At 36.0% G+C, this 72,089-nt stretch overlaps 5 protein-coding genes across 5 annotated transcripts in view; 2 read left to right on the top strand and 3 right to left on the bottom strand.

Annotated features, from left to right (window-relative positions):
• Positions 1-2,699, top strand: part of AIR3 (Subtilisin-like serine endopeptidase family protein) — an 8,583-nt gene extending 5,884 nt beyond the window's left edge. Inside the window, exons 8-11 of the mRNA XM_089613139.1 lie at positions 473-718; positions 1,002-1,116; positions 1,215-1,428; positions 1,931-2,699. Coding sequence (XP_089469265.1) covers positions 473-718; positions 1,002-1,116; positions 1,215-1,428; positions 1,931-2,496 — 1,141 coding nt within the window. The 3' untranslated portion in view covers positions 2,497-2,699. The remainder of the gene's footprint in view (positions 1-472; positions 719-1,001; positions 1,117-1,214; positions 1,429-1,930) is intronic.
• Positions 2,700-11,383: 8,684 nt separating this feature from the next.
• On the bottom strand, positions 11,384-14,397 carry LOC149407358 (cytochrome P450 724B1-like). The gene is made up of 9 exons (XM_089627408.1): positions 14,161-14,397; positions 13,742-14,066; positions 13,371-13,523; positions 12,973-13,251; positions 12,802-12,888; positions 12,583-12,661; positions 12,265-12,371; positions 11,613-11,734; positions 11,384-11,507 (listed from the first exon to the last, which is right to left on the bottom strand). The coding sequence occupies exons 1-9, from the start codon at positions 14,364-14,366 to the stop codon at positions 11,402-11,404; spliced, it is 1,464 nt and encodes a 487-aa protein (XP_089483534.1). The 5' UTR covers positions 14,367-14,397; the 3' UTR covers positions 11,384-11,401.
• Positions 14,398-43,098: 28,701 nt separating this feature from the next.
• LOC149407357 (uncharacterized) lies at positions 43,099-49,040 on the bottom strand. The gene is made up of 4 exons (XM_089619956.1): positions 49,034-49,040; positions 48,037-48,202; positions 46,443-47,720; positions 43,099-43,198 (listed from the first exon to the last, which is right to left on the bottom strand). The coding sequence occupies exons 1-4, from the start codon at positions 49,038-49,040 to the stop codon at positions 43,099-43,101; spliced, it is 1,551 nt and encodes a 516-aa protein (XP_089476082.1).
• A 4,194-nt stretch (positions 49,041-53,234) lies between these two features.
• On the top strand, positions 53,235-57,203 carry POP2 (Pyridoxal phosphate (PLP)-dependent transferases superfamily protein). Its single transcript, XM_089613120.1, has 19 exons — positions 53,235-53,372; positions 53,620-53,702; positions 53,781-53,865; positions 53,930-54,002; positions 54,326-54,423; positions 54,528-54,620; positions 54,703-54,776; positions 54,857-54,895; positions 54,975-55,063; positions 55,149-55,225; positions 55,312-55,386; positions 55,467-55,514; positions 55,580-55,663; positions 55,764-55,851; positions 55,955-56,033; positions 56,122-56,212; positions 56,306-56,384; positions 56,498-56,613; positions 56,763-57,203. The coding sequence occupies exons 1-19, from the start codon at positions 53,331-53,333 to the stop codon at positions 56,838-56,840; spliced, it is 1,491 nt and encodes a 496-aa protein (XP_089469246.1). The 5' UTR covers positions 53,235-53,330; the 3' UTR covers positions 56,841-57,203.
• On the bottom strand, positions 56,818-57,395 carry LOC149407355 (uncharacterized). The gene is made up of 2 exons (XM_089613129.1): positions 57,213-57,395; positions 56,818-57,108 (listed from the first exon to the last, which is right to left on the bottom strand). Exons 1-2 carry the CDS (start codon positions 57,306-57,308, stop codon positions 56,989-56,991), a joined length of 216 nt encoding a protein of 71 aa, XP_089469255.1. The 5' UTR covers positions 57,309-57,395; the 3' UTR covers positions 56,818-56,988.
• Positions 57,396-72,089: the final 14,694 nt, after the last annotated feature.

Genomic DNA, 72,089 nt, shown 5'->3' with positions numbered 1-72,089 from the left:
TTTTTAAACTTTTATTTAGACTATTTAATATATTTGAGTCTAAAAAATATATATATTAGGCTTAAAATATATTAAATTTAAGTTTTTTCTACATGATTTAGGGCTAAAATATTTTGAGCTTTTTCTACATAATATAAACCTTTATTTATTTAGAGGGGGGTCTAAAGCAATTGTGTCAAGTAATATACACAAAATTCATAGAGAGCAGAGGGCTGATTCGTAAATTTTTAAGAGAAAATAAGAAGGGAAAAAAATTAAAACTAACCAAAATAGAAAGAAAAAAAAAATTGAGGAGGGCTATAACCGGAGCATTAATGTCTTGAGTACAAGCTACATATAATTCGACGTAGTGAAATCCTCTCACCCTTCCGGGTTTCCTCGCTAATCTATGTGCTCTTGTTTTTCGCATTTACTCGATTTTCTTTCATCAATTTGCAATAATGTGTATGAAAAAAAAAAAATTAATGGGCAGGTTGTTGTGCAAGCCGGGGACACTAGACCGAGCGAAGGCACATGGGAAGATTGTGGTGTGCCTTAGGGGCGATAACGCGAGGGTTGACAAGGGACAACAGGCACTGCAAGCCGGCGCAGTTGGGATGATTTTAGCAAACAACATTCTCACCGGAAACGAAGTCATCGCCGACCCTCACGTCCTTCCCGCTTCGCAGATCAGCTACTCCGACGGAATCTCTCTCTTTACTTACGTCAATTCCACCAAGTATGACAACAAAAATAGATTCAACAAAAGTACTAAAAAAAATTATAGGACTACATGGTTAATAACATTTTTTAAGGTCATTTTGAAGGAACTAAAATTGATATTTATTAATTTTCTTCCCTAAAATAGAGTAAAAACGGGGGGAAGAGAAATATATTTTATGAAATTATTCATACCTGTATAAAAACTTAAATAAATAACTACAAGATCTTAAAATTTTCATTATTGTTGTATCCGTATATATTTTTGGTGCATGTCATTTACTTGGACCTGTTTTGGACAGGAATCCAAGAGGATACATAACACCAGCAACAACAAAACTTGACACAAAACCAGCACCATTCATGGCAGCTTTCTCATCCAAAGGGCCTAGTACCGTCACCCCCGAAATCCTCAAGGTTGGTGACGTGTCCCACGTTCAGTGGTTTCTTGTGCCGCAAGTAATCGAGGAGATGGAATTAACCATAGGCTTCAACTGTTTTTGCATCTTGTTCAGCCTGATATAACTGCTCCGGGAGTTAGCATAATCGCGGCCTATACGGAAGCGCAAGGGCCGACCAATCAAGAGTTCGACAAGCGCCGAGTTAAGTTCAACTCAGTCTCGGGAACGTCGATGTCGTGCCCGCACATGTCCGGGATCGTTGGCCTCCTTAAGACACTTTATCCGGATTGGAGCCCCGCCGCTATCAAGTCCGCAATCATGACCACCGGTAAGTGAACAAAAAACAATCTCTTATATCATTTGTACCAAAAGTTTCCTAAAAATTACAAATTTTAATTATGAGTTAGTGGGCGGAAATGTCATAATTTTTGCGGGATAAATTAATCCGCCAGGAAAAAACAAATGACAATGATTTATCCCATGAAAGTTTTGCGAGGCAGATATATTTATGTCGCGAAATTATTTAGCTAGTCATTTTTTTTTTGTGGGGAAGTTTTCTGTGATTTCTTCGCATAAACGAGATGAAAAGGAAATTTCGTGACACGGGGAGATTTTGTCTTAAAATATTCCCTTTAAATCCGACTGAATTCACCGAAAATATGGAATGTTTTGGGAAATGCCACATTTTGTGCTACATAATTTTCTTCATATTAACAGTGACCAAAAGGAAATATTGAGGGAATTATAGTTGTAGGAGATTGAGAATTTTTGTTGTAGGAGATTGAGAAATTTTCTAATTTTTTTTAATATCATTTTTTTGAATTTTGCAGCAAGTGTGAGGGACAACAGAATGGAACCGCTTCTAAACGCTTCTAACTTTAAGGCAACGCCTTTCAGTTACGGAGCAGGACACGTGTCACCGAACCGGGCCATGGATCCGGGGCTAGTCTACGACCTCTCTATCCGTGATTACCTCAACTTTCTATGTGCCTTGGGGTACAAGGCAAAGCAGATCGAGTTGTTCTCGGAGAAGCCCTTCAAATGCCGAGAAAAGACCCGCCTCGTGGACCTCAACTACCCTTCGATCACCGTCCCGAGAATCTCTGGCCGCTCGATCACCGTGTCTCGGACTCTGAAGAACGTCGGTGAGCCCGGGACCTATAGGGCTATGGTCGGAAACCCCGTCGGAACAACTGTTTTGGTCGAGCCGAGCGTCTTGAATTTTGACAAGGTTGGCGAAGAGAAGGGCTTTAAAGTGACCATAAAGGTTGAAAATCCCAAATTGACTCGAAACTATGTTTTCGGGAAGTTGGTGTGGAGTGATGGTAAGCATTTTGTGAGAAGTCCTATTGTTGTTAAAACAGCTGAGAAGAAGAATAAGAATAAAAATCCATGAAAAAAGAAAATAACTATAGCTACATTTGTTCCTCAATGTATGCTTAGTTTTGTTTAGGCTGATTGAAACAGAATAATGATTTGTGATAAGGGAAAAGTAACATCAATTGCTAATTTAAATTTTAGCAATAATTTCCTTTGTAACTTCTCTGCTCCTCTATAATATTATTGTGATCTCTTAAAATTAAAGAGACATTTGCCTCATTGTGTTCCTAAAAATATTCAGGCACATTCAAAGAAGAGCTTAATATTGTGTTTATTTTATAGTATTGGTAAATATTGTTGTCGCTGAAAATCGGACAATGTCGAAGACTTCGGACGGTTCCACTCTAAGCCGGATCAAGTGGCCACGCCCGAGCTGGATTTGTAGAAATTCGAAAGTCACGAGTTCTCTCTCCTAGCTCAAGAACGTTCTTCGTTCTTCGAGGAGACCTAAAGTAAGAAGAAAAGAAAATAAGCTTAGAGGGGCTCAAAGGCGGTGCTCTGACGCGCGCTCCGACGCTCTACATTAGTCTGATTGCTATGCGTGGAGTGTGGCAACGTTATTCGTAGAGAATATTTGAGAGAATCAAGCTAGATTAGACTGAAAGCGTGTGCGGAGAGTCCTCGACAGCGTTTCACGACTCTAGAATCGAGTGATTATATTGAGAGAGAATTGTGCACTTTTTATTTCTGGGTGAGTGGTCTATTTATAGTGGTTTGGAAGGCTGAAAAATTCCTCCAAAATCACTAGTACAATTGATAGCATCAGGTGCGACAAAAGTCGCACCTGAAAGCACCAATGTCGCACCTGAAAGTATCATCAGGTGCGACTTTAGATGCGACAAAGTCGCATCTGAAAGTGCGCACCTGATGATTTTAGGTGCGACTAGTCGCACCTGAAAGTCATCACTATCAGGTGCGACATTTTAGGTGCGACAAGTCGCACCAAACGTCGCACCTAAATATCCCTCAAAATAAGAAATTAAAGCATGAATTATAGTATCAGATGCGACTAGTCGCATCTGATACTTTCGCGGGAAGAGTATCAGATGCGACTAGTCGCATCTGATAGTAATTCCCCGCGAAATATTTGGCGGGTGTTAGTACAATCAGATGCGACTAGTCGCATCTGATACTCTTCCCGCGAAAGTATCAGATGCGACTAGTCGCATCTGATTGTCTGTAGTTATTTTTTTAAAAATGCTGATTCTAATAGAATCAGCCTATTAAATATATAAAAATTATAATTTAAAAAATTAATTAAATAATTTTTTTGTTAAATTAAATAAATAATTTGAATAATATTAATTAGAATAATTATATAAATAATTTAATAGAAATTCTAATATTAAATTCATAAAATTTGATAATTTACATTCAATAAATTAAAAAAATTACAATTTATTCTTTTTGTTTCCCTTTTTCATTCGAAGTCTGCCAATTCTGGAATGCACGGCCTCCTCTTCCGCCAGATCTTGCTCGTGCGCCTTGGCGGCCTGATGCGCTGCCGCTCGAACGATGTCGCTGAAATTCTACCGAACCTGGCGTCTGATCAGCATTTGGCATGGAAGCGGATGGCGGCGTCTGAACATTCGGCATTGAAGCGGATGCCGGCGTCTGAACATTCGGCATTGAAGCTGATGGCGGCATCGTCCCAGGGTGCATCATCGCGGGGGATGTCTGCATGGGAGACGGATGCTGCTGTGTGTAGGCAAAGAACTGTCGCTGAAACGCCTCCATCTGAGCTTGTTGTGCGGCCAACGCTGCTTGTAGCTCGCTAATCACTGGATCTGGAACGCGCGTCGATGAAGAACCTGAGGACGAGCTGTCGTCCTGAGCCTGAGCCAAGAGATACGAGGATCTCGGGATCGAGGGACCTATCCCGACATACCAATCTCGACGTTGCCCGAGAACAGTATCCATCGCGTACTGCTCCGCCTGGTCTATGTCAAACATTTGGCCTGACTCCGCTGCTTGTCGCTGCATATCCTCGACTTGAGTCATAATTCGCGCCTTCAAACATATGTTAAAAAAATTATTAAGATTATCGAAACTTGATTATTAAGTAATTAACACAAGTAACTTACAAATGCTTGTTGCGCCCAAGCTGTCGTCCAATTGCCTTGATCATCTTGATGTTTTTTCTCCCACGTGTTTAACGCCGAGGACAAAGTCCCATCTTCCCTACTCTGCAGTTCTTATGAAAGTATGAGTAATGTATTTATTGCAAAAAAAAAATTACAAAATTAGAATAAACTTACGTTCAAATGTCGATGAGCCAAAAAAGAAATCGACCCTTATGTGGACTTCGTTTTCTTGTTCTTGGAATTGTCTCTGTTGCGAGTAGACTTTTTCTGCACATATTAAATTGCGTTATAATTCGATTTCATAGAAGATAACATAATTTTTTGAATTATACATTACCTTCCAATCGTCAGTTGCGAACTCCTCTATCACCTTCTCACAATCGTCTTTTTGATATCCTTTTGGGATTTCTTTCTTGGCGACATTTATTTGCCCACAACATTTTCCTAAGAAAGTCCCTGATAATCTAGACTTTTGGTTGCGCCTCATACGCTTTGCATCGCGAATGATAGTCTGGTCAATCTGATGACGATAGCAATCCGCCGGAAGCAGCTCATCGATCTCATCATCCTTGTACACGAAAGTGTACTCGGAATGAAGTGCGCTCAGAATATTGCCCAACATCTGGGGCGTCACTTCGTTCCAATCACGAAGTGTGATCGGGATATGGACTTTCACCAAAGCGCCGACGCGGTTGTTGAATACTCCTACCTTTTTTATTGTTTTTCTTACGTCCTGGTAGAAAGTTTGGTTGATTGGGTCGTACCTAACAACTTTCGCACCGGGTACCCCATGCGCTGCTTTTGCCGAAGTAGACCCGGTTGTTGGTCCCCTTGTTTTCTTAGGACCTTGGGAACCCGGTGTCTCTAGCAGAGACTCATCTCCACCTGCTCCTGAACGGTGTAGCGGAGACTCATCTCCACCTGCTCCACCTGCATCTGACATCCTGTAAGATGTGAACAATATTAGTAAATAAATATTAGTTTTCTGTTTAAAAAAAACGTGGACGGCACCACGGATTTTATTATTAACAAACCTCACATATGGCGGAGGAAAACCGTGGTTACATTATATAGTAAATAAACATACAAAAAAGATATTAATCATTCATCATCATCTATGCCTATAATGTTAATATCATCTTCTATATCGACATCAACATCTTCTCCCTCAAAAACGACATGTCTCTCATTTTCATCATCGTCTTCTTCATCATCGTCAACGACAGTCACTAACTCAGCTTCATCGATTTCGTGTCGATGATTCAAACGCTCGATGTTTGACAACTCTATAGTCAATGGGATCGATGCTGAGTTGGAGGGGTCAACTTCAGGAATGTCCCAAATCCCTCGATGATTGCATTCCTGGACGATTTCCCAGTCGCCGCCTTTAATAAGATCTTCGATGTAAAAAACTTGTTTCACTTGAGTCGCGAGTACGTACGGCTCCTCTTTAAACCACTGTTTCGCAGTATAAGCAGTCGTTTCTCCAGTAGTCTTATCGATGTGCACTAGTCGGTTTGCATGATACTTGTCACCGTACCAAATGCATTTGAACAATACAACACTACAGTTATGCCTATAGTTCACGACGATGACGTCTTCCATTCGACCATAGTAAGTGAAATCATCCACAAGTACACAGACACCGCTATTTTGAGTGACTCGTTGATTATCGCGACGACGAGTGATGAACTTCATGCCATTTACAAAGCAGCTCGGATATTGATAGGCGACTTGAAGGGAACCGATAGAAAGCGAATAGAGCTCGTCAGACACGTCAGAACCACTAGCTTTCATATCAAAAATCTGATTACGAAAGAAAGCATTGATTAGCACTTGTGCGTTTATCAAAAAATTGCATTGATATTGTGTTATTACCTTCTTCTCAAACCAAATTTTGAACCTCTTTCTATGCTCCGCTTCAATATCGCGAACTCCAGATTCGCTCAAGAGATCCAAATGCTCGCTGTTATTAAAACCATTACTTCAATAGCAATATATAAAAAAGAATGAATTGAAACACATTCCCAACGATAACTTACGTCAAATATGGATCCACTTCAGGACAGTTGGTATAGATGTACCACTCCGCGTTCTCTTTCTGTTCATCGTCTAATACTATCGGTTTCATCATCCCATAAGGCACACACATCTCGGATCGAAAAACAAAGAGCTCTTGCACTTGAACTTCATCTACACTTTTTTTATCTTCAAGATACCTTGCAACGAACGTTAGAGCTTCTTCTACAACATAAGCTTCCGCAATAGAGCCTTCTGGTCTAGCTCTATTTTTGACAAAATGTTTTAATGTCCCAAGGTATCTCTCAAATGGGTACATCCACCGCATATGCACCGGGCCGCCATACAACGCTTCATCTGGTAGATGAATCGCCACGTGAATCATGATCGTGAAAAATGCTGGTGGAAATATCATCTCAAGCTTACACAAGATCTCGATGATAGACTCTTGCGCATTTTCAAGATCTTCTACTCTCAAGGTTCTCGAACTTATCAGCTTGAAAAAGTTGCAAAGCTCGGAGATCGTCTGATGTATTTCTTTTGGCACAAAAGGACGAATACCAACAACCAACAACCTCTGCAAGATCACGTGACAATCATGCGACTTCAAACCTGTGAGTTTTCCATCAGCAGTCACATTTTTCTTCAAATTCCCAGCGACCCCATCTGGAAATTTGACAGATTGGAGGAACTCGGTAAATCGCTGCCTCTGAACAAGGGTTAAGGTGTACGATGCTCGCGGTTTGTACCACGAATCCCCTTGTTTTTTCAAGTGGAGAGCGGTCTTGATGCCCAAGTCCATCAAATCAAACCTCGCCTTATCTGTATCGTAGTTCTTCTTTTCTAAGCTGAGCAAGGTTCCGAGAAGATTCTCGCACACGTTCTTCTCTATGTGCATGAAGTCCATGTTATGCTTCAACTCCAAATCTAACCAGTACGGCAACTCGTAAAAGATGCTTTTCTTGGCCCAATTTAGTTCGCACTCGGCTCGCTTTCGTTTTCTGCCCACGGAGCCAGCATGTTTGCCAGTTGTCATGGAAGAGACACTAGCCAACTGAGCGAGTATGTCTAGCGGAGTCAACTTCTCGGGTTTACTGCGTTTCTCGTGGCGATCCTTGTAGTGATCGGTGCTTTTTCTCAATCGGTGACGCATACGCAAGAATCGACGATGGTCGTAGTAAACGATCATGTTTCTGACTTTCAAAGACGGCGTGTCAAGGTTGCACGTCGGGCAAGCGAGATACCCTTGGCCACTCCATCCCGATAAATAGGATCGAGCTGGAAAATCGTTAATCGTCCAAAGTAGCGCGGCACGCAATCGAAACACTTCATCGTTTGGGCCATCTCGAACGCAGAATCCGGTCTCCCACAATTCTTTCAGCTCTTCGACAATTGGCTGCAAAAACACGTCCATGTCCTTTCCTGGTGAGTGAGGCCCCGGGATCAAAAGCGTCAGCATCAAGTACTCTTTCTTCATGCATAACCAAGGCGGCAAGTTGTACGCAGTTAGTACCACAGGCCACATGCTGTACGATAAACTCATTTCTCCGAACGGATTGAATCCATCCGCAGCTAGTCCAAGCCGCACGTTTCGAGGCTCTGCAACAAAGCCTGGGTATCTCTCGTCCAGGTTTTTCCACGTCGTACCATCCGCAGGATGTCGTAGAACACCAACTTCCCTGACACGATCTCTTTCGTGCCACTGCATCAAAAGCGACGTGTGTCGAGACGCGTACAACCGCTTCGATCGATCTTTCAGGGGAAAATATCGCAAAATCTTTTGCGGTATCATTTTCCCAATTGGCTTCCATCTGCTCTCGTTGCATACTGGGCACACGTCGACTTCCGTGAGATCTTTTCGAAATAGGACACAATTGTTAATACACGCATCGATCATCTCGTATCCCATGCCAAAACGCTTCAGCTTCGCCTTTGCCTCGTAATGCTTCTCCGGAATTCGATTACCAGCTGGATGAGACTTCTTCAAGAGCTGCAAGAGTTCTGTAAAAGACTTGTTCGTCCAATGGTTCGTGACTTTGAGGTGCATCAACGAAACCAAGAACGACAAAGAAGAAAACTCTTTGCATCCAGGGTACAATTCTGCTTCCAACTCGGCGAAGAGGTCTTCCACTTGCTCCTCTGCACGCACCTCGCTCTGGGTCGGCTCCGTAGCATCGTCGAAATCCTCGTGATTCCTCTCTGATCTGTTCCTCCGATGGAATCTTCTTCATGAGGAAGTACGACACGCTCGAGCTCGCCGTGATGATACCATTTTGTGTAGCCTGGGGTAAACCCCTTGTTCAGCAAATGATTCCTGACAACCCCGATGTCGTGCCATCTCACGTTGTTGCAAGGTTTGCAAGGACACCAATATTTGCCAATTTCGTTAGGGAATCTTCTTGCAGCGCGAATAAACTCGTTAACACCGGTTTTGTACTGCAATGTCACCCGATTATTCTCCGTGATCCAATCTCTACTTGGATTGGACATTTCGCTGAATGAGAGCGAGAAATGAAAGTTTGGAAGAGTTATTGATAAAGGACGACGAAGATCAAAATGAAAGAGAGATTATGAATTCTATGTTATTTTGAGCTCGGATTGAATAAGTTGGGAGGTTTTAAACTAATTAATTCGAAACTCTACCGAAATTTCGGCAGAGTTTCCCCTATTATACTGACAAACCAAAAACCTGCAAAATTATTTAAAAACATACACAAACCATCCAGAACTATCCTATAAATTAGCTCAGCCCTAAACCGAACCTCCGTGGTTCGATCACAACATTTATAAATGAAAAATCGAAATAAACAAAATATCACAAACTATCAAACATGTCACAAACTATCAAAGCATGTCACAAAACTTTTTTTCTTATTTAAATTACAATTTAATTACATGTTAAATCAACTACACAAACTTATCACAAATTAATTAACTAATTATAAACTAAGCAACATAAATGTAATTATTAAACTACTAACCTAACTAACTAATATATATATACACTAACCTAGGACGGCCGGCCGGGGACTCGGAGACAGCGGCTCGGAGGCTGGGACTCGGGGACAGAGGCTCGGTGTGGCTGGGACTCGGAGGCAGCGGGGCCGGGGCTGAGTGCACAGTGAGGTCCGGAGGCACGAGAGCGACGACTGTGAGTTTAAACCGAGTTAGAGAGAGCGAGGCAGAGAGGGAGCGAGGCAGAGAGGGAGTGAGAGAGAGAAATACCGAGTGAGAGAGAGAGTCGGTGGTGACTCGGAGGCAGCGGGGCCGGGGCTGAGCGCACGGCGAGGTCCGGAGGCACGAGACGACGTACGGCTGTGAGTTTAAACCGAGCTGTGAGAGAGCGAGGCAGAGAGGGAGTGAGAGAGAGAAATACCGAGTGAGAGAGAGAGGCAGTGGTGACTAGCGAGGTCCGGTGGCCGGATGAGGCGGAGGTCCGGTGGCCGGGTACGGGTACGTGGCGTGGTGGTCGGCGAAGGAAGAGGCCGAGAAGAGAGGGACGGAGGAGATGGAGCAGCGACAACGGCGGAGCTCGGTGTGGCTGGGACTCGGAGGCAGCGGAACTTGAGACTCGGCGGCGGAGCTCGGTGTGGCTGGGACTCGGCAGAGCTCGGTGTGGTGGTCCGGTGGTGGTCGGCGAAGTGTTCTTAGGCGAAGGAATAGTCGGAGAAGAGAGGGACGGAGGAGATGGATGTGGGCTAATGAGTTTACAACCGGAGAAGAAGAGAAGTTCGCAGGGAGAGAGAGAGCGTTTTTTTTAACAGAGTTTGAGCGGCTGGAGAAGAAAGGATCGTGACCTGGGTTTTTAAACAAAACCCTAATAATCAGGTGCGACAGAATCGCACCTGATTATTCTTCAGATGCGACTAGTCGCATCTGATGAGTTATCAGGTGCGACTAGTCGCACCTGATTATAAAAATAAAAAATAAAAATTTCATTCGCCACGTCAGACTAATGAAATAAAAGAGGGGGAGATGAGGCCCGCTCAAAAATTCAAACTATCTGATGCGACATAGTCGCACCTGAAAGTTTCAACATATTTTCAGGTGCGACTAGTCGCATCGGATTGTCAAAATCAAAAGACAATTTGAGCGAATTTTTTCGGCTTCTGAAAGACTATCAGGTGCGACTAGTCGCACCTGAAAGTCATTTAGATGCGACTTTTAGGTGCGACTAGTCGCATCTGATAGTCTTGCGCATCAGAAAATCAATTTTGTAGTAGTGAATTGGATTGGGCGAGGGCAAGGCGCGCGCAGAGCCCTGGGCGCTCATTTTTCGTCCTCGCACACCGCGCCGAGCAAGGGCGCGATGCGCGAGATGGATTGCACGCCGCGCGCTCATGGCAATATTTAACATGGAGGCGCAGCGCGCTGAGCACAGCGAGTCGTGCGCGTGATGCTAGGCGCGATGCGTCGACGAGCAGGTTTGCTCGCTTTTTGCTTTTTTCTTCGTGGGCTCGTCCTGGGTGGAGTTCTTAGCTTTTGTGGGCTGGATTGAGCTTCTTTGTGGGCCTCACTCGGGCCTCGTTTGAGTTTTGACATGGAATTCTTTACGAATCACAAAATATTTAATATTTCTGAAAACGACCGATGATAAATAATAATAATAATAATAATAAATCATTCTGCTTGATGTCATTTATGCTTACGTATAATTAATCAATGATGTTTTCTATATTCACATAATTCTTTGTAGTTTATAATCTGTTGTAGATAGAGAAAGAGAGATTATTATCACACATAGATATCATAATGTATAGGATCCTAATATATATAATAATTAAATAAAGTACAAATCTGTGATGGAAATGGAATTAATCAAACTTTATGATCATGAGCGCAACTTTCTAAGTACAAAACCAACCCTTTATGAAACTCAACATATGGGTAAGCCATGGGTTGTTCGTCATCCTCAGTTCTCCACCTACAATTCATCCCAAAAAAATATATAAATGAATAAAAATTTAGGGAATATTATACATACATTTGCAGTTATGAATTAATAATAAAAAATGTATTTAGTATATACCTAAAGTTTTGTACAAGGTGATGGAGAAAGAAAGTGACTTCAAGCTTGGCCAGTTCAGAACCTGGGCACCATCTGGAACCACCTCCAAAAGGAGTAACTTTCTTGTGTAATTGATCTTGGCTCTGTTTTTATTATTATTATTATTGTGGTTAAAATTCAAAAGCTACATAAAACCATTTTTTTAATTTGTATTCTAACAATATTAGTAATTATTTCACAAAATATACTGCTAAAAATAAAATAAAAATTACTGAAAAACAGTTTTAAAAAATTTAAATTTTTAAGAGTCTTACTTTTCTTTTTCACCATTTGTATAAATTATGTGATAAAATAATTAGTGATATTGTTGAAATACGCATTAAATATTAGTATGTGTAATTCAAAATGTAAAAAATTTCGTTGAAAATATGGAACAAATGCCCAAAAATTTATTTATTAAGAAGAAAAGTGCAACTACTAGAAACCTCAAAGACCACCAAGGCCATCAAAGAGTCTTTGTCAAAGACCATATATGACAATGAAATTAATTTGATTATTTTCATGTGTTATTTTTGGTCTCTGACTCTCAGTGGTGGATTAAGAGAGAGTGATATATATATATATATATATATATATATATATATATATATATATATGTATATATTATATATACCTCCCATCTCCAGGGATGAAACTGTAGAGCATTGTCATGCAGAGAAGAGTCCAAGTGAACTGCACTAAATATCGGTAGGACCTTCCAACCACAGGGAATATGGTACTCTGAAAAGAAAAAAAAGTAATAAAAAATAAATATTTTGTGATATACACATATATATATATATATATATATATATATATATCATTGAGGACTCATACGAGAACAAATTATGTAAAAATGTTCATGCGGTCAACAAATAAAAAGAAAAAAAGTTGATCAGTTCATGCAGACATATTATGTGTATACACGCATGCTTGTATAGAATACACGTACCTCTGAATCTGACATCTTTTAGTGTCTTTCGGTGTACAAATTTCACAACATTTCCATATCTTAGCGTTTCGTTGATGACCTACGTACACAGTCAAACAGATAGTCTGCAACACGTGAGTTACCTATATAGTAAATCTAAATAATAAATTTGACTGTCAACAAGAAATAATAAATACCGCATGTGCAACTATACAAAGATAAAAATTAATTTGGTCGTACTTTTTGGGTAAATTCCATTTTTCTGTAGTCTTCCCAGTTCAAACTCTCATCCTTCTGCTTCAAGGCCCTAATATTTTCATGCTCTACCTAAACAACACGTAATGAATATAACATCTGATTTTAAAAAATAAAATATCAGATATCATTTATTTATTACGAATATTAGTATACCTTTAGTTGATGCAATGCGATGGGTGAATGAGATAGAAAATAAACCGCCATGGCCATTAAGAGAGAAGTGGTCTCATAGCCACCCAAAAGAGAATCCAAAACAAAGCTCACTTTTTCATCTTCAGATAAGGTATCAACACCTAGAAGTATCTCAAGAAAATCACTCTCTTTATAATCATAATTGTTATTTGTATTCCTCTTTGACCCACAGTTCTCATCACGCCTTCTTCTCCTTTCCTCTATTATGGCCTTGACAGTCAAAGATATCCTTCTTCTAGCCTGTAAAGACACATATATTGCTTTGTAACATTTTTTTCTTCTTCTTTTAATTAGATATTATACTAATAATTAAGACTACTTGAAAGTTGAAAGTGCTTTTAGAGCTTAAAAAGTAAAACCTTGACAGCCCTTGCATAAGGAGTTCCGGGAATATTGATGGGAAGAGATATTAGGCCTTTCATGTAAGTGAGAAAATCTTCAAGAATTCTTTTGGTTTGTGGATCTTCTGGGGTCAAACCCATCACTTGCTTTACTATCACATTGAATGAAAACTGCATGTCCCAAAAAAAAGTAATAAAAAAAATCAGTTAATATAGAGATACTTGAGTTTCTAACCATATTAACATATACCTTTCTTATTTCTTAACCATTATAATTGAAACATTTAAAAACATATCATAATGGTAGGAAAACATTTACATATTTTAGTTATGATGGTTAAAAACTAATTATGAAATCAAGTTTCTATTTCTTTTCTTTTTATACGTACCTTCTTGGCTTCTTCAGAGAAAACGACATGTCGTTTTTCCTTCCAGGAACGAAGGAGCGAAATGGCTGATCTCTCTACGTTGTTGAGAAACTCGGGCTTCGATTTGGCTACAGTGACGAGTAAGAGAGCCACGTTTCTGAGCCTCTTGTGAGTCTCACCAACAACCACGAGCATTGAGTGCTTTCCTAGGATTCCATGGATGGGTTTTGGGTAGCTACACTCGAATAGCTTTCCTTCGTTCTGAAGTATGAAATAGTTGAGCTCTGCATCGCATGAAACGACCGTTGGAGACAAGAACAAATGGGATTTGAACACTTTCCCATACCTGCACCCAAAAAAAAAAAAAAAAAAAAAAAAAACCTTTTGTCAAAGAACATCTGTTTATAACTGACTTAAAGTACATGTATTTCTATATATACCTAAAACAATGGTGTTGAAGAAATTTGCCAAGAGAATTGGAAGAGTGAGGCGCTAGGAAGCTCAGGGTTTCTCCGAGTATAGGCCAACCGAAAGAGCCTCTTGGTAAAGGAAATGTCTTGAAGAATAAAGGCATGTAATGACACAATAATATTACTCCGATTGTTGCACCTGAAATGCCTCCAACAACAACCCAAACTCCGGCCATGAATACACACAAAGCTATTAACTTGCTCAAGTGTTTGTCTTTTTACATATTTATGAGAATGACTACTCTAGCTGACTAGCTCTATATATACCGAGAGAGAGAGAGAGAGAGAGAGAGAGAGAGAGAGAGAGAGAGAGAGAGAGCATTGTTTGTGTACGTGTATGAAATAAATAAATAAATTGTTATTTAGAAATAGAATAGTATATATGTAGATCAAAGTAAATATAAAGCTGGAACCGCAATAGTTACGTAGTAAATATATTTAACGCAAGCTTTTGTTGCACGCTTTAACTATATATACATATATGCGATGAACATATATTATTTTCAAGAGATAATGGCTGGATACAATTTGGCACCTAATCTTTTTTTTTTTACGGAAAAAATACCTATAGTATCATTTCAGTATCACCGTTACAGTTTAGCTGTTTAATACTATCAGTTTTCCACGTAGCCTTCATCAGGTGAGTACATTAATTCATTTCAATTAAATGATATTACTTATTATTTAGTATTTACTCTGATATTGGAATAAGAATAAAAACAAGAGAAACACATTTGTTCGATAGAAAATTCCCAAATCAAAAGCCCTAGTTCTGGTTTTCGTCTTCTTCACAATCCCCTCAATACTGACGCCATGTTCGGCGAAAGCTCATCTTCATCCTTCGATAGCCGCTGTACGAAGTGCCATCGAGTATTGTCGGGCACAAGCTCGCCATCGATGAGTAAGAGATCGCCTTGTCAGGCAAGGTTCCAAGATTTGTGCAAATGAGGCGTGCCATTGGTTGAGCGCACTTCATGAACCGATATGAATCCGGCTAGGAGATACATTAGTTGTTACAAGAAAAAGGTCAGTTCCCGTATGAATTTTCATTTAATTTTGTAGTTTAAAATTTTTAGTCTGTGTATTTTGATTATTTTGTGGGTCAGTCTAAAGGAGGTTGCGACTGCTTTCAGTGGATTGACCCTGAAATTTGCGCCCGATCAAAAGAAATCATTCTTGGACTCCTTAGGAGGATTAACAAGCTCGAATTTGAGAGCCGAAGGATGACAGATGATGATGAAGAGAATCAGTGGAAAATAATGAAGATATGTGGAAAATGGAGTACTGTGTTTTCTGTTTTCGTGTTTGTTTTCATGGCTTTAGTTTTTATTGTAATATTGGTGTAGTGTATGTATGTGTTTTGACTAGTCATGGGGGGCTTGTCATCTGGATATTGATCATATTTATGAAGGCTGATTTGCTGTCTTTTTTGTTTTCATGTTTGTTGTCATGGCTTTAGTGTTTATTGTAATGTTGTTGTAGTATATGTATGTGTTTTGGCTGGTCATGGGGCTTGTAATATTGATCATATTTATGAAGGCTGGTTTTTTTTTCAAAGTGACAATTTCATTCAAAGTGAGAAAATTGACAATTTTATGGGGCTTGTAATTTGGATGTTCAAAGTGACAATTTCATTCAAAATATAGAAAATTGTTCAACACAAACTACAGTTTGAAACACCACCACAAAATACATATTGAAGTAATTTTGATACTTAAAAACCACCACAAAATAATTCTGATACTTCAAACAGAGTTGCAAAATTGTTATGATACTTAAAACAGCATCCACAATCAGCCTTAGTTTGAAGGTTGAAGTGCCAGACTTGAACATGGCCCTTTCTCTTTAGCAGTTTGTTTCTGCCTCCTTTCTTTCCTCTTGATTGTCTCCGGATCAGGATTTACTTTCACTGGTCTTCCTCTCTTCTTTGTTGGTTTCACCTACAACACAAAATAACATGTTATATGCAATTCTAAACTGAATGCCCTATCTAAATTGCAAAACTCGAGATAAATGTACCTGAACAGTAGCTGCATTAGGACAAGTAACAATAGAATGCCCTGTCTGCCTGAACTTACTGCAGTGATTTCTTTGGCCTTTTCAGGATTGCTTTTTGGCAGGAGTTGGATCATGAACCCGAGTAGGAGGTTCATCATTGCTTCTATTCCTCTTTTTCTTTAGCCGTCCAGGTAGTGCAATTTTTGGTGGTGGAACAATTGGATGTAGCCCAGGTTCTGGCCATTTATCAGGACTGGTCATGGGCTCTATTATAGCATTGTATGCAGCAGAATAGGCCGGCTTCTTGTACCAATCATCAACATAATCCATGATATCCAATCCAGTGGACCATATACAGGCTAATGCATGAGGGCAAGGAATTCCAGATAATTCAAAACTTCTACAAGTGCATACCCTAGCCCGTAAGTCAACTACAAAAGTCTCGGTTCCAAGAAACGTTACCTGAAACTTAGCGTTGCCAGCAAGTGTAGATTGGCAATACCTTGCTACTTGCTTCTGCTTCTCTATCATTACCAACACTCTTTTTGCTACTGGATGCAACCACTTGTCAGCTTCATTCCTTTTTAAGCAAACCTACACATTAGCCAGAATCTCAGCTTCTCCAACAGAGTGATTATTGGCTTGTCTCTTGCAGGCATTATTGCAGAGTTGAAACTTTCACATAGATTATTCAAGAGCATATCACATTTGACATGTGTTCTGAAATGTGATTTACTCCATGCCTTTTGATCTTTGTTGAGAAGCCATTGATAAACTTTGTCATCTTCTGCTTTCAGCTCAGCCATTCTCTTAGTAAACTAAGCAGGTGTAGTAGCTCGAGCACAACACCACATCATCTATTTCAGCAACAATCCACCATGGTCCTTCTTGAAGTTTGCGTGTAGATGTCTTACACAGAATCTGAATTCTGCTCTAGGGAAAACCTCAGCCAAAGCATTCTCCAACCCCTTTTACTTGTCACTAATCATAGTGAATCCAGTTGTGTTCTGAATCTGCAAATCCTCACGTAGCAGCTCCGTAAACCATGTCCAGCTAGCAGTGTTTTCCTTCTAAACAACAGCAAATGCCACTAGATACTGTGAGTTATTTGCATCAATGCCCACAGCGGCCAACAGCATCCCTTTGCAGTATCATTTGTGGAAGCAACCATCAAACCCGTGCAGCGGCCTACATCCCTTGTTAAACCCATCCTTACAACCCTTCAAGCTTATATAGACCCTCTTAAAGACTCTTTGATCATTCACAATATTGGTCTTAAGCAGAGCCGTAGTACCTATCATTCAAGCATATTCAAATATTAACTAGGCCCAATAATAAAAACTATATTGATCATGATAACTTAGAACATACTTACCAGGATTTGTTATTGTGAGTTGTCTACAATAATCATCTAGAATTGCATATTGATCTCTAACAGAGCCTTCCAGTGCGTTTCTAGCTCTCTTCTTAGCTCTATAGAACATTGTCTTGGTCACATAGCTGAACTTTGAAGCACAGGCCATTTCCTTGAAGGCTTGGTAATGTAAGTTAGGGTTAAGCCTAAATTGTTCGAGGAAATGTTTGGCTAACCAAGTACTTGTAACATGCTTGTTATCAAACACAATCCCACAATCATGGATATTAATCAATGTGTATCCTAACATTTTTCGTGTCTGAATTCCCTAGCATATAGAACCCACTTGCAACCTTTCCCTTTACATTTTGCTCGTAATCGACTCCCTTCATTGAAAATGTACTGAAATTCTTTATCATTCTTAATGAACTCTTCTATGAGAATATGTCTCAGATGACCCATCGTTGGAAATTGCATACCTAGTTTGAATTTGAAATCCGCGAGAATTGAACGTGGATTATACTCTCGCTTGCTCTTCTTCGTCGACTGCTCATCCTCATCGCTACACCAACTCTCGAGGTCGCTCTCAGACACGAATCCATCAGAGCCGTCGTCCCGGTTGGCATCAACGTCGTTACAGACGACGTTCACATCCGACCACCACTTCTGAGGATGAATCATTTGCTCAGCTTCAAGGTCTTCATACTCGTTGTACTCTTCCTCTTCAAACACGGAATCTTCCTCGCCACCACCCTCGTGTTCTTCATCGATTCGTTCTTCATCCATCTTCTTCGATTTTTTTTTGTTTGAGCGCTCTTTTTAGGTCTCATTCGATTTCAAAATATAAGTTTTTTCTCTTTTTAATTGTTTTTATTTCTTATTTCAATATAAGTAATATCATTTAACTGAAATGAATTAATGTACTCACCTGATGAAGGTCACGTGGAAAACTGTTAGCATTAAATAGCGAAACTGTAACGGTGATACTGAAATGATACTATATGTATTTTTCCCCTTTAAAAAAAAAAAAAAAAAAAGATTTAGGTTCCAAATTGTATCCACGCCAAAACTTCTCTCTATTTTCAATTTTGAAACTGGGTCTAATAAATTCTATACATACAAATATGAATACAAATCTGCAATGTAAAACGAATACACACACAAGAGAAGATCATATTAATTAAATCTCTAGGTGAAATGATTAAATTTAGCAGAGTTCATAGGAAATGAAGCTACCTATAAATGTAGCCTTGTAGCTGTTACAGGCTAGCTGGGTTTTTCAACACAGTACTAGCGATTCAGATAAATAAAGAGAAAGAGCATTAAATTGCATATTTAATGGCTGTATCCATATCCACGATCGACCAAAACTTAACGATCAGGAATCAGGATAAGCTCCATCGCAGTTCTCTCTCTGATATATAGGAATATTGCTTGAATGTTTTGTGTGTGTTGATAATTGCAGTTCATACTTCATACTATAAATATATAATAATAATATAAGATAGTTAAGTATATTGTTGACACGTGGTATGAATGTTATGAATGGTAAGTTTGAGTATGGTATCTAGAGTATTTTTTGTCTTTAATTATTAATAGTTGAATTTAGTAAATATATATATATATATATATATATATATATATATATATATATATATATCACAAGGGCATCGTGTGATGAAGAATATAATAAAGAGATTTTTTTAGTTTATGTTTGTGTGTGTCCAGTGTAAAGTTGGCTATATGGGAACCTGCGGGACCATATTTCCCGTATTATTGATATCATAGAAAAATGAGAAAAAATCGTATTATGAAATGGAGTATCGGGACTTTTATCTCATAACCATCCGAGAAATGAGACGGAACTTAGATCCTCGTTTAACACCATTTATTACCGTGTTTTTCAAAATTGTATTTTTTTAATTGAAAATATAAGAATTTTTCTTTTTTAAAATGCATTCATGATTAAAATAAAATGAAAAAAAATAAATATGGAAAATATGGAAATCTCGGAACCGCTAAATATAGTACCGGGCATTCTCGGTACCATGAAAAATAGTTCCAGGATTTCCCGATACCATTTTTTTATGGTTTCGGTAGTTTTCATTTCCCGCAAAATATGGGAGAAGATCAGGAGATCTCATTTTCCGGGTTCCATATGGTTAGTTTTAGTCCAGGGTGACCTATTGCCTTAAACCACTGCATAAGCCCTATAAATTTGAAAAAAAACAAAAATTAATTAGGGTCTTTAAATGTTGACTGGTAAATTTAGGTCTCTTTTTTTTTCTAGATAAGGCCATTTTTTTTATGGACGTCGAAGTTAATAAATTAAAAAAACTCATCTGATATTCAATCTTGCTTGACCTATTGATTTCCTTAACGTATACTCCACATTTAGTCTTCCAACATTATATTTCATCTGTCTAATTCATTAGGTTATTTGACACGTGAATTTTCTTAAAATTGATATTAGCTAGTTTTTTTTAATTAATTTGTGTTGAGTAGGAAAAATAATTTAATGAAAATATTGACTGTGGTGAAAAAACTAAACCCTAAAACTAACGCCCGAAAAATTATTTCGAATTGAGTATTTTATATGTATTATTTATCAAGTTATATTTTCACTTACAATTAGATTTCAGAAATAATTTGAAACATATATGGAAATTTTTTTGATTCTTTTCAATTTCAAAAAGCTAAAATCATTCAAGGTGTGCTTTGAAAAAAATATCATTGGATCTTGAAGATGTGTTCAAATGTAATAGAATTTATAACATTGATGGATCAGATTGTTATTTTTGTAGGGCCAAAGTTTCACTTAAGGCCTACATACAGGCCGGTGTTCGTCCCCTTCAAAATTAGTTTCTTCATTTGTCTTTTATAATGGGTTGATCATATACTAATGTGCCATTTTGAGCACCTTTAAAAAATGCAATGTTAAAAGTAGAGAAGTTTGTTTGGTAGTTAACTCAAAAAGTTTTTGTTTTCTATTTTCTAATTTTTGTAGTTATACTGAAAAATTATTTTGCAGTTGTTTTCAAAAAACTGTTTGGTACAGTTTTCATTTTTGTTTTTGAAAAAAATGTAAAGAGAAGATGAGGAGAAGGAGGAGAGAAGAGACTAAATTTTTTTCCAAAAACACATTTTATTTGTTTTCAACTTTCTTTACTCTTTTACAAAACAACTTCAAAATTTTTTAAAAAAATTTTCCAAAAATTTTACCAAACACAATTTTCACTTTTTGTTTCCTATTTTTTTAACTCAAAAACTCAAAAACACTTTTTGAGTTGATTACCAAAACTATTACAATTAAGAAATAGTCACAGTTTATATATTTTAAAATAAATAGCAAATCTGAATAATGTAATTTTTATTTAAACAAATTACTTCTTTTAAATCTTTTTATTAGCTTTTCGTTTTTTAGTCTGAAAAAAATAGTTGACTTTTCGTAATTAATTTACTTTCTTAACTCTTTTTTCTATATTTTTAATTGTAGTTAACATTAATCCTTATTCTTTTTTTTTTTTTTTGTAAATATTCCTTTTAGTAAGGCTTTTTTTCTTATTTATAGGTCATAAAATATTTTTTAAAAACACACACTCTTGTTAGTTCTGGAAGAATTTGTCTCAACATACATGTTTGAATAAATAAATAAAATTAAAACCCCTATTCCTGGTAAATATAGTTAAAAACTAGAAATTCCATTTTAATTAAAAGAGGACACACAAGAATTCACTACATTATAGAAAACTGAAATGAATTCAAAATTTGGCATTAACTTAAAGACTCATTTATTTTCGGGCTCTTTTTTCGCTAAAACCTAAAAAATAAATTATGTATTGTTCGTTTGTCTAATTAAAAACATATTTTTTGTTCACAGTAATTCCGGTTTTTATATTTTTTTAGTTGTTTGTTTGTTTAATAGCAGAGTATCTTGGTACGTCTGTATACAAACCAGATCTACGAGATGCAAATATACGTCGAGCTCCGTGCCGCCACGTTGGAACTCGAACGTCCTTGGGAGGCAGTCGTCATGGCTCGGACGCTCCTCTCCTCCTCGCCGATCAATTTCAACGTCCCGACGGATTCGACATGTGGTATATCAGTATATTGTATACAAATCAGATCTACGAGATGCAAAAGTGTGCCAAGCTCCTCGTTGCTACGTCGGAGCTCTCACGCCTGTGGCAGGTTGTTGCCGTGGCTTCGACGCTCTTCTCCGACGCTAATATTATACAGTCATTACATTATCAATATATTATATACAATATCTCTCCCGCCGCCATAACTCCGACGCTCATTTCCGACGCTTACAGTATACAATAATCACATTATCAATATAAATAACCAAAATACTTTACACTCCACCTTTTTGAAAGATTTTGCAAAATACTCATTGTTATATCGTCAGTTTTCTTATGGTAAAACGACGCCTCATTTGCAAAAATGACGTCACAATGCAAAAAGAATAACTCAGTCAAACGGACCAAAAATATGTTTGACCAAAACCGAGAACCGGTAAACATGCTTGCAAGCTATTTCATGATGACACGCGACTCTGCTTCACGCGCTAAGCACCAAGCACCAAGCACCAAGCGACAAGCGCCAAGCACCAAGTGCCAAGCATCAAGCACCAAGCGACAAGCGTCAAGCACCAAGCGAAAAGCGTCACGCATCAAGCGACAAGCATCAAGCGTCAAGCGACAAGTGCCAAGCACCAAGCGACAAGCGACAAGCGCCAATATCCTATAGATACCCCTCTCAACTCTCTCTCAAGGTAAGTTCTCTTTGGACTTGAAAAATTATGCCTCTCTCTCACTAGAGAAACATTTCCTCTCTCTACCCTCTAGAGACGAGATGAGACCCCCAACCTATGCTAATGTTGAGCGTCAGAGAGCGCGTCGGGGGGACAACCCTCTGTGTCCCCTATTAGTTCATGTTTCTTATTTCTCAGGTTGAAGAACACAAAGAACGCGAAGAACGTGAAAAACACAAAGGCCGACTATTGGCGAAGTGACGAGGAGCCGGAAACCACTTTCCGGTTGAAGAACACGAAGAACGCGAAGAACGTGAAGAACTGATAGGTGCGTTAATCACGCGGAAAACTCCTATTTTCCCGACTAAATCCGAGCTTGTTCTCGAGTATTTGTGATGTTTTTGTGTGTTTTTGAGAGACTTGTAGGTTTTAGAGGCCAATGAGGTATTAAGGAGGTTAGAAGAGCATCACGTGAAGTAACGGAGCCATTTTGAGAAGATTCGAAGACTTTTCGCCAAGTTAGAGCAAAGAAGAAATACAGCGTCCTCTTGTGAACAATTCTGAGAGTTTGAAGTAAATATTTTGGATGATCCAATTCCATGATTGGATAGAGCTCTCTCTTAGCTTTCCAACGCATATTTATTTGCAAGAATCGGACATCGGAGCTAGGAGTTATGGCCGTTACAAAATCGGTGCGCGCGGGAAGAAAAAGCGCGCGGCGCGACCCTAGGAGGTCGCGCCGCGAGGTTCCGAAAATCGCCGAAATCGATCTCCGAGCATGAAGCGCGGAACGCGAGGTCTTCCAGGATGTCAACCTCGCGGCGCAACCCTAGAACTACGCGCCGCGAGGTCCGCCGAGACAAAAAAAAAGAGGAAACGCTGATTTGGAGTCGATCTGAGCCGTTGGATCACTTTTAATTGCCCAATCTGCTCCGAAAATTAAGAGAAACCCAAGGATTTTGACCTAGGCCTATAAGTACACCTCTCAATCTCTTGTTTAGGACTTTTGGCACTTTTTCATTGTTTTTCTTAGTGTTTGGGAGAGATAGAAGAGAAGAGGAGACCCGTTCTTCATCAATTTGGCGCCAATCACAGTTTTATTCTTTTCTTTTCTCTTGAACTCCCTTATTTTAATTTTCAATTTAGTATTTCAAGTATGTTTTATTGTTCTTCCTTTTCTTTTATTTTATTTTTGTTTTCTCGCTACGCCATGAACTAATTCCATTAAGGACTATGGCGTAGCGGGTTTAGGATTCGGTTATGGATATTATTTAATATATTGAAATTCAATTCTCATTCTCTACTACTTTGCTTAATTCAAATCCATTTTTAATGCTTGTTCAAGCTTAGCTACCTTGTTCATGATTTTATACTTCAACTTGATGCTTGAGAAAGATTAGGTTGTTAGCGATTTGGTTTGAATTACTATGTTGCATGCCTAGGCTAGAGATAGTTAGGTTGTCATAGAATCGTGTGAATGCTCTTGTTATGAATGCATGTTTTTGTTAGGGATTGAGATCGAGAGAAGATTTTCCTAATTTTGACATAGGTTGTTAGATGCTCGAGAGAGATTTAGCAATATCATTCTGTGAGTATGATTAGCAAATAGTAGTGAGTGATTATTGTTTGTGCGTGAAAGTCATGTATCCAAACCGTTGAATAAACCCGTGAAGCCTTGGTCCTTAGCCTCTCCTTCTACTTACAACTTCTGCTTAAGTATTTTGTTATTTAATTGCTTTAAAACTTGTCATTAATTTGTGACATCTTTCCATCTTTCCTTTACGTTCAATTCGTGCTAGTGATTTGTTTGTTAATTAAGCTTGTTCCTCGTGGGATCGACACTCGTACTTAAATTCACTATATTACTTGGGCGACACGTGCACTTGCGCGCGTAAAAATCGCAACAAGTTTTTGGCGCCGTTGCCGGGGAATAAGTCTTCAATTGAGATTCAATTCACTAGTTTCAATTTGAACTTTATTTTTATTTTTGTCTAACGTGTGTTCATTCTCTTATTTCATGGGCCCTTTCGACAACCAACAATGAATTACAATTGGCCGACGTACCAAACGCCGGAGAATGAACACCACTACATGGAAGCATGGGATGATCAATCGTGCAACGCGTGGGGAGCGCCACAATATCATCAACAATACTACGCCCCACCGCCACAACAACATGAGCTCCAACACCAATACTCGGAGTACCACTACATGGAGGAGTGGGATAGTCAACACAATTACTCATATGACTACCCTCACTACTCCCCTCCTCCTCAATACGACGATTCCAAACTTAGAGCGTTGTTGCAATCCGGGATTGACTGGTTGTCCGCGTTCTCAAATAGGCAAGAGGCTTTCATTGCAAGCCAAGAGGCCTTCGTTGCTCAACAAGAGGAAGCCATATCAAGCTTCGTGGAGAAGAAAGACCTCATGGTTTCCGTCGAGGAAGACGAGGGGGAGGAGATGAACGCTCTAGGTGAAGACAAAGAGAGCGAAGCGGATCCTTTACCGACAAACCCACCACCCACTTCACCACCGCTAATCCTCTCTCTCCCAAAAGAGACATACCCACACGTCTCCTTGATGTTGTGACCTCATCACCGATGCTTGAGAAACATGGTCTCCCCGTCCTTCATGCCACAAGCTTCAAGCTCCCTCAAGGAGACCTTCCTTGGAAGCTACAAATTCCTTGGAGCGTGTCAATATCGGTGGCAAGAAAAGGCGAAGACAATACCATGAATGAGGGCCAACCCAAGGGCCTCATTGCGCCAAACAAATCCGTGTCGGCTTCCGTTGATCCGATTCGTCCACCTCGACCACCTCCCTGGCGACGAAGGAAGACACTTTCGTGGAGGAAAAAGAGGAGCCCATCACCGCCTCCATGGAGAAAGAAAATGCGTGATCTGACACCTCCACAGCCGCCGAGTTATCCACACTCGGAGAACCATCATGCTATCTCGCTTATTCCTACATGGGTCAATCAATGGACGAGGCCTCCCGAGCGAAATTGGAAGATGAGGAAAAAGAAGATCCTCCACGTTAAGTAAAAATGTCACGAGTAGGGGCGTTCGACCACCCCCGCAAGGTAAGTCTCCTTTCCATCGTTTTTACCGTGTGATTACATTGAGGGTAATGTAAGTTTTAAGTTTGGGGGGGTAATTGTTTATCTTGCGGGGGATTTTTGTACATTAGTAGTTGATTTTCTAGGTTATTTTTGTTTTGTTTTAGGATAATTGGTAGAAATTGGTGTTTGTGTGCTTTAACTGACTCAATAATGTTTGCCGATGATATGGATAGTCTTAAGCCATAGACATGTGAAAAAAAATCCGTGAATTACCGAGTGAAAAAGAATCTTGTTGAGTTTTGTGTAATCACTTAAAGCCCGAATAATGTTTGTCTCGATGTTTAGATGACCTTGAGTAGTAGTCTAACTCAGTTTTGAAAAGTGACAACCGAACACACTAAGAACCTTTTCGGATCCGTAGTCGAAGCGAAATTGAGCGCACATCGATCTAGTAAGAATGATATAGGCATTAGGAATAACCCGTCGAGCCAAAAAGCCAACCCGAGAATGTTTATCAATTAGAACCCACTCACAAAAAACCGAACGATATACCTTTCTCGATACTTAGTCAGAAAAAGCTGGCCATTTATTTGAAAATCCCACAAAGAACCTCATTGACTTTAGCGACTCTTGAGTGACATTGTTGAGTGAATTTTTTATTTTATTTTATGACATGTTCTCCGACTCGTCTCTACATATTACATTGTCCACTAGACACACCACGCCGGTATTTATTTATATTGTTACGTACAGAAAAAAAAAAAAAAAAAAAAAAGCAAAAAAAAAAATCTGAAAAAAAAGCGAAAAAAAAAAAGAAAAAAAAAGAGTGTTTATTTATGTCAAATTTTTCTATTTTGGCGTGGTGTTCTATGTTTTTGTTTTAGAGACTTGTCGCTTGTCGTTGAGTTGAAGTTTGGGGGGAAAACACGGGAAATAAAAGACTAAGGAAAACGTTCATGTTAGGCAAAAGTTGATGCCAAGAACGTGGGGATTAGTGAATTAGCTTTGTATGAGTGTTGTGTCTTTGGTGAGAGATTTGAGTCGCTAAAGTTGATGTTTGGGCTACTAAAAATTCCATTCCATACCTTTGACCCGAGCCTAAAACATTACAAGCCTTTAAGACCTATTGACGAGCTAGGAATGACATGTGTGCATTAGTGGAGATCAAGGGTGAGGAGAAGGCTTATGGTGTGTCGAATCGAATAAACTATCATTCAAAGAATCGATTCTTGTGGTCGCATATTAGGATTGAGAAAGACTACGAGACTTGGGAATCGAAAGCTAATCGAGACAAAATAACATTGCAAACGGCTTGAGCTAACACAAACTTGTATGGATTCTTTTACATTTGGTTGTTGACTTAGAGTTTAAAACCATGGATTTCCGTGTAGATGTAAGTCTAGAGGTTTGAAATTGAGGCAAATATGAGTCAGTTATTTTACTTAAAGCATTGAGATTTACCAATTTAGTGTAGGTAACTTCTTTTGTGTGTTTTATTTTGTGTTATTTGTTTTGTTGCTTGAGGACAAGCAACGGTTTAAGTTTGGGGGTATTTGATAGGTGCGTTAATCACGCGGAAAACTCCTATTTTCCCGACTAAATCCGAGCTTGTTCTCGAGTATTTGTGATGTTTTTGTGTGTTTTTGAGAGACTTGTAGGTTTTAGAGGCCAATGAGGTATTAAGGAGGTTAGAAGAGCATCACGTGAAGTAACGGAGCCATTTTGAGAAGATTCGAAGACTTTTCGCCAAGTTAGAGCAAAGAAGAAATACAGCGTCCTCTTGTGAACAATTCTGAGAGTTTGAAGTAAATATTTTGGATGATCCAATTCCATGATTAGATAGAGCTCTCTCTTAGCTTTCCAACGCATATTTATTTGCAAGAATCGGACATCGGAGCTAGGAGTTATGGCCGTTACAAAATCGGTGCGCGCGGGAAGAAAAAGCGCGCGGCGCGACCCTAGGGGGTCGCGCCGCGAGGTTCCGAAAATCGCCGAAATCGATCTCCGAGCATGAAGCGCGGAACGCGAGGTCTTCCGGGATGTCAACCTCGCGGCGCAACCCTAGAACTGCGCGCCGCGAGGTCCGCCGAGACAAAAAAAAGAGGAAACGCTGATTCGGAGTCGATCTGAGCCGTTGGATCGCTTTTAATTGCCCAATCTGCTCCGAAAATTAAGAGAAACCCAAGGATTTTGACCTAGGCCTATAAGTACACCTCTCAATCTCTTGTTTAGGACTTTTGGCACTTTTTCATTGTTTTTCTTAGTGTTTGGGAGAGATAGAAGAGAAGAGGAGACCCGTTCTTCATCAATTTGGCGCCAATCACAGTTTTATTCTTTTATTTTCTCTTGAACTCCCTTATTTTAATTTTCAATTTAGTATTTCAAGTATGTTTTCTTGTTCTTCCTTTTCTTTTATTTTATTTTTGTTTTCTCGCTACGCCATGAACTAATTCCATTAAGGACTATGGCGTAGCGGGTTTAGGATTCGGTTATGGATATTATTTAATATATTGAAATTCAATTCTCATTCTCTACTACTTTGCTTAATTCAAATCCATTTTTAATGCTTGTTCAAGCTTAGCTACCTTGTTCATGATTTTATACTTCAACTTGATGCTTGAGAAAGATTAGGTTGTTAGCGATTTGGTTTGAATTACTATGTTGCATGCCTAGGCTAGAGATAGTTAGGTTGTCATAGAATCGTGTGAATGCTCTTGTTATGAATGCATGTTTTTGTTAGGGATTGAGATCGAGAGAAGATTTTCCTAATTTTGACATAGGTTGTTAGATGCTCGAGAGAGATTTAGCAATATCATTCTGTGAGTATGATTAGCAAATAGTAGTGAGTGATTATTGTTTGTGCGTGAAAGTCATGTATCCAAACCGTTGAATAAACCCGTGAAGCCTTGGTCCTTAGCATCTCCTTCTACTTACAACTTCTGCTTAAGTATTTTATTATTTAATTGCTTTAAAACTTGTCATTAATTTGTGACATCTTTCCATCTTTCCTTTACGTTCAATTCGTGCTAGTGATTTGTTTGTTAATTAAGCTTGTTCCTCGTGGGATCGACACTCGTACTTAAATTCACTATATTACTTGGGCGACACGTGCACTTGCGCACGTAAAAATCGCAACAAGAACACGAAGGCCGACTATTGGCGAAGTGACGAGGAGCTGGAAACCACTTTCCGGTGAGGCAAGGACGATGAGAATAGAAGAACTTCACCACACCTAACCTACATGCGGTCATAGGCAAATACGTTTAATAAAAGCAAGAGAGTCGTACAACCTCAAACTACGAAGGTAACTAGAGTGATTTCTCGAGTCGAACTAAGGGCTCACATAGAGAGTTACTCATATGTTTATGTATGTGACGGGGCATTCTATGGGAGGTCGCAGCCCCATGGTTCGTTTCCAAAGTGTATACTGAAATCGGTATGGCTACTCTAGGGGACCCCCGAACTAAAATACGATAGACTTTTAATAGGGTATCTTATGTCACAGTTTAAATTAAAATACTAATAAACCGGTTCATGCATTTCTACTACTTATATTTTGTGAGTTGTTGTTATTCTCGCTGAGCGTTAGCTCATCTATGTATATACGTCCGTGTTGTAGGTAAACAACATATTAACAAGTGAGGAGGGTGGATTAGTGGCGGAGATAGCGAGAGGGCTGGGTTATGGTTGCCATTTTCGAAAATAAAAGACTTCCGCTTTGCTTTCAGTTTTCAATAATCCAAACCCAAGGTTTTATTTTTTCATGGTTTAAATTATGTTTTTCAATTCCGTTAAAGGTTACAACTTTATTTATGGTATTCATTTACAATGGTATTTTTGGGTTTTAAGTTCGATTACGCGACTTCGATTGTTTTTTTTAGTTCATCAAGTTTTTAAATGAAAGTTTTATTTTTAGGTCACGAGTTTTCAAACTTTATATTTTAAGTTATGTTTAAAAAAAATTACCTCAAATTTTCTTAAGTTTTAAAAAGTAAGATACGTAAGACGGTCCGAAAAGTCGGATCGTCACAGGGGTGCCCCTAGGGTAGTCGTACCTATTTCAGTGCGCACTTTAGAGACGAAAATGTGGGGTTGCAATGTCCCACAATTCGCTCTATCTAATAAACATATTAGGGCATCGGCCCGAGAAATTTCCCCATTTGAGCCTTGGCCCGGAAAACTTCTCCTTCATACCTCTCGAGGCGGTACGACTCCATTACTTATCTTTATCTTTTCACTTTGAGAATTACGTTACATACGGATATGACATGTAAATAAAAACTTTCATGCATATGCTCATACAAAAGCATGACTAAATAATAAAACATGTACATTCTCAAATCTACTTTAACTTACCACCACATAGCTTAACAGACATAAATCACTACTTTAAATTACATCTAATAAATAGCATCAACACATAACTTACAAATCATATCTCACTCAAATATCAAACCACAAAAGAAAAAACACGCCATCAGATAGTAAAACGCGTACTTATAAGACTCATAAATAATATGTTGATCAAATTTATTTGTGAACTAATCTCTGTTGTTGCAGTAAGATTATTATCACCTCAACAAATCAATCACGAGTAAAGTTGTTTGATCGAAGACGTAATTGGAAGCTCTACTTGACTCGAAACCTAATCGGGATAAAATACTATCGGGGATCAGCTAAGAAAAGGATTCAAGACATGCTTTAGATTCTGGAAATTTTCAGAAACGACATTCAATGTGAAATTACTAAAATACCCTTGGTTATTAGGGTTTCGGGGAAAAACTAAAACTCTGTAAAAACTTCTGTAAAAATTCCAGCTACTATCAAACATTATTTTGAGAACTTTTTATAAAGGCAACGCAGCTAAAAACATTCTTTAACTATTTACTAAAATAAAACAAGCATAACATCTTACTTTAAAAACTTGTGAAAAACTAGTATGCGGACCGATCGTAAAATAATCATAAAATATTATATATAAAATGAAAATATTTTTTTATTATGTTTTAAAAATAATACATGTAAAAATAGCGTTTCCAAAAAGAATCAACGCAAAATAATAATTTTTGAATCTACAGTAAATGTTTTAAAGTCTGAAAATCAGAAATAGACTAGACCAGCGAATCCGAACCAGATAGAAGAAATACATACCATTTTTTTCAATTATTGAGTTGTCTATCTAGGACTACGAATTTTCAAAGAAAAAAATAAACGGAAGAGAGATGACTGAGAGAAAGCGTTAAAAAAAAATTGGATGTTATGTATAGTGCTTGATTAAACCCTAAAAGGCCAAACTTAATCATACACCTACTCTTAATATATTAATTATTAATTTTATTATCTATATATATATATATATATATATATATATATATATATATCCTATATCTTTAGGTACAGGTTAAAAACCTTGATTGTATATATATGTATACATATTCGCACATACATATATACATAAAACGTTATGTATAACGTTACGTATAGATATGTATATATAATATTTTATTACGTAAAAACAAACAAACTAATATATATATATATATATATATATATATATATATATATCTTTTATATCTTCATTTACAAACATATATGAAAAATACATAATATATCTCGTTTTTTATATATAAATTCATGGAAGTGGAATATAATTATACGTTTATCATATATAATTTATATATAAATATATATATATATATATATATGTATACTCCTCTTTGATTATATATATGACATATATAAAAAAAAACACATCAATAAAAAAAGAGACTTCCAGCTTAATCTATAAAATTCCTAACGTTCTCTACAATGTTAAATTTCAGGGTTTCACAATCTCCCCTACTTGTTAGAATTTTCGTCCCGAAAAATAACTAGAAAGTCAAGAAGAAACGTAAAAACTCTTACTTGGACATAGTAAAACTCTCTAAAAAGATCGGGATATTAAGAAAATGGTATAAAAAATGGTATAAAAAAATGGTATAAAAAAAATGGTATAAAAAATGGTATAAAAAAAAAATCATCTCCAAGAGGATGAAATTGAACCTTAACTCCTAACCACAAATTATTATTGGTACTATTTTCCGAGGCTGATAATAATAAAACATATCATCGGATGATAAAGCCGTGCATAAAACTTTTCTAGTTTTCTCTAGACTATAGCCTAATTTTTTTTTGCCATCTCCAACAAAAAAAAGGAGTGAGTAGCATCAGAGTCAAACAACACAAAGGCGTCATAACGGACTAAGTAATCTGACCTGCTACTACATTCGAGGTGTTAGCTAGGGCATCGACATTGGTGTAGGTGTATATGTGACCTTGAGGTGGCGGTGGTGTGTGAGTTGCTGGTGGTTCTTCTAGTCGACTCTGGAAAAAATGTGGCCCTTTAATTTCAGCTTGAATGAAGTTAAGTTGCCCAGTTTTACTGATCTGCTCAAAGATTTGCTTCGGACAATCTTTAAGGAAGTGCCCTGGTTGACCGCACTTGTAACACAGTATACTGTCTATCTTACATTCTCCTGGGTGAATCCTTTCACATATGTTACACTTCGGAAATGACCTTTTCCGTCTTGACTTTGTAATTGGCATCACCACTATTTTCAAAATGGCTCATCTTCTTCCTGTTTTCATTCTCGAGATATTGCGCCTTGCCGACTTGATTGTTGAAGGGAGGCTGGTCAGACTTCGTATTATTGCCTATTCCTCTACTTTGAGTCTTCTATTCCTTCTGTGCCTTGATGTACTGGTCTCGTTCCTCCTTCATTTGAACCAAATGGTATTCAGCATGCATTGCACGTTCGAGACACTCTGCAACAGTGGATGGTGGATGACTTCCACTATCAATAGCTAGAGCCAGTTCCAGTCAAAACATTCACATTATCCTACGAACTCTTTCTGACTCGGTCGGAACCAAGTGAGGGCATAATCTTGCCAGCTGGTTGAACTTCCTCACAACTTCAGTCACAGTCATCGTGCATTGCTTTAACTCCGTAAACTCTTTTTGTTGAGTGTTCATTGCGCGCATGTTGAAATACTTCTTATGGAACTCCGGTATAAATGTGACCTTGAGGTGGCGGTGGTGTGTGAGTTGCTGGTGGTGCTTCTAATCGACTCTGGAAAAAATGTGGCCCTTCAATTTCAGCTTGAATGAAGTTGAGTCGCCTAGTTTTACTGCTCTGCTCAAAGATTTGCTTCGGACAATCTTTAAGGAAGTGCCCTGGTTGACCGCACTTGTAACACAGTATACTGTCCATTTTACATTCTCCTGGGTGCATCCTTCCACATATGTTGCACTTCGGAAATGACCCTTTTCTGTCTTGACTTTGTAATTGGCATTACCGCTATTTTTAGGATGGCTCATCTTCTTCCCGTTTTCATTCTCGAGATATTGCGCCTTACCGACTTGGTTGTTGAAGGGAGGCTAGTCAGACTTCTTATTGTTGTCAATTCCTCTACTTTGAGTATTCTCTTCCTTCCGTGCCTTGATGTACTGGTTTCGCTCCTCCGTCACTTGAACCAAATGGTATTCAGCATGCATTGCACGTTCGAGACACTCTGCAACAGTGGATGGTGGATGACTTCCACTATCAATAGCTAGAGCCAGTTCCGGTCAGAACATTCACATTACCCTACGAACTCTTTCTGACTCGGTCGGAACCAAGTGAGGGCATAATCTTGCCAGCTGGTTGAACTTCCTCACAACTTCAGTCACAGTCATCGTGCATTGCTTTAACTCTGTAAACTCTTTTTGTTGAGTGTTCATTGCGGGCATGATGAAATACTTCTTATGGAGCTCTGGTATAAATGTGACCTTGAGGTGGAGGTGGTGTGTGAGTTGCTGGTGGTGCTTCTAATCGACTCTGGAAAAAATGTGGCCCTTCAATTTCAGTTTGAATGAAGTTGAGTCGCCCAGTTTTACTGCTCTACTCAAAGATTTGCTTCGGACAATCTTTAAGGAAGTGCCCTGGTTGACCGCACTTGTAACACAGTATACTGTCCATTTTACATTCTCCTGGGTGGTGCATCCTTCCACATATGTTGCACTTCGGAAATGACCCTTTTCTGTCTTGACTTTGTAATTGGCATTACCGCTATTTTCAGGATGGCTCATCTTCTTCCCGTTTTCATTGTCGAGATATTACGCCTTACCGACTTGGTTGTTGAAGGAAGGCTAGTCAGACTTCTTGTTGTTGTCAATTCCTCTACTTTGAGTATTCTCTTCCTTCCGTGCCTTGATGTACTGGTTTCGCTCCTCTGTCACTTGAACCAAATGGTATTCAGCATGCATTGCACGTTCGAGACACTCTGCAACAGTGGATGGTGGATGACTTCCACTATCAATAGCTAGAGCCAGTTCCGGTCGGAATATTCTCATCATCCTTCGAACTCTTTCTGACTCGATCGGAACCAGGTGATGGCATAATCTTGTTAGCTGGTTGAACTTCCTCACAACTTTAGTCACAGTCATCGTGTCTTTCTTTTAACTCCGTAAACTCTTTTTGTTGAGTGTTCATCGCGCGCATGTTGAAATACTTCTTATTGAACTCCTCGACAAAGTCATCCCATGACATAGCGCGTGTGTCTCTTCTAGTGGCTACTGTCTTCTAAAGGCGGAGCTCCAAACGGATCTGAAGGCTAGGCCCCAAACGGCTTTGAAGGCTAAACCACAAAACGGTTTTGAAGGCGGAGCCCTAAGCGGCTCTGAGCCTCATATTGCTCTGAGGGCTGATCCCTAAACAACTCTGAATGATGCCCCCAAACGTCTCAGAACCCCAAACATCACTAAAGGTCTGAAATCAGATTTTGAGACAACTTGAAGTCCAAGTCTCCCTATAAATACCACACTATGGACAAAATTTTTGGAGAAGTTAAATGATCTCTCTCTCTCTCTCTCTCTCTCTCTCTCTCTCTCTCTCTCTATATATATATATATATATATATATATATATATATATATATATATATATATACACACTCTAGAGACGAGATGAGACATGCTCACCTCACTTAGCTCTATGGACTAATGTTGAGCGTCGGAAGGTCCTTTAGATTTGTGGTGGTGTGATCACGCTTCTGTGGGTCTCAAGAGAATAAGGCTTCGGTCAAACCCAAAAGTCACTATCCTCAAGAGGGTCCTTTGGATTTACGGTGAGGGTAGTAGTCTTTTCGCTGGTATAGTGAGAATAGTGAAGGCTTGGGGGAACCCGAAAGTCACTATTTTTACGAGGCTTCTTTGAGCTTTGGTTGCGCACATGCGTGTCACCCCAAAAGCGCATCTAGCTTCTTGCACGCAATGAGCTAAAGGCTCTTGCACGCGCTAACGAGTTGCTCGATGCGCGCATCGCGGCAAGCATTCGCCCGGCGCGCTACCTCGCTGAAGACCCCGTGTGCGATAGCGTCATACCTTCCGTTATGACGACCCAGCTTTCCGGACCGTCATACTAAGTTTAATTCTTTTACTTAGAAAAAAAATAGTGGATAATATTTATTTAAACATCATTTCATTTATTTATAAATTTTAGACTTTAAAATAAAACAAATTTGAATATAACCAACATTTGAAATCTTACAAAAACATTTGATGAAAAGAAGAGAAATACTTAATTCGGAATTCCAAACTAAAGTAGATGGTTTGAATATTCAACGGAAATAAAACCATAAAAATTCAAATTCAGTTTTGCAAAACTAATTAAACTTTAAAAAAAGTATCTTAAGCATAAAAATCTCAAACCGAGTGTTTAGAAAATTGCGTAGCGAAAGTCTTTTAAATAAACGAGTGAAACCACAATCCAATACCTTAGCCATCGATCGCCGCTAATCCATCCTCCTCACTTGTTCATTTGTTGCTTACCTACAATACGGACGAATACACATAATATGAGCTAACGCTCAACGAGAATAACTATGACTCACAAAAAGATGAGTAATGCAATGCATGATCCGGTTATTAGTGTTTTAAATTCTAATAGTGTCATAGTCTTTCGTATCATAAATCTTATCAAATTTTATTCGGGGTGCCCCTAGAGTAGTCGTACCAATTTCAGTGTACACTTTGGAAACGAACTACGGGACTGCGACCTCTCATAGTTTGCACCATCTAATAAACATATCATATGAAAAAACTCTCTTAATGAGCCCGTAGGTCGGCTCGAGAGAATTCTCTTAATACCTCTGTAGCTCGAGGCGGTACGACTCTCTTACTTATCTTATCACTTGATTATTTGCGTTACATACAAAGATGAAATAAACATAAATAAAACATGCTAATAATTAGAACATGTTATGCCAAAAGTTGTACTAAACTCATACATAAACTCATCATAACAAGACATAACATAATCATCACAATTCACTCAATACACTACAAGAAATAAGGGAATCAGCAACTACTTTTGTAGTCGCTATTATCCTTCAAAGTAGTCGTAGTTGAGTAACAGCGACTACTTCGGCGACTACATTTGTAGTCGCTGATTCTTTGTCGCTATTTCTTATAGCGACTACTTTTGTAGTCACTGTTGGTATTTTTTTCTTAAAAAAAATAATTTATTTACCGCTGTCACGTAAATGCCAGCAGAAATCAAATCTTTTTTTCTATATCATCAAAAATGAATTTTCTAAAGCTAATTATCATCAAATAACAGACAGGAATTGGAAAAAAAAAATAAGATATGAAAACTCTAAAAGTTTACAATACTATTATAAATATGAACAATACGTACTGCGTTTAGCTCGATCAACAAAAAGGCCCCTATTTGGTCTGGCATTTGAACACTGCATTATCAACAAAAGGCCATATCAAAACCCCAAGTAACTTTCCTAGACTACTCTATGGCACTTGCCACAAACACATTACGCATCTATAAAAGAGAACTGCCGAAATCATACCTGATGCTCAAGAACACATCTTCACAATTATCTCTAGTGTACAGTCTCCCAACATCATCTTGAAAGCCTGCTCCCCTCCATTCCTTTCTGTGCTTGCACGACATTGTGAAAAATGATCAACCAACAACCATAAAAGAGGGTGGAAAATGAGCTATGAAAACTCTCGAACTTCAATAATTCAACGGGTTACTCTATAATCGCATACTAAAAATAATTCTGTTGAAAACCTATAAATATATTCCTTTATGATTATTCCCATAATTTTAAATCAAACAAAAAGACAAACAAACCTTGATTGAGGCATTTCAACAGAGTGAAAAACCTTTGCAGAAGAGAGCAATTAAAAGAATATAATTCATTCAAATAATAAAAAATAAACCGTACGTTGAATGCATAAACAAATTAAAAATAAGAAACAAGCAGACTTACAAAAGAGGGGGTCTCAAATTTGCAGCAAGATGTGGAGAAAATATCCTCAGTTCTTGTCGCCTCCAAAGCTAGAGAACCTGCAAGTATGCGAAGGTGTAGCAATATTAATACGCAGTTACGACCAAGTAGTTAGAGACAACAAAAATAAAAACGACATAGAATGTGAATATTTACAAAATAAAAGTTGCCCCTGCATCAGCCATAGGCTCCATATCTAAAGGAAAAAAACATAAAAATCATTAACCAAAATTTTTATCTGCCATCAACCATAAAAAAGAAACACAACAATTCCAGATATACACTATTAAGCATTCTCATTCCATAGGTCCACAAAATGCTCCTTCCAGTAAGCTTGTGCCTTTGTCACAGCTTGACCACACCTCCGCTGCCCTGTTTCACTGCCGAATTGAACCTCACACGAATACGAAGACAAAAAATATAACACAAGTTTTCCAAATTTAGTAACAAAATTGATTCCAATTCTTAAACTATTTCAACCATTTAGATATATTCGGACTCTCGCTCAATCTCTCATTCTCTCTCTTTCTTATCTCCCTCCTAAATAGTACAAAACATGAACACACCCTCACACAGTACAAAATAAAAACCTGAACCGACCCTAATGCTACCTTCTCTGAGCAGCCTCATTCATGTACGGACACACATGAACATACCCCCACACAGTACAAAACAAATACACACACAAAAAAACCCGAAATTCAGCAAAACACATATGAACATCCGACCACTTCTTAGATTCTTAACAAGACCACCAAAAATCCAATAAATCATTCGATTCCGAACCTAGCACATGGGAAAAGCCTCAAATCATAGCTTTGAATTAGACCCAAACAGAGAGCATGAAAGCCCTAAAATCTAAAAAACACAATTTCAAAATCCCCAACTTAGATTTTAACCTCCAGCTCGAAATAAAATAAAAAAAAATCCGAATTCAAAACCCTAAAATCTTCTTTGGATTTAAAACTAAAAAGGAAGAAAAAATCAAGGCTTTTACCTTTATAAATGAAAGAGAGGCAGAATAATGGCTTCCTCCGACGCAGGACTTTCTCAGCCATCTCTCTAGCGGCACAACCGTCAACGGCGTGGTCGAGGATTTCAAGACCCTTACCACCCGCATCACCCCGGCATCAGACTCCGTCACGAGCTTGGCACTCCTCTAGAATCGATAACAGAGTTGCTCCTGGAAAAAAAAATGGGCGGGCAGAAAGGTAGCAAGAGAGAGGGATAATGGGAATCAGGATTGAAAGTGATTTGGAGACCTAGAGGGTGAGGTGAAAATGAGAGAGAGGTTAATGGATTTGAGGTGGGTATTTGAGCTCAGAGAAGAAAATATGGCGGGCTTCGAAATTTTTTAGCTTTTCGTGGTACGAAAAAGGAGGAATTACGGTTTAAGACCCTTAAATTGCTGAAAACCCTATAGCAAGTCCTTAAGGAGTCGCGGTAAGTCTTATGGAGTCGCTATTGAGGAAAAACAACCGGCGACTATGTATGTAGTTGCTGATGGGTTTGCTTACCTACAATACGGCCGAATACACATAATATGAGCTAACGCTCAACGAGAATAACTATGACTCACAAAAAGATGAGTAATGCGATGCATGATCCGGTTATTAGTGTTTTAAATTCTAATAGTGTCATAGTCTTTCGTATCATAAATCTTATCAAATTTTATTCGGGGTGCCCCTAGAGTAGTCGTACCAATTTCAGTGTACACTTTGGAAACGAACTACGGGGCTGCGACCTCCCATAGTTCGCACCATCTAATAAACATATCATATGAGAAAACTCTCTCTATGAGCCCGTAGGTCGGCTCGAGAGAATTCTCTTAATACCTCTGTAGCTCGAGGCGGTACGACTCTCTTACTTATCTTATCACTTGATTATTTGCGTTACATACAAAGATGAAATAAACATAAATAAAACATGCTAATAATTAGAACATGTTATGCCAAAAGTTGTACTAAACTCATACATAAACTCATCATAACAAGACATAACATAATCATCACAATTCACTCAATAACACATACACGCATATAAGAAATATCACACAATCAATCATATTACACATATTAACCAATTCAGATCACACACTCATCGTAATTAATTTTAAACTAATCCATATTGTAGTGAGATTATTCTCACCTTGTTTCGAAAACCTGCGACTTTAAACTATCGAACGATCGGAAAAAGTATTTGGTTTGGGACCTAAATGAAAGAATGACAATTAGGTTCTAATAATCAATTCTGAACATACCCAAGTTTCTGGAAAAACACAAAGACGATACTCAGTAGTAAAAAGACGAAAAAGCCCTTCACCCGAATAAATGACATACACATCCCCTAAAAAATGTTATAATACAAATATCACCCTTTTTCGTTTATTTTTTACAAAAAAATCATTTGAACTCCCCAAAATACCCTTAATGAAATAATTTTTATTTTCTATTCTATATACAAAAAAGTTAAATTAAAAAATTTCTTTATAAAAAGTTAAGGATTTTTTTTATAAAGAGAGATTTTGATTTTTTTTAATAAAATAGTAAATAATATTTCTTCTATTAAGGGTATTTTTGGGAGTTCAATTTTTTTTAAATAAACGAAAAGGGTGATATTTGTAATATAACATTTTTAAGGGAGATATAGGTCATTTATATTAAACTGAGGGGATATGTCAGATATTTCTAGAAATATAGGAGATAAATCTCGCATTTTTATTAAACACGAGAGATACTCTTGATATTTTCCCCAAAATAATCTCCGAGAAAAAAATCTGGAAAAAATATCAAAAAATAGGAATTATAATTTTAAATATTTTCTTCTTCAGTGAAAGTACCAAAATGAGATTCCAACATGACGAACTCTAATTTAAACATATATTGTCTAAAAATAGAGTTTTAGAGAAAATGGGACAGGTCCGCGTATATGTCGGAAAAGCACTCAAACACATAATTTATTTCATCTACAAGCCACCAAATTTTTATCATATAACAATAACACATGAAGTAATCATGTATAAAAATATCAGTCGAAAATATCTTTTTTAGCTATTTTTAAAAAATGAATTACTACGCTGTTTCAAAACAAGATACAATGTTTGCGCACTGATCGTAAAAGATTTTTAAAATACAACTCGTTCATCTAAAAATAAAAAAAAATTTAAACATGTATCAATAACATCTCAAATATTCATGTATAAAAATATTAGATTAAAATAAATTTCGTAGATAGTTAAAACAAGACGATTTCTTAAACATATGTAATTCTTTCAAACCATAAAATATTTGACCAAAAATGCTCATGCTAAAAATATATATATTAATTGATATACTCTCAAGAAAATGAAACAAATGAGGTAAAAATAAAATACCTCCTGATTGACTGATAGAAGAAAAACCTCTAACGTTATTAGGAATACCAATTACGGTAGACCACTTGCTAAAAGGATTTTAGTTTTTTTTTTTTTTAAAGAAAAATGGAGAAGACTGATCGTGGGAGAGAAAAAGGAAGGGAAAAAGAGAGTCTGAGGAAGAGAACGTGAAGAAAGGTATACACACAAAAAAAAAAAAAAAAAAAAAAAAAAAAAAAAAAAAGAACATGTCAAAGTTATAATATCTAAACTTAATGCACATCAATGACCATCTTAATTTTGTATAGGTGCAATAAGGAAAAAAATAATCAGCCCATACTCAAAGAGAGCAAGTATGTAACGTCAACATTAAAAAAAATTATCTATAATTATACAATCTCTATTATTTGAAAGTGATTGACTTTGGTAATAACGAATGCTAATACATACAACTTTAAAAACCATATAAATATACATATATTTAGGTACATAAAATGAATAGCATATTTGTTAAGATACTTTTTTTTTTCTATTATATATATAATATACACATGCACGTATAAACTGATTCTCATGTAGTTAGAACTTATATATATATATATATATATATATATATATATATATATATATATATATTATGATATGCATATCTGATTACAAAAGTGTTAACATATTATACAAATATCACTCATGTATAATTTTGACATGCAACTTTAATTAGAAAGAAATCTCTTGGAGAATATTTCTCATACCATAAAAATGAGCATACATACATAACACATAACAAACAGCTCATAAATAAAATTCACATATACCAAATTTTAAATTCTGAAATGGCTAAGTTTCGGGATTTCACATTCGCCTGGGACAAGCCTTTCCCAGACTGCGAATTTGAGAATTTCACTCTGATCGAGCACAAATCTTGTGAAATCCCAATTTTTTTAGCTTAATTAAAAAGTTAAAATTTTGGTGTTCGAGTGACGTTAGTTTTTTTTAATAAAGTAGTAGTGAATAATTTTTTTATGTGTTAGTTTTTGAATTTTTTTCTTTTATGTATGCTTTAGGGTATTTTTTTAATTTAATATACTCTTTAGATTACAAAATATGGATATTATATATATATATAAATTATATATTTAATAAATAAATCATGTGTGTATAAATATACATATAGTTTACATATATTGTTATATATATATATATATATATATCATAGTTATAAATTAAAGGTCATATATATATATATATATATATATATATATATGTGTGTACGTAAGTAATATATATATATATATATATATATATATATATATATTACATAACATAATACATAATATATATACATACATAATATATATATATATATTATAATAATATATACTAAGTAATATATACACGTGATCTTATATAATATAACATAACGTGTACAATTCGTATGCTTTATAATAATAATAATTATTATTATTATTATTATTATTTTAGGATGGGCATTGTAGCGAAATAGCCAAAATGAAACTATAAAATTTGTTTTTAGCCTATGTTTCACAACTTTTAGGGAAGTAACCAACATGATTATGTGGCAATAATTAAGGTCTTATTTACCCTTATTTATTAATAAATTCGTCATTTTCTCTCTCCTATTTTTTTTCCTACACTTTTTTTACATAAAAACTTCAAAAAACCATATCTATCTCATATGAACTCGAAATTGAGTGATTCCAAATCCTACGGATTCGTGACGCCGAGATCTTCAAAAATAGATCCATTGTGTTTGATGAAAAATAATGTTTAATGCCATAGATGTAGAAAAATCTACCTTAAATATGGAAATAACGGAAATTTTTTGAAATTATAAAAAAAATGGAAATGTAAATATGATGCATTAAACATAATTTTTCATCAAACACATTGGGTCTATTTTTGAAGATCTCGATGCCACGAATTTGTAGAATTTGAAATCACTCAATTTCGAGTTCGTATGAGAAAGATACGAATTTTTGAAGTTTTGATGCAAAAAAAAATTGTTTGAAAAAAAATAGGAGAGAGAAAGTGACGAATTTATTAATAAATAAGGGCAAATCAGACCTTAATTATTGTTACATATGTCATTTGGCTATATCCCTAAAAATTGTCAAACATAGGTTAGATCTCAAATCTAATGTTATAGGTGGCCTAGTTACTTAGAAAACTCTTTTAGGAATAGAAGTAGGCTTAGTTTTTGGCTTTTAAGGTTTGGGCTTTTAGGGTTTAATTAAAACATATATAAATATCACATCCTTTTTTTCACGTTTCTTCTCTGCTCTCCCTCTCCATTCCTCTCTTTGTTTGGAAATTCGTAGCTTTAATTATGTATGCTTTCTTTTCTATCTGGTTCGGATTCCTTGAAAGCGGTTTCTTAAAAAGCTTGCCCTGGTTTCAAAAAGTATGGTTTTGCGTTGATTCTTTTTGGAAAAATTAGGTTTCTTTTCTATCTGGTTCGGATTATGTATGCTTTCTTTTCTATCTGGTTCGGATTCCTCTATCTAAATATTTAATCGAAAAATATTTTTATGAAATACAGAATATTTCAAATCAGTGCATAGACCTGAAACTTATTTCCGATTTTCAGACTTTATACGTGTACTGTGGATTCAAAAATTTTCGTTTTGCGTTGATTCTTTTTGGAAAAGTTAGGTTTAAATGTCTTCTATCTAAACCTTTTATCGAAAAATATTTTTATGATATACAGAATATTTTCTGATTATTTTAAAAACGGTGAGCAGACAGTTTTTGACAAAAAATTTAAAGTTAGATTTTAGCACTTCTTTTATTTTTAATAAATAGTTAAAAAATTATTTTGGCCGTGGTGCCTTTACAAAAAGTGATCAAAAATTATATTTTATACGTACTGGAATTTTTACAGAAGTTTTCTCAGAGTTTTAGTTTTTCACCGAAACCCTAATAACCAAGGGTATTTAGGTAATTTCACGTTGAATGTCGTTTCTGAAAATTTCCAGAATCTAAAGTATGTCTTGAAATTTGTTTCTAAGCTGATCCCCGAAAATCTTTTCCGTCGATTAGGTTCCGAGCCGCTTAGCTTTTCCGAGCCGTCTAGTTTTCCCGAGCCATCCACGATCAACGATCGTACTTTCCGAAACGAAGGTGAGAATAATCTCACTGCAACACAGATTAGTTCAAAATAAAATACGATAAGTATACGATCTGAATGAGTTAATAATATTTTTTTATTGTTATTATGTGATTGTTGACTTATGTGTGGTATGGTATGATATGTTAAATTTTGAATGATATGTTATGTATGCGGAGTTTATGATATGATATGGTATAGTATGTTATGTAATGATATGATATGATATGATATGATATGGTATGATAAATTATGAACGATATGTTATGATATGCTGAGTTTATGATATGATATGGTATGGTATGCTATGTGATGATATGATATGGTATGATATGTTATGTGATGATATGTTATAAATTAGATTACTTATATCATGTTCTTTTTCTAGTCATGTTATCATGTTTATTGTATGTCATACGTCATTCGTGCATGTAACGAAAAAAAAAAGTGAAAAGATAAAGATAAGCAAGGGAGTCATACCACCTCGAGCTACGGAGGTCTTAAGGAGAATTTTTCGAGCCGACTTACGGGCCCAAATGGGGAAATTTCTCGGGCCGAGGCCCTAATAAGTTTATAAGATAGAGCGAAGTGTGGGACCTTGCAACCCCATATCTTCGTCTCTAAAGTGTGCATTGAAATAGGTATGACTACCCTAAGGGCACCCCGAATTAAAAGTTGATAGAATCAAAAAAAGAAAGGTCAAGTCATCAATTAGTTTTAAAATACTAATAACCGGTTCATGCATTGCATTACTCTTTTTTTGTGAGCTTTATATTATTTCTCGCTGAGCGTAAGCTCATCTCTTCGGAAAAAAATATACGTCTGTGTTGTAGGTAAACAACTTGCAAGGAACTGAGTAGGGCGGACTAGCGGCGTCGATAGCGAGAGGGTTGGGTCATGGTTTCCATTCACGAAATAAGTCTTCCGCTACAAGTTATTAAGAAATAAAGTTTAAAGTTTTGTTTTTTTATTAAGAAATACGTCTTCCGCTACAAGTCTTTTAGAAAAAAAAAATTAAAGTTTTTATTTTCAATTATTTAAAAGTTATGAAGTTTTAAAGAGTTTTCTAATTTGGTTGAGATTTAGAATACGGATTATGTTGTAGTATTATTGCAGCTATGTTATGTTTAAAATTGGTATCAGTTTTGGTTAAGTATTTTTCTAATTAAGTTGTTTTAAATGCAATCTTACCTTTTTCTTAATGTTTTGTTTCTTTTTAAGAGCTTTAAAACTTTGGTTCGCCTTTATTCGATGTGTTCAAAAAAAAAATTTCCTCCAAGTTTTCTAAATAATTTTATAAAGTTTAAAAAGTAAGATAAGTAAGACGGTCCGAAAAGTCGGGTCGTCACAAATCTCATCAATATTCTCGAAGAATAACGGTGCTTCCACCTCACTCATAACAATCAGACTAATGTTGAGCGTTAGAGTGCGCGCCAGAGGCACCGCTTCTACGCCCTTCGACCTTTTTTTCTTCTCTTCTTATTCTCAAATTTCCGCGACAAACGAATAACGTTCTTGAGCTAGATGAGCGACATTCGAGAATTTAGAGTTCCGTACACCCGGCTCGGGCGAGGCCACTTGGTCCGGCCTTGTGTTGACCCACCCGAAGTCTTTAATCGTTGTTCCAATTTCAACGACAAAAATTAGGATTATGAATAAAACTCCAAACAATTAAAAACATATAGAATAATTGGATTAACTAAAATATATACCTTTAATTATGAATTATGAATTAATTAGATTAATATAATGTTTAATCATTTGGGATAATTTTACATGCTACTACAAAACAGTTAATAATCTACGGTTAAACACCGTAGTTATTAAAAAAACACTACGGTGTTTTTATCGTAGTCTTTCCCACCGTAGTCTATCGTCTTTACCATGGACTACTGTCTCTCACTGTAGTATGATATAGTGAAAATTGGGTCACCTTTTAATAATCTACGGATTTAAACATTAGTGTTAACATAAACACTACAACTATACATTGTAGTCGTAACTTATGAATTAAGTCAGACTACAGCGTTGAAACGTAGTATGAAGTTTTGGATTAATTTAGACCACTTATTTTAACCGTAGTTCTTTATTTAGAATTATGTTTAGCTACAATCGTAAAACGTCGTCTCAACTTAAGAATTAAGTCATACACTACAGCTTCTAAATGTAGTATGAAGTTATGGATTAATTTAAACTACTAATTTTTTCCGTAGTCTACATCCTTAAACTGTAGTATTATCTAGTTTTATATTAATACGACTACACATTTTAAAAGTAGTCTACATGTATGGTTCAAAAAAGTAGAATCCATATACCAAAATGTAATGCCCACCATTCAATATCATATAAAAATATTATTCAAAAAATTAGAATCAATATATCCATAGTGAATGTATCTAAATTTAAGTATCATATTCAATATCTAACTAAACAAAGTTGCATGCCTAATTCAAACTTTGAAGGTAGACCGCCCATTCTTCGCGCATCACATCGAGCTCGACTTGAGTGTAAGTGATTTTTCCGTTGAACTGTTTACACATAACAATATATGTCTTAGTTGTCTATTATACATAAATAAGTTATTTATATATACCCTAAATAAACAAAACCCATTTTTTTTACTATACATATACATATATATATATATACTATTTTTCATGATATTGTAACTTTGTATTTACCTTATCTTCTGTGGAGATGATGTGTTGGTCAACAATGTCTTTCATATACTTTGACCATAATATCCACACTCAAAAGTGGATGATTGCTGTGGAGACTACAAGTCCAGACATATGATTTAATAATGACTCCTTATAAATATCAAAATTAATTAATAAGTTTCTATGATAATATAACATTCTTGAAGCATATACCTTAATAATTTCCCATTTCACTTGTTTTTTTGCAGATCTGTTGGATTTGGAGTTAAATATTTTCATTCCACTACAAAAAAAGAAGTAAGCAATCAGACATGTACATATTTAGGAGATAGTCATATAAAAACTAGTAACCATGAACTTACGTATTGATGACACCTTTTATGTCTCCTTTAGGTTTACACCCAAGAGAATCAAAATAATAGACCATGTCGCTATGCGGATCTATTACCAACAACGCCCAATGATTTCTGACATAGATATAACAACTATCTTTATCAATAATATATATATATATAGAAAAACAATTAAAACTATACTAACCCGGAATTGTAAGGACCTAAAAATAGCTGATCAACATGACAACTGTCAATTCTTCTTTTTAATTTTCCCATACACATATCCGATTTTAGAGACCTTCTCTAAAACTTCTTTTCCAGTCAAACATTTCGGTGCGTCTTCAAATTCTTGGCAACCATTAAAAGCTTTCATTGCTTTCCTATAAGGATGATGACGATCCAAAAATCTTCGATGACCTTGGTATATTATCTTTCTACTGTGGTTAAGAAACTCTCCACGCGTCTTCTCACTACAAATGGGACAACCAAGATAACCTTTCACAGTACAACCACTCAAATTTCCATACGCCGGAAAATCATTTATCGTCCATAGTAGTACAGCCCTAAGGGTAAAGGTCTCTCTCAAATGAGCATCATAAATTTCGATACCTATCTCCCACAACAATTTCAAGTCATCAATAAGTGGTTCTAAGTAAACGTCAATGTCGTTTCCCGGCTGCTTTGGACCTGATACCAATAATGTTAGCATAATAAACTTCCTACACAACCATGGAGGAATGTTATATGTAACTAACATAATTGGCCATGTAATATGCATAGTATTTTGAGTGCGAAACGGATTTATCCCATCAGCTGATAATGCCAAACGCAGATTTCTTGGCTCATTGGAAAAATCTGGCCATTTGTGATCTACTAATTTCCATGAACCTGCATCGGCTGGATGTCTCAAATATCCATCGACTTCTCTATCAGTGGCATGCCAAGTCAGATCTTTAGCTATCTCACGTATACCGTACATTCTTCTAAATCTTGGAATCGGAGGAAAATACCACAGCACTTTTGCAGGCACATCTACTTTAGGATCCTCGGAGCCTTTAGGAACTTTCCATCGTGAGGTATCACAAACTGGGCAAACATCAAAATCACGTTTGTCCTTCCTATACAATATACAGTCATTAGGACAAGCATGTATTTTTTCATATCGTATACCCAATGAACAAATCGTCTTTTTGGCCTCGTACATAGACTTCGGCACTTGATTTCCTCGTGGAAACATGTCAGCCAATAATTTAAGTAACTCATCGAAACTCACATCGCTCCACCCATATTTGGCTTTGAGATTGTATAGTCGTACCAAAGTAGATAACTTGGTAAACTTATTACAACCATCATAAAGCGGCTTTTTAGCATCTTCTATATATTCTATAAACTTTTCAAAATCTTTTTCTAAAAGATCTTCGGCAGCTTGTACCATTTCAACTGCATTTACAGCATCATTATATTCACCCAAAACATCTTCATCTGACTCGTTAAAAATCTCTTCTTCCCGATATGTATCAACGATATCTTCACCATGCCATGTCCATATTTCATAACTTTTGTCCATACCGTTAAAAAATAGGTGATCTTTAATTATTTCAAAAGTATTTGATTTCATATTTCCACACTCCTGACATGGGCATGGTACCACGTTCGAATTGGGTGATTTTTGTTTGCAAAATTGTAAGAAATTATCGACACCATTCTCATATTTTTTTGATCATCTATCACTAAATAGCCATGACTTATCGATTCTGTGAAAATTTTCAATCTGTTATTATTATATTTTTATGTAAACACCATTAAAGTTTATGGACTAATACTACCCAAATAGCATAAAAGTAAAAGAGTATTGATGAAAATGGAACTTACTTTGGATCAGCCTTGTCGCTGTGATCTTCTTTTTCTGAATGAGAATTATGGAAAGCCTCGGCTGCACTTTTATTACTCTTTGAATCTTCATTTGCATCATTCAACACTTTTTTCACAGCCTCCAATATCCTCTGTGTAACTCTTGTTACCTTTTTATGACCAACCTCTAATATAAACAGTAATAAATTAAATTAAATCATTTCATCGGTTGACCCATTGGTTGAAAGAGTTCAATCTTGAGTGCGCCAAATTACTAAGAGAAAGCTATGCATAAGGAAAAAAAAAAAACAAAATAAATAAAAGGTATTAAGGTCATTGTCTTATTCTCATGAACGGGAAACATAGAATTAATAAAAGCCACAAGTGATTTGGCCATACAAAAACTATTTCACATCATCACGCACATATTGCCATTCACCACAATAAAAGACCTAAACACTATACATCCAAAAACAATACAAACAGAACATCTATAGGATCTCGGAGGCTTGTCGCAACTACCTCGTTTCGAACTATTTTGCAATCATGGTGTTCATGTGACTTTAAGTTCCATTTTCAATATAAAAATTAAGTTTTTGTACTTCCATTTTCAAATACTATATCACTGTGTCACTCGAATATCTAGTAAATTAATAGTGTCGAGTATAGACATTATTTTTTGTTGATGTAATAAAGTTATGTTTTATCTTTAATACATATTATATATATCAACATTGGCAGAGCCATACTTGTTAGGGGAACGGAAGGAAAACAACATATTCAGAGGGGGGGCATGAAGCAAATAACTACATAGTTTCGGACCAAAATGCAAAAGATTTTTATGTATTTTATTTTTAATTCAGCGGGATATATGCCACCCCTCAAGAGATGCGACACATACGTAGATAACAACTTGAACGAGTTTAAATCTTGTATTCTGAGACAATTAATTTCTATAAATGTAAGAAAGTTCTGAAATTGTCTATTTCTTTCAATGTAGATGGAAGTTTAATTTTACCATCCATTTTTAAATATGGTTCTTCCTTTATTGTTTTGGCAAATATCATCATATTTGGTGTTTTTTTTTTCTTTTCTTCAAGTCGTTTTCTACACTTCCTAGTTTTTTTTTTTTCTGAGACGTCCTTTTTCTGTCTTTTTTCCCCTTATAATGTAAGAGTTTCTTAACTATTTCCGTTCAATTTTCATCTTCCATATAAACGGCATGAACGACATTAGAATCCTTGGAAAGATGGGCATACTGATTGGGATAAAGAGAAAGCCGAATCAGTGAAGCCCGTAACACTTCCATTACATATTTGTCCAATGAAACCAAAGCTCATATTTCTTTGGAAGCCGCATGAGGAAGTACAAGTACAACCACTGCAGGAGAAAAAATACAGTATATATGTACATTTATAAACGACAACAAAAATAACCTTACTGAAAACCCCCTTTCTAAGCTTAATTCAATGGTTTCCTTATTATGTTAAGTTTGATATTGGACTTGTTTAGTCATTGCCTAGGACAAACCAAATTCAATCTATCCAATATAGAAGCAATTCCACTTATAATCAATGAGGACTAGACTAAACAGGTTAAAGCACAACGATGGTGGCAATGGGCAAGCTTTTCATACAGTGTTCGTATGATAATTATAACAACAATAATGAGAGAGAGAAACCCAGTAATATTATGCCAAAAGGGATTTGTATCAAAGGTGTTTCAAGAGGTTTGCACTCCCCATTACACACCAAGAGGAAAACAGACAGACTCAACACAAAACTAAAAAGTAATAGCTAAATTCATCTGTATTATTATGGTGACTTGGTTAGATATAATCATGATTCTTTAGCAATCCAGTTCAAACCCGAAAACACTAAAAAGCCCCAAATTCAAAATATCAATTAACCATGTAATCATCTTCAAACAAGACCCAATTAAAAAACCAACCTCAACCCATCAATTTGAAAGGGTATATGTAATGAGTTTCCTCGTAAAGAAGAATGGCATTGATTCTTACCGATTTTCGGCGGAGATGGTACAGCCACGAAGAAGTTTCCAATTCAGAAAAAGGGCGACGATGGTACAAATTATACGGCGGAGAAGGTTCGATTTTGAGGGAGCAGTATGGCGGCGATGGTAATCTGGAAGAAGGCGGAGCAGTTTGGCGCCGTTGGGAATTCTAAAGAGTAGTTCGTAACAAAGAAGAAGAAAGAAAAGAACGCAAAGAAAAAGGGAGACGATGGTACAAATTCTACGGCGGAGAAGGTTCGATTTTGGGGGAGCAATATGGCGGCGATGGTAATCTGGAAGAAGGCGGAGCAGTTTGGCGGCGTTGGGAATTCTTAAGAGTAGTTCGTAACAAAGAAGAAGAAAGAAAAGAACGCAGAGAAAAGAATTTTTAATTTTTTTAATGTATATATATATGAGCTATTCTATTGGAAACAATATATTTGATTTTGAATAAGAAAATATATTTCTTGGCGGGTGAAATAATTTGGGCATACATAGTGCGCGCATTTATTAAGATTTTTGTTATTTTCAAAGGTTTTCACTGCGTCATACAGTATATGGTAGTGTATCAATACCTTAATCTCTACACTTTTCATCTTAAACGTAGACTTATAAATTCTTAAATTTTGATATCTGTAGTCTACTAAAAAAGTCTACGTCTTTTAATTAAAACGTAGACTTTTAATAAAATAACAGTGTAGTCTATTAACTGTTTTGTAGCATGCACCAAATGAACAGTTTTTACACCAAAATAGGTGCAACGTTGTTTATTTAGTGTAAAAATTAAACCAAATATGAAGTTATAGAATCATAGAGTTTTTATATTAAAGAGGTTTAACTCTATTTATAGAGTTATAGAGTTATGCATTGGAGAATGTCTTAAAGCATTAAACTCCATATTTTTCGTTCAACGAAACATTAGCTCAAGAATTTATGTTCCTAGACATTGCCACATCAAACATTAGCTCCAGGTAGGGATGTGCAAAAAAACCGAAAAAATTGTAAACTGCACCGGACCACCGGGTTTTTAAACCGCAAGTCAGGTTCAAAACGATTTTTGATTAATCCGGTCTAAAACGGTTCTGTTTTTTGGACCGGTCTAAAACGGTCCAATCCGGTTTGAAAATTTTAGACCGCAGTTTAGACGAGACCGGCCGGTCTTAATTTTTTAAGTTTTTATTTTTTATTTTTATTTTAGTAATTACAAGACATTTGAATGAACTAATTTGAGTTGCACATTTTAATTATATATGTTTATGTTAATATTAATGATTTTTATTCTTTTTGCTATTTTCTAATTAAATTTTTGCCAAAAAAATACTTAACGATTTAAACCGGACCGGACCGGTTTAAAATGGTTTAGTCCGGGTTGGTTTATTTTCTTAAATGGTCCCGCACGGTCAACAAATTTTCTAACCGTTTAAAACGGTACGATCCAGTTTAGAGGCCGGTGTTGGAGATAGAGAGAGAGAGAGAGAGACTTGGAGTATTTTTTATACTGTCCGCACATATGTGATATGCCCAAAGTCGTAAAATATTTGCAACTATTCCATGCTGATGTGAGGAGATACCTTTATGTGGTATTTACAAAGAGATGCTCAAATGAGATGTAACTGAAGTCGTTTTTATTGTAAACTACAACTGATTTGATAAGAGAAAAAAAATATTACTGTGACACTCAAATGAGATGCGCCAGAAGTTTTTTCTATTGTATTTAACAAGGTTTGAGTTATCTGGGTAAAGTTGGGTTACCGCGAGACATAGCGCTTACTGTCAGATCCCGATAGCGAAACGTACAAAACCATGAAATACCTGTTAGTAAAATCAGGGTTTACCGCGTCGGTACCGGTAGAGAATCCCGTAATACAAAAATCTGGTACGTACGACCCACTTAAAAACTTCATAAAACTTGAGGTTTAGCGCAATTCTAAATAAAAATATAAATATAATAAATTTAAATAAATAATAAAAGTTATAAAAGCTTATTTTATATTTATTTATTATGAAAAATGTGCCGGTTTCTTTCCCGGAAAACTCACAGTAAACCCTTGCGGTAAGAAGTATACTCATAAAATCTTAGTCCCAGCACGATAATGGTGAACGATATCTCAAACTTTGGTATTTATAACCCAAATTTATTTACTTAATAATTTTTCAGGCATAAACTCAAATAACATCATTCCCTTTTAACCTCGATTATATGTACATTGTTCACCTTATAAATCTACAAATCTTGTTGAAAAATGTTTTCAATCCAGATAAATAATTTTTTGATTCTAAACTATTATGTAAAAATAGATATTAACAAATTGAGCTCGCCCAATTTGCATATGAAATTAAGACAATCCGGAGAAGGTGTCATATTCCTAATTTTATTTTGCGGAGATGATCGTTGCAATGTAGCTTCGACGTTCTGATTGTCATATCATGCTTTTCACAAAAAAATTGTTTGAGAAAAATGAGAGCCCGTACCAACAATCCAAACTTCACATACCCACATTTTCGTGATATCGAACGCACATGAATATGATCGAGGATATCACCTAATAGATAGAAAGAAGACTACGAGCTTACTCCAACAAAAAGTCAATTTTCTATCTCCTCCTTAAAGGTGAACGACTATGTTCCAACAATGCTAACATTGAAACATTTGTTTTATCGTATATATTACCAAAAACTAAATCAGTTTTTACTCCAATGCAATATTTATTTTAAAGTAGTTTGCATACCACCTTTTACTTTTGACTGTAAACAATTTTTTTTTTTCCTTATGCAGATCTTAGATCACTTATTTTAAAAGTAGGCCGATTGATGCCACGCAATTACAATATTTCATGCATTGCATACATGGAATTCATCGCCAAAAATAGTAAGCTGTTTCTTTATCAATTCATCCACTGAATTATTTAAAATCGACAACACGATCTTAAAGTTCAAATAAAAACAGGCATAATTTGATGATAAAAGACCAAACAACGAATTTATTGGTAAGCGTTCGAATGAATATATTAGAAAAGCATGGTTCTATTTCTTGATATATCCCATACGCATTTTTATCATAAACTGGGCCAGATTCAGACCGTCAGAATTAATATATTATTATTATTACGATTGAGCAATAGAATAACAAATTAGTGCGTAATGCGTCACTGTCGATATCAAACCCCAACAGTCTTACGTAATAAAGACAAAACACACCACTCAATATTTTTTTTTTTTTTGAAAAAAATCCTTCACTCGCTGCTCTGCTTCTTCTGGTGAACAAAACGCTTCTGGAAAAAAATCAAAAGAGAAGGGGAAAAATGACGACGAACAGCCTCTTCCGCGCTGTTCTCAGAGCTCAGGTACGTATTTTGTTCTTAAATATCATCGTTTTCTGTTATAATTATATTTATGCCATAGTCCTTAAATTTGTGAAAACGAAGACAATGAGTTTGCTTTTGCATGAGCTTTTGATTTATTTTTAATTCTTTTTTTTATGACGAATTCTGAAATGCTGTAGAATCACCACGGATGAAAAATCAATGATTGTGTTATAATAATTTTATATCATATGATATTTGTTTCTAAGCTTAGTTATTACAATTGCAGAAGCATCTTCATCGCGCAGCTTTACCGGCGAGATTAAACAGTTCAGTGCCATATTCATATGCTAATGTAAAAAAATCCAAAGGGTAATTAGTCTTATATACTTTGCATATCAATTGCTCGTTATTTCTTTCTTTCTAATTTGTATCATTAATAAATGCAAGGTACAAAGGGCATGATATGTTAGCACCTTTCACTGCTGGCTGGCAAACTACTGAGACAGAACCTCTGGTCATTGAGAAGTCTGAGGTATATTATATTCGTATATATATATATATATAGATAATTGATTTAATGGAAAGCATTTTCTCAGGGTAGCTATGTTTATGACGTCAATGGGAAGAGATATCTTGATGCTCTTGCTGGTCTTTGGTGCACAGTCTTAGGTACTATTTTTTTTAAATAATTTTGGTCTCTCAAAGCACATATAAAAAATATAAAAAATTAAAAAAAAAACTATGTTACTGTTGCATTGGGTAGGTAGGTATATTTTTCATCTGCCTTTATACATAAAAATAAATAAAATTGCAAATCCTGTGGCTTATAATTAGATTTCAGTACTTGTTTGTACAAAGTTGAAAACTAGCTGGTATGAGGATTTGGTTCACTTCTATGTTAAAAACTAATTTTCGGTAAAGATTAACCCGGTTAACAGTTTTGACCTATTGATTAAAAAAAATTATTATTTAAATTGAACTTGTACGTTTAGGTGGCAATGAACCTCGGCTCGTGGCAGCTGCGACAACACAGCTCAACACTTTGCCATTTTACCACTCGTTTTGGAACCGATCTACTAAACCTTCATTGGTATTTTATTCGCCCTCTGTTCTCAGAGTTTTGAATGATCAAGTTAATGTAATTTTGGAGTCGAAAAAATGAAATATACTATCGTAATCTTTGTCGCATCACAGGACTTAGCAAAGGAACTTCTTGAGATGTTTACAGCGCGAAAAATGGGCAAAGTGTTCTTTACCCATGGTGGATCCGATGCCAATGACACTCAGGTTCGCCATTGAAACTACCTAAACTCGAAAAATGAATGTTAACTTTGAACAATTTTATTTATTTATTTTTGCTTGCTTGTAGGTCAAGCTGGTTTGGTATTACAACAATGCACTTGGAAGGCCAAAGAAGAAGAAATTCATAGCTCGAGAAAAATCGTAAGCTCGTTTTACTCGAAACAAACTGAAGAACGCTTCTAGTAATTTGTTTAGTTATCTAACTTGTTCGAATTCAACAGCTATCATGGTTCGACTCTAATAGCAGCTAGTCTTTCAGGGTAAGAACATGAGTCGTAAATGAGAACTTTAAACCTCTTTGAATTTGTATATTTTTATATTATTTTTTCTGTCAAACAGCCTTCCAGCGTTGCACCAACAATTCGATCTTCCGTTTCCTTTTGTGTTACACACCGATTGTCCTCATTATTGGCGATACCATCTTCCCGGTTTCTCTTCTCTCCATCAACGCCAATTTAATTTATAATTTTTTTTTAAGTTTCGTAAAATGACAATTTTTTTGTTATGGTTTAGGTGAGACTGAGGAGGAGTACTCGACAAGACTAGCCGTTAACTTGGAGAATCTCATCCTGAAAGAGGGACCAGAGACGGTACATACTCATTTTCCTCCTTGAACCAAATAATTAATCCTTATAATTATACAAAATAAGGGTTTTAAAATTTTACATCAATTCAGATCGCAGCGTTCATTGCCGAACCTGTCATTGGGGCCGGAGGAGTAATTCTTCCCCCTGAAACTTATTTCGAAAAGGTAATTCTATTTTCTTTCATATATCATTTCGCTTTATTTTAAGCTTGCAAAAATAAAGTAAATGTACTTTTCATTTGCAGGTTCAGGCTGTTTTGAAAAAATACGACATTCTTTTTGTCGCGGACGAGGTAATTAATCACATCTCCAAGCTTGGCCTTTGATTTTTCTTTAATCATTTTTTTTTTATCTTCAGGTCATATGCGGATTCGGAAGACTAGGAACAATGTTTGGGTGTGACAAATACAACATCAAACCGGACCTTGTAACCTTAGCAAAGGTCAAATTAAATTCAACACATAGATCGATGATAATAATAATTTTAAAAAAATAATTTAACCGGTCTGATTTTTAATATAACCCTATCTATATTTCTCCAGGCTCTTTCTTCGGCGTACTTGCCTATCGCGGCCGTTATGGTGAGCCCTGAAGTTTCAGAGGTCATAGACTCGCAGAGCAACAAGCTCGGTGAGAGACATATAGAGGGATAGAGAATTTTTATTGCTCGAAAAACTTCACTCGGTTTCTCTCACAGATCATAATTATTATTTTTTCTTATTTTCCACATTAGGCATTTTCTCTCATGGATTCACTTATTCCGGCCACCCAGTTCCATGTGCCGTCGCACTCGAAGCACTCAAGATTTACAAGTTTTTTTAGCCTTCATATTTTATTTGCACTAACACTTGAATTGCTCAGTTCTTTTACTGTTTTTTTTTTTGCTCCCTTTACTTGCAGAGAAAGAAATATCGAAGAGAAAGTGAACAGCGTTGCTCCAAAGTTTCAAGACGGTCTCAAGGCTTTCTCCGACAGTCCAATCATCGGCGAGGCAGGGCTTTCATAATAGTATCTTTCTTAAATTTTTATTTATTAAAAAAAAAAAATTAAACCACATTTTCATATTTCAATTGCTTTTGAACAGATTCGAGGCACTGGATTGGTGCTCGGGACCGAGTTTACAGACAATAAATCACCGAACGATCCTTTCCCTCCTCAATGGAGTAAGTTTTTTCCCCCCGCTTTAAGCTAGAGTTTTTTTTTTTTTTTTTTTTAGAAAAGAAGAAGAAAAATTCTCATTTTCATACATCAATCTAATAGATGTGTGAACTCACAGGGATTGGATCATATTTCGGCGAACAATGCGTAAAGCACGGAATGTTTGTCCGCGTATCGGGCGATAATGTTGCCATTGCTCCGCCTTTCATTATATCATCTGAAGAAATTGATGAGGTAATTAAAGACCCTAACTTGGCTTATGACCATTTGATATGAGAAACCAGATTAATTTTACAAATACATATCCCACAAACTCTGTTTATTATGACCATCCTACAACTCAAATCATGATTTCAATTGCCTGTTATTGTGCTCTTTTTCAGATGATAAGTATATATAGGAAAGCACTGAAGGAGACCGAAGAGAGGGTTAAAGAACTCAAGTCCCAAAAGAAGAACTAGATCTTCTAAGTGTATCGCATTTAAAAAAAATGATATTTAACTGTAATCCCCATCTAATTTAAGTTTTGAGAAATGGACAAGAGTCAAAGAAATTCCAGTCATAGAATTTGGTAAGATAAGATACAGAGAAGTGAAGTGAAAGTGATAATTAGGGCCTTTGGTTCTTCTGTGCTTTTCTTCTGGCGCGTTTCTCCCTGGAACTCGGAGATGGCTTATAACCTCCTCCATTGTCGTCGTCTTCAAAATCGTCCAGGTCTCTGAATGATTTCTGTATATGTACATTTCACCAACGGTCAAACTTTTCAATTCATTAGTAGCCTTGAAAGAAAATAATAATAATAATAATAATAATGAAAAAGAAAATCGAGTGACCTCTCTGATCTCGGAGAAGCTGACGGCGTAGAAGGTGACAGCCGCGGCAGCGATGATTCCGAGCACGGGAAGGCCAATTTGCTGTATTCCGTCCATTGTCAAACTTCGCACGAAGCAAAGCTAAGAGTGTTATTATGTTATCCTTTGAAAGCCAAAGCGATAAGGTTTGGTTGCTGGCAAAAAAAAAAAAAAACCCCCCCATTTTCTAAACTAAATCGTTGTGCTGAAATTGGATTATTTCGGTTTTGGCCATTTAGGTAAGCCGAGTACGGATATCGGTTTTGAAAAATTTGGTCCAATATCTAATTAAGTTTAGTCCAAAATAGAAATTCGCTTATTCAACTTTTTAAATTTAATATTCAGTTTAAATTTAATATTCAGTTTTGATACCTATTTTCAAAAGAGATTTGTAACTAACTAGGTCACCTAAAAAGTTAGGTTTGAGATCTAGCCTATGTTTGGAGATTTTTAGGGAAATAGCGAAAAGAATGACGTGGTAATAAATAGCTGCCAATACTATCCTTCAGTTTGAATTTAATTGTTTCACGTTTATGCTCAGTTTTTAAGCAAGCGGTTTAATAACTGACTATTATTTTATCATTTTCGTTATTAATTATCCTTAATTATTTAATTATTTTCCTTTTTTGTAGGCAATTAGTTATATATGGAATATACTTCGATTTGCAATTTAAATTTCAAACTGTGAGCGGTATTCTCCAAAAAAATATTGCTTATCATACACCTTTTACAAAAAGCTTTGAAACATATCTAAAAAAAAATTCTGCTCGTTCGTTATCAATAAACTGCGAGCAGTTATTTCCTATTATTTCCATATTTGGAATAAAAAATTATTATTTTCAAATATTTGCAAAATTGTTTGATTAACTTTTATTTCCAAATATTTCCATATTCGAAATCGAAATATGCAGTATGCAGCTTAGTTCGAAAATATGAAACTGATGAGAAGCAAGTTTTTACAAAAAAATCAAACCATCCTTCGCCCTTTTCTTTTTATTTTCAAGTTGCTACGAATTTATTTATTTATTTTTATATAAAGAATAGCTGAGGAGATATGATCGGAAAGAAAGAGATAGAGACGGTTTTCAGAATTCAAAATGCGTAGTTATCGTGTTCTGTTGGATGTAGTTGTAAATTATTTATGATTTTTTTTGGTGCATTAAAGCGTGATTTGTTTAAGGGTATTTAAGTCAAATGTATGAGTCAGTTTATTCGGTCTGCCTATTTTCTAAAAAAATTACAAACATTGGCTACATTAAAAAAATTTAGTTTCTTTTTGGCTAAAAAACTACAATGCCCTTTTCAAAATTCGATTTTTCAGATTCAATTTTAAATGAATTTAAAGAAATCGATTATTCAATTCTTACAATCTAAAACCACTTTGAAATTAGTTTAAAATTCATATCCGGTTCTAAAACAATTACAATGATCAAATCCGAGTAAAAATGAGTCATACAATCCTAGCTTGATTATTTATTTATTTTTTAATAAAAAATGAGTTAGATATTCGATAATCGATTTTATCAAAATTAAAAATTAATATCCAATCCACTTTTAGAAACTGAATCGATTATCCGAATCCAAATTTTGATATACGATACGACACCGATTTTTAGTTCATTTTTGTACAGCCCTACTAAATTGGATGTTGGATGTTACTAATATCCAAACCACAATATTTTTACTGATAAGAAAGATACTTGATTAATTAAGATCAAATACGTACTACTTAATTACAAACTTAAAAAGAGATTAAACATGATACATAATATAGGAATTATACTCATATATCAAACATTACGTATTATATCAGAACACATTGGACTATTCGGTTTCATTCCAAACTGGGAAAGTTCAAAACATTACAAAAGATATCTTAGTTTCCTCCAGTGAGTTATTCGGCAAAATTTGCAACAGTCTCAGTGAAATCTTCAGTACCACTTCTTTACAAATGTATCTCTTTCCCCTTTTTTCTTACAAATGTCCGGTAAAGTTTGCACAAGTGTTCAAAGACTTGGCAAACTCGAGACCAGTGTTCTTTAGTACCACATCTAAAATAAAAAAAATTCAGAATTTGTGGAAGAATTGACATCTTTTCATTTTCTGTGGGAATTTTTCGGATTACCACCTAGACCGCATTGGCCACTACTACCATACCCATGAGCTCAGCCCTAAAAATAGTTATTATGTTCAGGTTCGTCGTGGTGTGATTATGTTCATCGACAATTCATTATTCTTTTATGCAATGATGAGTAGGGCCGGCCCTACAGTTAAGCGGGCTAAGTCATCGCTTAAGGCCCATAAAATTTGAGAAAAATAAAGGCTCCAAACTTTTGTTGTTGGTGGTGGTTAATATACCTCAATTTTGTTCAGAGTTGTTGGCCCATTTGTTGCACAATAAGGCCCAAACAGCCAAACATGATTTTGTACAAATTGTACGTAGGGGTTTATATAGGGTTTTTCATGTCTTGGTCAAAATGTTGTTTATTGCTTTCTAATTAATAATACATTAGTGCGAAATGCATTCAAGAAATATATTAAAGTCTGTGAAATTCCAATTTTTTTTTAGCTTAATTAAAAAGCTAAAATTTTTGTGTTCGAGTTACGTTAGTTTTTTTTTTTAAGTAGTAGTGAATGATTTGTTTATGTGGTAGCTTTAGGGTATTTTTTTTAAAATTTAATATACTCTTTAGATTACAAAATATGGATATAATATATTATAAATAAGTTATGTATACATACTTTATATATATATATATATATATATATATACATTATAATAAATTAAAGTATACATATTACTTTATTTTACATAATATAAATTAGTTAACGTTTTTATATATATATATATATAGATATATAAAAGTATCTTATATATTATATTATATATATATATATTATATATATAATCAGTTTAGTTTTTTTAGTATACGTTTCATATATATATATATATATATATATATATATATATTTATATAAAGTTATTTATATGCGTGCATGTGATGTGCGTAAGCATATATTATGTTTTTTTTTATTATAATAATAATTAATATATTAATATTAGAAGTAGGATTAGGTTTGGGCTTTTAGGATTTGGGCTTTTAGGATTTGGGCTTTTAGGGTTTATTTAAACCTTATTTAAACATCCCCTCCTCTTTTTTTTAACGCTTCTTCTCTGCTCTCTCTCCCTCATTCCTCTTTTGGTTTGAAAAATTCGTAGCTCCTAATAGGTATGCTTTCTTTTCTCTCTGATTCGGATTCCCTGAAAACGTTTTCTTAAAACGCTTGTGCTGGTTTCAAAAAAATTGTTTTTGCGTTGATTCTTTTTGGAAACGTTAGTTTTAAGTGTCTTCTATCTAAATCTGCAATCGAAAAATATTTTATGAAATACAGAATATTTTCCGATTATTTTCAAATCGGCGCACAGACCTGAAACCTATTCCCGATTTTCAGACTTTAAACGCTTACTTTGGATTCAACAAATTTTCTTTTACGTTGATTCTTTTTGAAAACTTAAGGTTTAAATGCCTTCTATCTAAACCTTTAATCGAAAAATATTTTTATCAAATACTGAATATTTTCTGATTATTTTAAAAACGGTGCGCAGATAGCTTTTGACAAAAACTTTAAAGTTAGATCTTAGCACTTCTTTTATTTTTAATAAATAGTTAAAATATTATTTTGGCCGTGATGCATTTACAAAAAGTGCTCAAAATTATATTTTATACGCACTTGATTTTTTACAAAAGTTTTTCCAGAGTTTCAGTTTTCTCCGAAACCCTAATAGCCAAGGGTATTTTAGTAATTTCACGTCGGATCTCGTTTCTGAAAATTTCCAGAAACTAAGTCATGTATTAAATCCTTTTCTTACCTGATAAGTAATAGTCAACCTTTTCCGTTTAGGTTCCGAGTCATTAAGAGCATCCTTTTCCTTCGACGGTCTTCGATCGTAATTCCGATATCCAGGTGAGAATAATCTCACTGCAACACGGATTAGTTAAAAAAAAATATATAATACGTATTATGTGATATGAAGTATTTATGTATTGTGTGAATTTTTGTGTGTGCGTGTTTGTTCGGAATGTGCTTGTTATGATATGATATGACGGTATGTGAGTTTATGTTATTATCTTATGCTTGTGTGTTAGAATATCTATAACACGTCTTATGTTTCTAGCTATGTTATCATGTATGTTTTTTTTATCTTATGTCGCTCATGCTTTTAACGTAATAAACACGATTAATAAGTTAAGTAAGCAAGAGAGTCGTACCGCCTCGAATTACGGAGGTACCTAGAGGAATTTCTCGAGCCGAACTACGGGCTCACATAGAGAGTTCCTCATATGTTTATGTATGTGACGGAGCGTACTATGGGAGGTCGCAGCCCCATGGTTCGTTACCAAAGTGTACACTGAAATCGGTACGGCTACTCTAGGGGACCCCCGAACTAAAATACGATAGACTTTTAATAGGGTATTTCATGTCACAGTTAATACGAATAACCGGTTCATGCATTTTTGTTTCATTGCTTATGTTTTGTGAGTTATAGTTATTCTCGCTGAGCGTTAGCTCACTCTATGTATTTACGTCCGTGTTGTAGGTAAACAACATATGAGCAAGTGAGGAGGGTGGATCAGCGGCGGCGATAGCGAGAGGGTTGGGTTATGGTTGCCGTTTTCGAAAATAAAAGACTTCCGCTTTGCTTTCAGTTTTTCAATAATCCAAACCCAAGGTTTTATCGTTCATGGTTTAAGTTATGTTTTTCAATTTCGTTAAAGGTCACGACTTTATTTATGGAATTTATTTTACGATGGTATTTTGTTGGTTTTAAATTTCCATTATGCAACTTCGACTTTTTGGTTGTTTTCGTTCATCAAGTTTAAATGAAAATTTATTTTTAGGTTACGAGTTTTCAAACTTTATATTTTAAGTTATGTTTAAAAAAAAAAATTTACCTCAAATTTTCTTAAGTTTTAAAAAGTAAGATAAGTAAGACGGTCCGAAAAGTCGGGTCGTCACAGTTGGTATCAGAGCAACGAACCTACGACCCCCTTCGCTATCGATCGCACGGCTTCCCCCTACTCAAGTAAGTTAGTACTTTTTTTGTTTATATCTTAGTTGTAATTTTTTTTCTTAGATGGAAAACGTTCAAGCTGCTCGTGGACGAGGTAGAGGAAGGCCACGAGGCCGAGGTAGGGGAAGAGGCAGAGTTGCCGCTGATGTCTCAATGCAAGATGCTCATCATGCCGCTCCGTTTCCCGCCCAACAAGGAGCAGCAGTGAATGCCGACGGTCCAGCCCCCGCACCTCAGCCAGCGGCCCAACCCGAGCTTGCGGTACTCGTCACTGCATTGCTACAACGTATCGAAGCCCAAGAAGTGGAGATACAAGAGTTGAGAAACCACCTCCCCCAAGTGAATGGAAATATAGGAGAGGATCAAGAAGCACCACCAGTACCTCCTCAGGGTGTACCTCAGATGGGCCAAGTTGTTGTGGCTTATGACCTTTTCGAAAGGTTCAGGAGGATGAGAGCTCCAGATTTTGAAGGTTCCACTGATCCTTTAGTGGCTGACGAGTGGATGTCAGAGATGAAGAAGATCTTCAACTTCATGAATATCTCGGAAATTGAGAAAGTCATATGCGCGTCTTTTGTTCTGAAGAAGGATGCACGCTACTGGTGGGAGACAGTAGCAGCTAGAAGAGACACACGCGCTATGTCTTGGGAAGACTTCACTGAGGAGTTCAACAGTAAGTATTTCAACATGCGAGCGATGAACACTCAGCAGAAGGAGTTTGCGGAGCTGAAGCAAGGGACGATGACGGTGACTGAAGCTGTTAGTAAGTTCAATCAATTGGCCAGACTGTGTCCTCACTTGGTTCCGACAGAGACAGAAAGAGTTAGGAGGATGATGGGAATGTTCCGACCGGAATTGGCCTTAGCCATTGACAGTGGAAGTCAGCCACCTACCACAGTCGCCGACTGCCTCGAACGTGCCATGCGAGCTGAATACCACTTGATCCAAGTAAAGGAGGAACGTGCTCAGTTTTACAAGGCTCGAAAAGAGGAGAAAGGTCAAAGCAGAGGTCCCGACAACAGGAAGCCAAACCAATCAGAAAATCCCCAGCCTAACCATAACCGTCAAGGCTTCAAGGCACAACCCCAATGGAATGGGAATGGAAAGAAGAGAAGTCATCCTGGAAATGGTGGCAACGCCAACAACAAGGTCAAGGTAGAGGGAACGACCTTTCCAGTATGCAAGACTTGTGGGAAGATGCATCCTGGAGAGTGCCGGAAGGGAACCATGACTTGTTTCAAGTGTGGTCAGCCTGGACACTTTCTCAAGGATTGTCCGAAATCATTTTCCTCTCAGAATGGACAATATCAGCAGCACAACCCAAATGGACGACTTAACTTCATGCAAGCTGCCATCGAAGGGCCACAGATTTCCCAAGGTCGTTTAGAAGCACCTCCAACCACCCAAGTTCCACCACCACAACAAGCCCGCATCTACGCCTACACCAACGCTGATGCTTTAGCCAGCTCTTCGAATGTGGTAGCAGGTCAGCTTCCTATAGCTCATTTTGACGCTTTAGTATTGTTTGACTCTGGTGCTACACATTGTTTTATTTCGTTAGAACTGGCTAGGAAATTAGGCGATAGTGTAGTGAAAACTAGGAAGGTTTTCAGGACGGCATTACCGTCTGGTGATGTGCTATTATCAGAGTACTGTTTAAAAAGAGTACCGATAATAATTGGTGGTCATGAGTTAAGGATCGATTTCATTGTCTTAGAAATGAAAGACTTTGATGCCATCTTGGGTATGGACTTCTTAGGCGAGAATAATGCAATGATCGATTGTCGCCGAAAAAGGGTAATCTTCAAACCGGTAACGGGAAGAGGGTTTACCTTTGAAGGAAGGCCACTCAAGAAATCTAAGATGTTGGTGTCAGCATTACAAGCTAGAAGATTGATGAGTAAAGGGTGTTATGGATTCCTAGCGTCGGTAGTGGACAAGACTAAGGATGTAGAAGCAACTCCTGACGACGTGCCAGTGGTGAGGGATTATGTAGATGTTTTTCCCGAAGAATTACCAGGCTTAGCTCCAGAGCGTGAGATTTCTTTTGGGATTGAATTACTACCTGGTACGGGACCGATCTCTAAAGCCCCCTACCGAATGGCGCCAGCTGAACTCAAGGAGCTGCAAACACAACTTCAAGAGTTGTTGGATAAAGGATTCATCCGCCCAAGTCATTCACCATGGGGAGCACCAGTTTTATTCGTGAAGAAGAAGGATGGATCTTTCCGTATGTGCATCGACTACAGAGAGCTTAACAAGGTCACCGTCAAGAACAAGTATCCGCTTCCTAGGATTGATGACTTGTTTGACCAACTCAAGGGAGCAAAAGTATTTTCGAAGATTGACTTGCGATCCGGCTATCATCAATTACGAGTCAAAGAGGACGACGTTCCAAAGACTGCTTTTCGCACCCGCTACGGTCATTACGAGTTCACGGTCATGCCTTTTGGACTCACTAACGCCCCAGCAGCCTTCATGGATATGATGAATAGGATCTTTAGCGATGTCTTGGATAAATTTGTAATAGTCTTCATTGATGACATTCTGATTTACTCTAAGAGTGTCGAAGATCACGAAGAACACCTGCGAGTTGCACTACAGACTTTGAGACGACATCAACTATATGCCAAATTCTCGAAGTGCGAATTTTGGCTGGATAAGGTGCATTTCCTTGGTCACGTGGTTTCTAAGGATGGGATCTCCGTTGATCCTTCCAAGATAGAATCCGTCAATGATTGGAAACCGCCTCGAAGTGTGACAGAGATCAGGAGTTTTCTCGGTTTAGCAGGCTACTATAGAAGATTTGTTGAAGGGTTTTCTACATTAGCTGCTCCACTCACCGCCCTCACGAAGAAAGATAAGAAGTATGAGTGGACCGAGAAGTGTGAAGAGAGTTTTCGCGAGTTGAAGAGAAGACTCACCAGTGCGCCAATACTTATAGTCCCTGAAAGTGGAGAACCTTTGTCTATTTACAGCGACGCGTCAAAGACAGGTCTTGGTGCTGTGTTAATGCAAAACGGCAAAGTAGTGGCTTATGCATCACGACAACTCAAAAATCACGAGAGGAATTATCCTACTCATGATTTGGAGTTAGCCGCAGTGGTTTTTGCCCTCAAGATTTGGAGACACTACCTGTATGGTGTTCGGTGTGAGATATTTACCGATCATAAGAGCTTAAAGTATATTTTCACTCAAAAGGAGTTGAATATGAGGCAAAGAAGGTGGCTAGAATTGGTTAAGGACTACGACTGTGGTATCCATTACCACCCCGGAAAGGCAAACGTGGTAGCAGATGCCTTAAGTAGGAAGGGTGAGACTAGTCTATCGATGATGCGAGCTTTATCTCCTCAACTCACTGATGAAATCAACAATTTAGGGGTTGAAATTATCACACAAGGATTAGCCAATATGACCTTACAGTCAGATCTTTTTGAGAGGATCAAGGAAGCGCAAATGCGTGATCCGGAAATGTCAAAGTTGAAGGACGATGCGTTGGAAAGCCAAGAGTCAAAATTTTCCATTTCGGAGAATGATGTACTCTTTTTCGATGGACGGATTTGTGTACCCAACGAAGATGAGTTACGAAGGCAAATTCTTACCGAAGCACATGAGACACCGTATTCAGTTCACCCAGGTTCCACGAAGATGTATCAAGACCTCCGAGAACACTTTTGGTGGAACGGAATGAAGGGTGACGTTGCAAAGTTTGTCAGTAAATGTCTTACCTGCCAGAAAGTGAAAGCCGAACATCAACGACCAGCTGGAGAATTACAGCCAATCGAAGTTCCTGAATGGAAGTGGGAACAAATCACAATGGATTTTGTGGTTGGATTACCTAAGACGGTTGAGGGTTATGATGCTATCTGGGTAGTGGTGGACCGTTTGACCAAGTCTGCTAGGTTCATCCCGATGAAGGTCACGTACTCCGTGGAGAAGTTGGCTGAGTTATACGTGAATAACGTGGTGAGACTGCATGGCGTTCCTCTATCCATCATCTCAGATCGCGATGGTCGTTTCACTTCTAACTTTTGGAGGTGCGTGCAATAGTCGCTAGGATCGCAACTGAAGTTTAGCACCGCTTTTCACCCCCAAACGGATGGCCAATCCGAGAGGACGATTCAGACCCTAGAGGATATGCTAAGGGCATGTGTCATGGATTTTGGTGGGAGTTGGAGTAAGAGGCTGCCACTTATTGAATTCTCATACAACAACAGCTACCAAGCCTCAATCGGCGTTGCACCGTATGAAGCTCTCTATGGGAGAAAGTGTCGATCTCCAATTCACTGGTTTGAAGCGGGAGAAAATAATCTCGAGAAAACAGATTTTATCCGAGACACAACAGAGGCTATCAAGAAAATTCGTGATCGAATGGGAACTGCCCAAAGTCGACAGAAAAGTTACGCCGATAAGAGAAGACGACCTTTGGAATTTCAAGTCGGAGATTTGGTGTTCTTGAAGGTAGCACCTCTCAAGGGTGTGATGAGGTTCGGCAAGAAGGGAAAATTGAGCCCGAGGTACATTGGTCCTTTCGAGATCATAGAAAGAATCGGAAAAGTAGCCTACCGTCTAGCCCTGAATCCCGAGTTAGAATTGGTGCACAATGTGTTTCATGTCTCGATGCTCAAGAAGTACCTACCTGACCCAACGCACGACTTAATCCAAGAGCCCATCGAAGTTCACGAAGACTTGACGTATGAAGAGAAACCTGTCCAGATTCTCGATCGCGAAGAGAAAGTTTTGAGGAACAAGGTGATTCCTTTGGTAAAGGTGCTATGGCGGAATCATAGGATAGAAGAAGCTACTTGGGAACGGGAAGAAGACATGAAAACACGATATCCCGATCTTTTCAGAGATTTTTAGTATGTCCAAGTAAGAATTCCTATGTTTTTCTCGACTTTTGTTAATTTTCGGGACGAAAATTCTAATAAGTAGGGGAGATTGTGAAATTCCAATTTTTTTTTAGCTTAATTAAAAAGCTAAAAGTTTTTGTGTTCGAGTTACATTAGTTTTTTTTTTTAAGTAGTAGTGAATGATTTGTTTATGTGGTAGCTTTAGGGTATTTTTTTTAAAATTTAATATACTCTTTAGATTACAAAATATGGATATAATATATTATAAATAAGTTATGTATACATACTTTATATATATATATATATATATATATATATATATATACATTATAATAAATTAAAGTATACATATTACTTTATTTTACATAATATAAATTAGTTAACGTTTTTATATATATATATATATATATATATAGATATATAAAAGTATCTTATATATTATATTATATATATATATAATCAGTTTAGTTTTTTTAGTATACGTTTCATATATATATATATATATATATATATATATATATATATATATATATATATATTTATATAAAGTTATTTATATGCGTGCATGTGATGTGCGTAAGCATATATTATGTTTTTTTTATTATAATAATAATTAATATATTAATATTAGAAGTAGGATTAGGTTTGGGCTTTTAGGATTTGGGCTTTTAGGGTTTATTTAAACCTTATTTAAACATCCCCTCCTCTTTTTTTTAACGCTTCTTCTCTGCTCTCTCTCCCTCATTCCTCTTTTGGTTTGAAAAATTCGTAGCTCCTAATAGGTATGCTTTCTTTTCTCTCTGATTCGGATTCCCTGAAAACGTTTTCTTAAAACGCTTGTGCTGGTTTCAAAAAAATTGTTTTTGCGTTGATTCTTTTTGGAAACGTTAGTTTTAAGTGTCTTCTATCTAAATCTGCAATCGAAAAATATTTTTATGAAATACAGAATATTTTCCGATTATTTTCAAATCGGCGCACAGACCTGAAACCTATTCCCGATTTTCAGACTTTAAACGCTTACTTTGGATTCAACAAATTTGCTTTTACGTTGATTCTTTTTGAAAACTTTAGGTTTAAATGCCTTCTATCTAAACCTTTAATCGAAAAATATTTTTATCAAATACTGAATATTTTCTGATTATTTTAAAAACGGTGCGCAGATAGCTTTTGACAAAAACTTTAAAGTTAGATCTTAGCACTTCTTTTATTTTTAATAAATAGTTAAAATATTATTTTGGCCGTGATGCATTTACAAAAAGTGCTCAAAATTATATTTTATACGCACTTGATTTTTTACAAAAGTTTTTCCAGAGTTTCAGTTTTCTCCGAAACCCTAATAGCCAAGGGTATTTTAGTAATTTCACGTCGGATCTCGTTTCTGAAAATTTCCAGAAACTAAGTCATGTATTAAATCCTTTTCTTACCTGATAAGTAATAGTCAACCTTTTCCGTTTAGGTTCCGAGTCATTAAGAGCATCCTTTTCCTTCGACGGTCTTCGATCGTAATTCCGATATCCAGGTGAGAATAATCTCACTGCAACACGGATTAGTTAAAAAAAAATATATAATACGTATTATGTGATATGAAGTATTTATGTATTGTGTGAATTTTTGTGTGTGCGTGTTTGTTCGGAATGTGCTTGTTATGATATGATATGACGATATGTGAGTTTATGTTATTATCTTATGCTTGTGTGTTAGAATATCTATAACACGTCTTATGTTTCTAGCTATGTTATCATGTATGTTTTTTTTATCTTATGTCGCTCATGCTTTTAACGTAATAAACACGATTAATAAGTTAAGTAAGCAAGAGAGTCGTACCGCCTCGAATTACGGAGGTACCTAGAGGAATTTCTCGAGCCGAACTACGGGCTCACATAGAGAGTTCCTCATATGTTTATGTATGTGACGGAGCGTACTATGGGAGGTCGCAGCCCCATGGTTCGTTACCAAAGTGTACACTGAAATCGGTACGGCTACTCTAGGGGACCCCCGAACTAAAATACGATAGACTTTTAATAGGGTATTTCATGTCACAGTTAATACAAATAACCGGTTCATGCATTTTTGTTTTATTGCTTATGTTTTGTGAGTTATAGTTATTCTCGCTGAGCGTTAGCTCACTCTATGTATTTACGTCCGTGTTGTAGGTAAACAACATATGAGCAAGTGAGGAGGGTGGATCAGCGGCGGCGATAGCGAGAGGGTTGGGTTATGGTTGCCGTTTTCGAAAATAAAAGACTTCCGCTTTGCTTTCAGTTTTTCAATAATCCAAACCCAAGGTTTTATCGTTCATGGTTTAAGTTATGTTTTTCAATTTCGTTAAAGGTCACGACTTTATTTATGGAATTTATTTTACGATGGTATTTTGTTGGTTTTAAATTTCCATTATGCAACTTCGACTTTTTGGTTGTTTTCGTTCATCAAGTTTAAATGAAAATTTATTTTTAGGTTACGAGTTTTCAAACTTTATATTTTAAGTTATGTTTAAAAAAAAAATTTACCTCAAATTTTCTTAAGTTTTAAAAAGTAAGATAAGTAAGACGGTCCGAAAAGTCGGGTCGTCACAAAGTCCATATCCGACATAATAGTTATACATGAATCCTGTATGTATGTGATCTAAACATAGACAGATAACATTCGGTCTAAGTTTGAACTAGTCTAAAAGTAATTATTATAAATTATATATATAAGTATTTGATAGTTTTTTAGTACGAATCCATTTTTATATTTATATATTGATATTAAAGACATGAATATTATATTTTATATCATGCAGGTTTTCATTAAGAAGTGGTATATTCATCCAGGATTTTATTTTTCTAGATGGATATAAGAAAAATACGTCAAATTAACTAGCTTTTGTGTTCACCTAGATAATATAATTTTTTTTTTGAGATAGTTAAAATTAAAAAAGTGAGAAATATAGGATTAGTTTTACTTAGAAATCAATTTATATAACTAGAAACACATCGCCTTAATTCTTTTCTTTTTTAATTTAAAATGTGCTTGTATAATATGTACTATTTAACACCAAAATCAAATATAAAAATAAAGGCCCCAATTTGTTGGCCCATTCTTCATTGAGTTTTTAGATTTTCTCTTTCTAGTTAGATTATTTGAAGCTTTTTTTTTTTTGAGTTATAGTAGACAATTACTTCTTTTATTTTTATGTGTGTTGATTTGCATTTTAGAACATAGAAAAATCATGTTTAATTTAAAAAAATATTAGTGGCAAAATTTAAATATATAAAGATTTTACATAGTAACCATATGATATGAATGATAAGTTTATAAATATTTGTGATCGTCCTCTTTTAGCTTTTTGAAAATGATGTATTTTCTTAATAGTTTTTAAAAATATTTAATATATCCCTGTTTTTTTAAGCCTAATTTTTTTCTTTCGCTTAAGGCCTCATTATATGTTGGGCCGGCAAGAGACTTCAAATACATTTCAACATATATTGTCCATGGCATGTAATTGGTTCTTGTGATATTAAGTGGACTGAACTCAAAATGTATAATGTTCGATACGGTGATAATTGTGATCAACTTAATTTTTTTTTTTTTTAAAACATAGGTCTCAGACCTCCATCATTCATTAGGCATATTAGCCAAAGCCTCCTCTTGTAAAATCAAGAGGGGGGTAAGAGTTTCAAGTTATATTCAAATCAAATAAAAGAGCTTTCTTATTTCTTAGGAAGTTTGTGTACTAAAATATTAGAAGATTTAGGCGAGTATTGAAATGTCGACAGTCGATTTTGTGCCGATGGCCTCAAAAAACGGAAATTGCGGTGATCGATGGGAATTGCGACGGAAAAAATGCATAAATTTATCAAAAAAATGCCGATGGTAATTACGGTGCCGACGAAAATTTTGATAAAATACGGGAATGCCGACGGAAATAATGTTGTCTATAGTTTTAAATACACTTATTGTATCAAGTAGATTTCAATTAAAAATTGGGAGTTTTCAAAAACTAGGAGTAAAAAAAATGCAAATGATTTTTTTGGACTTTTATTTTAAAAGGTCACAAATAGGACCTCTGACACTTTTTTCATTTATGTAATTATCTTTATATCCTTATTTATTTACTTTTTGTAAATGTCAGTGTCTCATGGACCCCACTCTCACATACCCCCCTCTCTCTATTCTTTGTCCTTATATGTTATAATAAAGTACACATAAATAATTAATAAAATCGACACATTTTTTATTTTTATGAAATTAGTTTGATTTTATTCCATGAAAATATTAAAGTACACACATAAATAATTAATAAATTAGACACATTTTTTTTATTTTTATGAAAATAGTTTGATTTAACTTCCATGAAAATAATAATGTACACACATAAATAATTAATAAATTAGACACATATTTATTTTTATTTTTATGAAATCAGTTTGATTTAATTCCATGAAAATAATAAAGTACACACATAAATATAATGTGGAAAATAAAAATATAAAAATATAATGTGTAAATAATGTGTCATGTATTGTGAAGTATTGTCGACACATATTAATTTTGACAATTTCATCATTTCAAATGGGAAAAGAGTGTTAATAGTCTAAACATATGAACATAGGTGAACGAGGTTTACTTACCTAGAAGATTATGAGGAAATAATGTGTCATGTATTGTGAAGTGTTGTTGACACACATTAATTCATACAATTTCATCATTTCAAATGGAAAATGAATGTCAAGTAGTCTAAACATATGAACATAGGTTAATGAGGTTTAACGTCATGTCGTCCGACATGTCGTTTTCCCCTCTAACTTATCCTTAACGTGGAAATTGATTGATAACTCATGTATTAGCGTTGTTAGTCCTCCAAATCTACTCATTTAACAATCTAGAAGCAAGTTTATGAGGACCAAACGAGATCAAATGAACGAAAGAGAGCATGTTTAATGTAATTGA

Source organism: Urtica dioica, chromosome 1, assembly GCF_054948205.1.
Source record: "Urtica dioica subsp. dioica isolate 48M chromosome 1, U.dioica_male_clone48M_v1_H2, whole genome shotgun sequence".
Taxonomy (NCBI): Eukaryota; Viridiplantae; Streptophyta; class Magnoliopsida; order Rosales; family Urticaceae; genus Urtica; species Urtica dioica.
This window is presented reverse-complemented; position numbering and strand designations above follow the sequence as displayed.

Bases quoted from the DNA above. Each gene is read 5' to 3' on its own strand.
- LOC149407358 (XM_089627408.1), bottom strand. From the start codon at position 14,366: ATGGCCGGAGTTTGGGTTGTTGTTGGAGGCATTTCAGGTGCAACAATC. The intron at 12,662-12,801 runs GTACGACCAAAT...CTGTGTACGTAG, and splicing joins AAATGGAATTTACCCAAAAA to GTCATCAACGAAACGCTAAG. The intron at 11,508-11,612 runs GTATATACTAAA...GATGAATTGTAG, and splicing joins CACCTTGTACAAAACTTTAG to GTGGAGAACTGAGGATGACG.
- LOC149407357 (XM_089619956.1), bottom strand. The intron at 47,721-48,036 runs GTAAGTTCCATT...TATGGACAAAAG, and splicing joins AGCGACAAGGCTGATCCAAA to TTATGAAATATGGACATGGC. The intron at 43,199-46,442 runs GTATGGGAAAAT...TCTGTGTTGCAG, and splicing joins GTCTCTAAAATCGGATATGT to TGAGATTATTCTCACCTTCG.
- POP2 (XM_089613120.1), top strand. From the start codon at position 53,331: ATGACGACGAACAGCCTCTTCCGCGCTGTTCTCAGAGCTCAG. The intron at 53,373-53,619 runs GTACGTATTTTG...TTACAATTGCAG, and splicing joins GCGCTGTTCTCAGAGCTCAG to AAGCATCTTCATCGCGCAGC. The intron at 56,213-56,305 runs GCAGGGCTTTCA...GCTTTTGAACAG, and splicing joins ACAGTCCAATCATCGGCGAG to ATTCGAGGCACTGGATTGGT.
- LOC149407355 (XM_089613129.1), bottom strand. From the start codon at position 57,308: ATGGACGGAATACAGCAAATTGGCCTTCCCGTGCTCGGAATCATCGCT. The intron at 57,109-57,212 runs GTCACTCGATTT...GTACATATACAG, and splicing joins GCTTCTCCGAGATCAGAGAG to AAATCATTCAGAGACCTGGA.